This window comes from Neopelma chrysocephalum, unplaced genomic scaffold (assembly GCF_003984885.1).
Source record: "Neopelma chrysocephalum unplaced genomic scaffold, ASM398488v2 Primary Assembly neopelma1_23, whole genome shotgun sequence".
Lineage (NCBI taxonomy): Eukaryota > Metazoa > Chordata > Aves > Passeriformes > Pipridae > Neopelma > Neopelma chrysocephalum.
The window spans coordinates 4,801,858-4,873,946 of record NW_020897691.1 but is presented as its reverse complement, the minus strand read 5'-3'; the positions used below and the strand labels follow the sequence as shown (position 1 = coordinate 4,873,946).

The 72,089-nt window shown below is 45.7% G+C and overlaps 1 long non-coding RNA gene across 1 annotated transcript; it reads right to left on the bottom strand.

Annotated features, from left to right (window-relative positions):
* Positions 1–20,836: 20,836 nt before the first annotated feature.
* Positions 20,837–69,497, bottom strand: LOC113968546. Its single transcript, XR_003534553.1, has 3 exons — positions 69,384–69,497; positions 22,260–22,449; positions 20,837–20,957 (listed from the first exon to the last, which is right to left on the bottom strand). It is a non-coding gene; the product is annotated as an uncharacterized LOC113968546 (long non-coding RNA).
* Positions 69,498–72,089: the final 2,592 nt, after the last annotated feature.

Genomic DNA, 72,089 nt, shown 5'->3' with positions numbered 1-72,089 from the left:
CCTTGGTGATGAAGGGTCTTCAGAGGCTTCTGGAGGTGCTGGAGGATGGCTCTTCCACTGTCTCTGATGTTGCAAGCAGACAAAGTGAGATGCGAGATCCAAGCTACCCCGAGTTAAGGAACTTTCCCTGCAGAAGCATGTCCTTCCCTCCTGGCAGCCCATGATGGTACTGGTTTTCTCCTTTGAGTTGTGTTTTCACCAGTGCCCTGGCATTGCTGGCAGGCACAAGCCTTTGCGTCCTGCATGCAGTACCTGTGCCTCACTGGCCCATGTACAGGGGAAGAGGAAAAAACCTCCCCCCTGTCCTCCCATCTGTTGTACAGCCTGGAGAAGAGAGTTAATGAGAGATGCCTCATGAGGACTGCACGTTCTGCTTCCTGCTAAGAAACTCAACCCCAAAAGGGTCCCCTACCGGAACAACTACCTGTACCAGTGCCCGAGATGCTCCCACAGACACAGACTCAGGATGGTCAGGGGAAGAAACCCTACCCAGCTTCTGTGTTTTGGTTGCCATGGGAATGTGCTCATCCCTGTCAGAGTCCTTTGGGAAGCACAGAGGTTCAGGAAAACAACATGGAGAAATGCAGGGACATGGCACACTGCAACAGTCACAAGGTGGGGAGCCTGACTAAGCAAGGAGGTGAAGTAGATTTCTTTTGGCGCTGTCCCTCTAGGAGCTACAGCCAGCCAGCCACATCACAGCTTTTGGTGGCAGGTTATCATGGGTCCTGAACAGTGGTGGCTGCTGAGCTGGTGTGGGGCATAAACACCATCATGGGGACCTTGCACAGAAGAGTGACTGCACACAACAACCCATTTTTAAATGTTTTTGGGGGGGGGTTCCCAAGCCTTTTATAGATGGAGGAGGAATCAGGAATATAAGTAAGGGAATTTCACAGCACACATGAGATTTCCTCTGACCTGGAAGAATAATGTAAAGAGCTAGCTGAATTTCATAGAATTTTAGAATGGCTTTGATTGGGAGGGACCTTAAAGATTATCTACTTCCATAGGCAGGGACACCTTTAATTAGACCAGGTTGCTCAAAGCCCTGTCTGACCTGGCCTTGAACACTTCCAGGAATGGAGCATCCATGGCTTCTCTAGGTAGCCTGTTTCAGTGCCTCACCACCCTCACAGTAAAGAATTTCTTCCTAATATCCAATCTAAACCTACCCTTTTTCAGTTTAAAATAGTTATAGTTATATAAAATGTCCCATCACTACATGCCCTTGTAAAAAGTCCCTCTCCAGCTCTCTTGTGGCCTCATCTCAGGTACTGGAAGGCTGCTATAAGGTCTCCCCAGGGCTTTCAAGAAGCCTTGACTCTTCCTCCCCCATAATCCCTAGCCCTTTTGTGGAGTTCACACAGAATATCTTTTTTGTTCATATCAATTTGCCAACAACATAAAATTTGAAGATGTACAGTCAAAACTAACATCTCACCTTGCTGACTGAACATCCACCTAAAATGGGATGGAGAGTATGTAAAATATGTCCATGCTGGATCAAACAGAAGGCCTCACCTATTAGTCTCTTTCTAACAGCTTTTGGCCCTTATATGCATTGTATCATGTCTATAGGCTTGTGTTCTGAGGTGCTAAAAATAATAAGTAATAATTTACTAATTCATTATAAATTTCTTTTTATAGGCTATACCTACACAAGATACAGTGTCAGGCTATTAGACATCAAAGGCTCCATGGTGCAGGCAACCTCAAAGGAGAAGTCAACATGATGTTTCCAGGAGCTCATTTCACCGTAACAACAATAATCCTGACTTTACGTAGTGCCTTTGATCCAGACTGCCAAAGCACTTTGTTCTCTGATTGAGAAATGACATACAAGATAGGATTCAATTTGACCATCATTGGCCAGTATTGGGAGGGCCAGCCTCCCATGATATTCAGCAACTCGAACAACTGTGATCCACATAAAATCAAAGGGAAATTTCAAGTTTGGAGAAGGAAATGTATGATCGTCTTGGAAAGGATTTTGCTAAAATAAGTGGAGTTAATGGTTCTAATAATGGGAAGTTCATGGCTTACCTTGGAAATTATATCTCTGGCAATACTGACTGGTGAAGGGTTATGCTGGTTGAGAGTGAAGGGTTATGCCAGTTTCTGACAACCAATCTCAGGACTGTTCTGTAACCTCACTGTTTCATATTTCCCCTACATTATTACTCAGACATTAGTGAAAAATTAGCACAGCCTTGATTCAGGGCAAGGATATTAAGCAGGAAAACTTGAGAGATCAGAACAAGTTGGTTCTCAACAGAAAGCCAACCTCACATCCTCCGTAAATCACAGGACAGAGGCTAACACTCTGGCCTTCCTGATGATCACATTGCAACCAAGACAGTTCCTTTGATGGGTCCTTCTGAATATAATTTACCTCAACCACTCGGTAAACAAGAGACATTAGGGTATTTTCACTGCCACAGTCACACAGGGTAAAATCTCTGTCTGTCTGAGCAAGTAGAGCAGCACAAGAGCAGTGTTTTACCTGTGACTGATCAGCCATGGGTTGGATCACCTCAAGTGGATACCTGCATCTCCTCTCCTGGCACAGTATCACCTGAGAGGAGCCCAGCTTGCATGCTGCAATCCTCCACGATGTTTGTGAATCATCAAACCACAGTTATGTGGTACAATCAGGAGATTTGTTTCTTTCATCCAAACTAAAATGCTAGTGAAAGGCACCTTATGCATCCAGGTCCTGCCTCCCTGGCCCCAGCTTTACTTGTCCCCTTCCTAAGGCCAGGTTCCTACATGGACCACCCCTCTCTGGCTGCAAGGTTGAAGTCTTCACAGGCAACAAGGGAGCATAGTAGTAGTATCTACAATTTGAAGAGGAGAACAGACACACCAAGGCAGACTCATTGTGGCAAAGTGAAACAAGTGAAGCAAAGCTACCTCAACTGTGCACTGCTGTGCACAGGGATGTGGGCCCTGGTTCTGCACCAGTGCAAACTCCTACAGCAGGCACAGCACCAAGAGCTGTGTGTTGTGACAGTGGAGCTTTCCTGAAGCATTTGGCCTTAAGGCTCTGTAAATGCCATATACTTAGAGTTTAAACCAGTCAAGATGCATTGAAAAAAGATTTTTCTTGCAAGATTCGCGAGATTGCCAGTCTGCAGGCTGAATAATAGCTTCTATTTTGCTGCAAACTGATGTTCTTTTCTGTAAGTGGTTAACTTCAAGATGATGCAAATACTATTGTCATCCCCTTTGACTCTTCCTGCTGACAATCTTAGCGTTCAGCTAAAATCCCTCTCCCACAAACCCACACTGCCTCTTAGAGCCAAGAGTGCTTGTTGTCCCCTTCCCAGCTGCCAAAACCCTTCAGCTGCCTTCTAATTACCCCTGTGCTTCTGCATATCCAATACACAGTTCTTCAGCACACTAAAAATTTAAGGACAATGTAAAATAAATAAATACCAAATTAAGTAGCACAAGGGGTGCTGGAGCAACCATGTTGTTAATTTTCCTATTTAATTCACTGATAACAGCCATTTCTGATCCAAAACTGCTGTGCAATAAAGGGCCACACTTGAGCACAGCTGAACGTCAGGGATTCATTGCTTAAGGTCAGAAGAAACTCTTATGATCATCAAGTGTAACCTATTGCATAAGAGATCCGGGGTACCTCCCCCAGTCATTTCTGATGCTTGCCTGCAACTTTATTTTGAGTTGCAAATGCAACTGTTAGAAAGTTACATAGTCTTGGCTTAAAGATCAAAAGGTCCAGGGAGTCTACCAAGATGTTAAAAAAGCCTTTTCTTTGGTTAGTTACTTGCATATAACATGTAGACCTTTTTTTTCCTTCTCTGCATCTGGTTTGCCTCTGCTTCTAGCCACTGCACATTTTTCCTAAATGGAAGCCCCCAGTCAGAAATCTCTTTCCTACTGCAGCACTGTTAACCAAGTTGCCTTATAATTTCTAAATTATGTGAAATAGATCAGCCCCCTCACACTTTCCCGTCACAGGGAGTGCTTTGTGGCCCTTGTACACTCTTGCATATCCCCTTTAAATGCTTTTATTTAGTCAAGCTCATCTTGAAGTGTAAGGGTCTTTGCATGGAGCCTTGTTTTTCCTCAAAAGTCATCAGAGTAGACTGTCAGCGTCCTTGGTACTTGACTGCACTTGGCAATGGTGTGCTCTTGTACCTAATAGGAAAAGAAATGCTCATGCCACTCAAAGGTATGACCATCTTCTAATTATTTTGCCACAGCTCTTGTGGTGGGTTGAGCAGAGTGACTGGGTGAATGGGGACAGCCACCTTGCTGGCAGGACATGCAAGAAAGCAGTTTGCATGAGTGGATCATGCTTGCCTTAGCTTTTAATAATAGGCAGTGTGAGCCTTGTGCTCCTTCCTGGTCTCCTCCATGCCAGCATGCATGGCCACCTGCCTGCCTGAAATGTGCTGGCTTTTCCCAGTTACTCAAAATACTTCCCTTTCCACATGACTGTACAAAAGCAACCTGAATGCATGCAGCTCCCAGTATGTCTAGCAACACCACAGGAGCAGGCTCTCTGCACATATAATTTATTTTTGGCACATCTGATCCTAGTGCCATGCACACGGTGGAGTGGGTGAAGAAATGAGCAAAGATGGTAATTAACTACAGAACAAAAAGCCAAAGCAACAACTGGAGGGATGGCCCTAGGGGCTGGACGTTACATTGGCCAGGCATCTGAGAGACGTTTCCATTTGCTGGACCTGTTCACACATCCCTTCTTGTAATGCCATCTAGTTTCCAGGAATATTTTATCAAACCTGAAAATGCAGAATGAGCCCCATGGATATAGTGGGAAATGAATCTCCATCCTTAGAGTGCCATGGATAAACACCAAGCGGCAGGTACAGTATTGCTGATTCAGCAATTCCTTCTGGGTTGTGCTCATTCTGCTACAGGACATCACTAGAAGAGGCTGAGATATTTTGTTTTCATAGCTTTTTAACCTTTTCCTTCCCAAAACAGTGTTTGTATTTATTTTGGCACCATCAATGTTTTGAGGAGAGGATTGATTTGGATTTGCTTAAGCATTTTTTCCCCTTAATCCCATTAAGTCAGACTCTAATTCTTTCCAGGGCTCCCTTCTGTGGAGCTATTTCCTCTTGGAATCATTTACTTTCTGTGGATTGGGGGAATTAATGAGGCAGATGCTGCTTTCATTCTCATCACTGTAAGCCCAAAACAACTTCAGCAGTTTACTGGCACAGCTCCAGATTTTATGGTGTAAATGAGGTCAGAATTTGGCTCACTGTGCTTATTTTTGCTAAGAGATAAAGAGGTTGCTGAAAACAAGAAGTCTTGTGCAGGCTGGGAAAGTCCAGTTGGAAGAGGGTGAAGTCCACCATTTCATTGAAGGTTTGAGTTTCTGCATTTCTCCACTGAGAGGCTTTGTGGAGCACCACATATATTCACAGACAACCTAGAGTGCTGCTAGGCAAGTACTCAGAGAAACAAGTCCAAGGACAAAGACTTTCAGGAGTGTTGGAATTGTCTACGGGAACAATTGCAACAGCACAGACCAAGTCATGCCAATGACAAAATGAAGGTTAAGAAACATAAGGAAAGATCAGCTGGCTAAGTCAGTCAGTCTTCAGGGGCCTCACAAGGAAGGAGGAAGCAAACAGAAAACTGAGATACATGCAAATGGCTCAGGGTTGACATCAAAGGTTGGTACATACTGTGATGGATAAAATCGAGAAATACATGTAAAGGTAATGTAACTAGCACAGGGTAGGCAGGTGAGCAGGGGAGCATTCTGGCTATAGATTAGTGGTCAAAGGAAGGCTGAGGAAAGCATTGGTCTGATAGTATCACAGCAGTACCCCGTGCAGGGGTCAGCCCAGATTGGGATCCTCCATGAACCCTCAGGACCAGTGTAGGGAAGCAGGGCTCCTTGCAGCGCAGCACCCTGCCTGGCTGCAGAAATGGAAATTAAGAAGAGGAGGCAGCTATGGCCAGTCAGCTCTATTTCAGTTCCTGGAAATGCACTGGAACAAATAATTAAACAAACTAATCATCAGCACCTAGGAAACAACCAGGAGAAGAGGAACAACCAGTGCTGATTTGCCAGGAGCAAATCATGTCAAATCAGCCTAATTTAATCCTGCAACAGGTCTTGTGGATCGAGACAAAGCAGGAGACTTCTGTATCTTGACTTTGGTAAGGCCTTTGATACCATCTCACTTCATGTTACAAGATGTAAACTAAGGAAACATGCCCTAGAGAAATTACCTTAAGGGAGGGGTGCAAAACAGGTTGGAAAACCATACTCAGAAAGAAAGTGTCTTTGTAAAAATACAAGAAAGGGTTAGGTAAGGTTCAGCAGAGGTCCAGCCACTAGATTTTGGGGGAGTGGGCATCCTTATCAGATTTGCAGATGACACCAAGCTGAGACAAGCAGTAAAGACCTGAAAGAGGATTACAATGAAAAATAATCCTGGCATGTTAAAGAAAAGGTCTGAAAAAAAGGATGTAATTCAATAAGGAGAGAAGCAAAGTTGTGCACAGAGGTAGGTATAGTCAGCTGCACAGGGACAAAATGAGAGACAGATGATTAGGTAGATGTGGAGCAGTGCAGCAACGCAGGAACCTGAAATGAATAAAAAGTGCCATTTGTCATACACAAGGCAGTCATTGTATCAGAGCACTCTAAGAGGAGCTCTACCTGTAAAATACATGACTGTGCCCTCTGTTTTACCCAGTACTGCTACAATCTTTGTTCAGCTTAGGAGAATCTGGAAAGGTCTAGAAAAGAGGAATTAGAAAGAAACACTTAATCAATAGGGATTGTTTACTCCAGAAAGAAAGAGACCAGGGGAGACACAATACTATCTCCAGAGAAGGAGGGAATAAACTGTTCTCCAAATGGCTCTCTATATCCATTGTGAATGCGGTAAGAAACAATGCACCTCAATTGCAGCAAGAGGGTTGAAGTTAGATGCTTGGCAAAGAGGAAGGCTGACAAACACTAAACTCACCCGCCTGGCAAGGATGTGAAACCCGTATCCTCACCACTGTTTAAAAGTGAGCTGGAAATTTTGGGATTATTTCTGAAATCAGCCTCTTGAGGTCCTTTCTAGCCATGTTTTTCTCTGATTTTGTGATGAATGGTGTTAAATGAATATAAATTACCTCTTACAGGGACACTGACATTCAGGCTTGGTGATGAATAGTGATCAACGACAAAACTGTCAGCTTGCGGGAAGGCATCCAGTAGGTTTATTACTAGAAATTGGTATTAGCTCCAGTTTTATTTACCATCTTCATTAATGATCTAGAAAAAGCATTAGACAGTGTGTTTATTGAAACTGCAATTGATACTACAACGGGGAGGAGATGCAATCACCAGCCAGGAGTGGAAAATAACACAAAAGGACAAAAAAAGACATGGGACATGGGGAGAAAATGACCTAGCTTAAAGGACACACAGAATAATATGTCTAGGGAAGAAATAGTCCAAAATGAAGACACCGTGTGAGAGAAGACCCAAATGCAATGAAACACTTTGCAGGGTTAGCATACAGGATATTGGACAGAAGTTTACTATGTGTCACATCAACAGAAGAGTCTTAATGTGGCTTTGGGCTGCATGACATATCCCAGGGCAGAGAGATAAGTACTTGTCTGATCGCTCTTGTGAAAGTTTTCTTTCTGGATGCCTCCTGACCAGTGTGGCTGCCAGGCTGGAGGAGGAGCCAGGAGAACCGGCAAAAATAATTGAAAGCTGAGAAGACTGGCTTATGGAGAAAGAATTATATAAGTACTCTGTGGCCAAGTAACTCCAGGTTCACGCTTCTAAGGTGTAGATAAGCATGTCAGAAAAGGTGCCCTTTTTACCAGGCATAATTATGTCAGGAAAATTGGGCATTGCGTAAATGTGAGATATTTTATACTAGCATTGCATGTTTCGATTGGCCACAAAGCACTTCAAACTGATACACAAGCCTGCTGGGCCTCGTCCATCATTGGATGCCAGGGTCTGCACTAGGACTGAGCTGTGTGAGAGCTGAGGCATCACCCCAGCACCTGCCTCAGAAGGCAGGACCTGCAGAGGAGACTCCTGGGAAATGCTGTTGCTGCCACACAATTACAAAGAAATGGATAGCATGTCCACTTTGTGTGATCAGAGCCACACTGACATTCATTGATAACAGAGTTGCATAAGCAAATAGACACAATGAGCTGTGTTGATTGGAGGGGGAGAAATCAGTGCTGCTCAGGGGGACAAATCAATAGAGAAAGATGCTATTTTCAGGTTTCTGAAGAGGTATTACTAACAAAAAGAAAGCACAGATATAAAACTGTACTTGACAGAGTCCTTTAGAGAGAAGATAAAGGTAAAGACTTTTTCTAACTTGTGATTTTGAGCCTTTTCACTCTTTGTCCAGCTGGCTTTTGAGATTGAGGTCTAAGAGTGCAATGGTGTGTTTGTCCCAGCCGATACTGGAGCGCGCAGGCTTTAAACAATAAGGCTTTGTTCTTTTGCCAAATGCAGCAATGCCTGTGCTGTTGCTTGGAGCTAAAAAGGAACAAACACATTAGGAAGTCACTGAAAATGAAATGATGGCTCACTTCAAGGCGTGCAGTAGCACACTGCAGAGATGAATGGGCTCTGCATGGCATGTGAGACCATGAGGAGGAGAGATCTTCAGAAAGACACTCCTTAGTTCCCACCACACTTTCAGTATGGCAGAGGAGATGACCTTCATATATGTCCCCAGGATCAACAGACACCTGAAATGCTTTGCAGGAGATCCCTGTTGCCCACAGCTTTTGCAGGGAGTGTGGACGTTACCGGCAGAGCACTGTGTGAGGCTGCACCTTGCCTTTGAGGAGCAGTCACCACAAAGTGAATTCAGTAGCTCTTTCCAGCAGAGGACTTGAAACAAGACTCAGCAGCACCACTGACAGGCCAACACTGCCAGCTGTGGGACCACATCGAGCTGAGGGACCACCTGAGCCCGTGGCTTGCTAAGGGGAAGGTGGCTCAGCTCCTGTCTTAGTTACAGCCTGGTGCCACCAGCAACAGGGAGGGAGCAGAGGGGGAACGAATTCACGAGGAAACTCAAGGGGAAAACAGGCAGGCAGAAAAAGTACAGTGGTCCAGAAGAATAAATTTACTGAGCCTACCTTCTTAATTTTAATGGGTCCTCTAATAGCAGTGAGCTCACCAGAGTCGGTTATCTCCCAGAAAATGCTCCCAGAAAATGTGGGACTCTGGCAAAGCCATTCCTCCCACTTTCTTGACAATGGGAACCGAGGGACCCCCAGTATAAACACAATCAACATAAAGCCTAGCAGATGTTACCTTAAACTCTTCCTCAGCTCATGAGGGAGGATTAAGTGGTATGAAACCACTGGAGCAGCCCAGGTGGGAAAGATTACTTCACTGGGGTACGAGCTGTTATTGGAGTTAGGGGAAAGAGCTGATTGTTGTGTGTTATATGCTGGGACCAGTTACACTGAAAAATGTAATTACACCGAAAAATACAGCGAGGGGGAGGTTTGAGGGGTGAAAAGAGATTAATACTACATGGCTGTTTTAAAGCCCAGCAAAGAAGACAGAGAGGCAGAAAGACAGGAAGAAAACAGTTGTGCAGTGTGTCGCATACAGGATCTGGATGAGTTTCACATGAGCTCATCCAAACGCATCTTAGGCCAGTAACTGCACAGCAATCACTCTGTGCCTGCGCTTGCAAGTGCTGGGAACAGCAAGAACAAAGGGTGGGCTCTTCAGCTCTCTCATTCTCCTTCTTTATTTTGTAGAATTGCCACATGCTGAAATAGCAAATGATGTATGAAATGAAAAATCACTCCCCGACCAATGCATATAGATGATGCAGAGAGTATTTGGCCATGACTTCCTTGCAGTAATATTTATCTACATTAATACCTCATTCAGATGTAGCTGGAAATACCCAGAATGTGAGCAGCAAGGGGATCAGAAGAGAGATCAGGGAGGGAGACAAAGCAGCAAGGCAGGCACTTAAGGAGGAAGATATGAAGCCTTTCCCCAATAAATCACCAGCTCGGTTCTGACCTAGGTTACTAGCAACCACAAGGCAGTATTCTGGGTCCAGTTGCCTTTAAAGAGCACATTAATTTAGCAGAGACTTCAGAGGAGGCATTGTCATTTGGAGAGGACTTTGAGACCAGGGTGGAACACACTGGTGACCCCAGGCCAGCATCTGGGGAGGTGTTTTCATGGTGAGAGAAGCCCTCCCCAGCTGGCATGCCACAGGGTGGTGGGAGCCATCCCAACCATGAATGGGGACAGAAGCAGGGGAGTGCTTCCCCGTAACAGCCCCAGGCAGAGGTACGTTGCCAGAGCTTGCACTAAGGGGAACCATGGGCAGCCTCGGCCCCAGGCACATCCACTTGGTAGCTCTGTGGTGCCTGTGGAATGACTTTGACCTCTATCCTTGTGGGAAAGCCTTCTGAAGTTCAACAGTGAATGATAACTTCACATACAGGGATGTTACATCATTCCATCCAATTTAATAGCAAATGATTGCTAGCCCAAAAATCCCACCAGAAAAAAATCTCATTTTTATTAAACTTGTAGGATTTCTATTCTAGTTGGAAGATCTTGAACAGAAACAGGGTGGGGGAAGTCTGCTGCTCATTCAGGTGTACTTGGCTATTTCTCCCAGAAAATGCCTGGGAATTCCCTCATCTTTCTGTATGCAACAAGCACAACACTGAAGTAACACTATCACATACCTGATATCACATACCCTAACCTGAAAAACTTCAATGCTTTCTGACAGCCCAGTCCTCTACCTATCCTTGATAGTATGCCTGAAGGCTTGGCATGCACAGGATTGGGTTCCATGAGATCTTGGCCAAGCACAGCATTGGTGTTTACCAGACAACATTTAGTACTGCTGACTCACTGACGTTTCCACATAGGACTACATTTGAATACGTCCTGAAATCAGGAGAGGGGAGGTGGACCCAGCTGAATGCCTCTTCCAAGCACCCCTATCTTTGCACAGAAGTGTCACCTTGCAAGTTGGACCCAACAGAAAAAGTCAGTAGAAGAAGCAAAAAATGTGCACTCAGTTAGACACAGTTGGGCTCAGTGTTAGTAAAAAATACTATGAAAGAGCTCAGCATGACTTATAAGGTAAGAGCAAAATACCTTACACTTAAACAGCTAGAAACCAAGGGATCATAGAATCCTACAATGTGCATTTAGGATGTTCCTTTTGGCTCTTCTTACTCATGTTTTACCTCCGCATCACCAGAAGAAAGCAACTGGAAATTGCTGATAACTGCTTCTGTCCTCCTAAAACGTCTTTGGCACATTTAATGTTTCAGTCTGGGTCCAACTTGACCTTCAGATAACAGGGAGTCAAGAGTAACTGCAAATATTCATCCAAGGACAGGTTTTGGCTCTCTGCCTAGTGTTTGAAGGCACTTGGTGTTGTCTCTGAGTGATAACACACTTACATGACACCAAAATATATTTCCAGATAACATGAAAGATGTGATCCACAGAAATTTAGCTATCAAAAATATTGACGGGAAGGTCTGGAAAATTAATCTATTTGGCAGTATTGGCTAGCTTGATGTGACCCACCAGCATGTAAGTCTGGGATGATGCTACTGAACCTGGAGTTACCCCTCCCATGCTGTTGTTGACCTGAGAGACCACACTCACCTTCTGGCTACCTCATGGTAAATCCCAGAGCCTTTTAGGAATTCCTTGGCTGATGATTTGGTATATGCTATTGGTGGACAGGAAAATCTGCCATTCCATGAAGGACTTTAGCTACAAGGGAACCTCAGGTATGGATTCTGCCTTTGTGCGTGTTTTTCAGGTCACACGCTTGGGCAACACAATTGTGTGGGATGCACATCCAAAACTCACTTGCACACTTACTCTGATAGTTCTGCAGAAGTACTGTGGACCAGCATGACTGTCCATAAGAGTCAACAGAAACCTCTAGGAGCAAATATAAACTTTTCACAAAATCAATGCTGAAAAGAATTCATATCTAATCGGCCAAAAACCGCTAGCAAGAATACTTGACTCTACACAGGGGCCAAAAAATCTATAGACTAGATTAATTAGCATCTGCATGAACAGCATGGTACAGCAAAAATGTGTTTAATTAGCTTGAATCTTAAACTTTAAGTCACTTGTGTAATGTGGAGACTCCTAATCAAGCCTTTTTTGGAAAAAATACCCTTGTAAAACATGTGAATTTTTTTCCACTAAGATGATGAAAACCCTTGAGCCTACTTAGACTGTATCTCCACATCTTTTCCTTACAAAATCCCCAGATGTTGTCTCTGGGAATGTTTTTACACAAACCTAAACAGAAAGTAATTTTCACAGATTCCATAAGTACTAGAAATTATGAGGTCTCTTCCACACCCAAAATATGATTTCAAAATTTCTCTGGCACTCTGTGAATGGACAGCTTGTAAAGGAAAATTTAATATTAAAACATTAACATTTGATTCAGCCCTTGCCCTTCTAAAATATTCTTAGCCCAATATTTTCCTCAAAGGTTAACAGGAAATGATTTGGACATAGTTCATTTGAAACAGACCACCATACACCACCAACCCTTTAACACAGGGGGATCCGAACCCTAGAAGGGGGCTAAGCACTGGGGAAGTCCAGAAGTGGGTGCTCACCCCCCCTGCAAAGCAAAAGAGGGCTCTTGCCTGGCACCCTCCTGGCTGTCCCTGCCCACTGGCAATGGCCAGCTTGGGAGAGACGCTTTTGGGATGCATAGAGCCCACGCAGCAGCCACGCATCGGCGGCGTCTGGAGGCAGTACACACATACCATCTTGCTGGCTGTTTATGTTTGAAATGTCTGAGTTGCTAGTAATATACTTAAATGAGGTGTCCAATGGCTGCTGGGTGACTAAAAAATATCAGTGGGAACTTATTTATTTATTCTGCCTCCTGCAGCTTTTCCTCCTAAAAGATATGAGCACTCCAGCAGTGACAAGAAACCAGGAATTTTGGCAGTGGGGAGGGGCCTCTTTATTTAGGAAAACAGAACAACTTTTAATCGGATGAAAAAGTTTTGATGCACCGAACTGAGGCAGAGTGGGGGTGCTGTGGGTCACTTGCTCCTTGGTGCAGGGCACCCATGGCTGTGCAGAGTTGTGCCTCTCTCATGCTCTACTCCCGAGTTACCCCCGCCTTTCTAGAAACCATGCCAGCTGCTGGGGTGTGGGAGCAGGAAGGCTCCCATAGCCAGCACCATAGCTCAGGACCAACTGGACAGACCTGTCTGCAATGGCACTGCAGTCATTTGTATTGCATCCCTCCAAAATGCCTTTCTCCACAAATACCTAACAAAGAGCATTGGTTGGCTTGGGATGTTTACAGGCTCTTTCTTGTTTTGCAATTTGTTCCTCCAAGGAATGAAGTGTGGTGGGTGAGTCGGGGCCTGGGGCAACTTCACACCCTGTCGTCCACCTCAGCACAGAGCCTGAGAGCTGTGGTGGAGAAACTGGGTTTAGATCATGGAAAGGACTTACAGTGTCTGATTTATGCTGCACAATTGCTTTCATTTTACATTTCAGTCAGCTTGGACTCTGAGGAGAGATGAGTGAACAATTAAGAATCACAGGCTGTCATCACCCTTCCCCTCCCACTGCCATTGTTCCAGTGAAATGCTCCTAAAAAAAAGCATCCAGACTACCTTTGGGAGCAGAAGCCTTTCTGCTGCTGCCATCAGACCTGTTTCTGTGTTGCCTCTTACTACCATGCTTGCATAAAAATCTTCTCTGAACACAGGTGGTGGAAAGGAACATTTGCTCTCAACCAGTGCAGCTGCAGCTGTCAGGGTGTGGACTACATATTGCTTGACTCCCTTCCCTGTGCATTTCTTGTTTGGGTGCTGCACACTTCTCCTTTGCGTCCAAAATGTCCTGCAAGGGGCTCTGAGTGGAAAAGCCCTGCACAAGACAAATTCCCAGGCAGCTGCAGAAAGCTAGAGTCATCATCCTGGGAGACTTTTTAATATGCACAGCAATGTTGGGCAGCACACTGAATACGGAGTGCCAGCCAGCTCTGCCAACCCTTGTAGCAGCACAAGCAAGAGACAGCAAACCGTGGCCCAGGGAGGGTGGGAAGGTAGAGTGGGCTTCAGCCTGGGAGCCCATCTCTTGTGAACCTATGTCTTCTGGCTCCTTGACTCTGAGTGATCACTGAACAACACAGCCCCCTCTTTGTTTTGATGGTCTAAATCCCTATAAACAGAGGGCTTGTTCTTTTTTCTTTAACGTCCTTTGTGGTTTCATGAAAACACCGGATGCTGCAGAAGGCTGAAGCATGAAAGGTTCCTCTCTCTATCCTGTCCTCCCTGTCCAGCAACCACACTAAAAAGAAACCACCAAAGAAAGTGCTTGCAAATACCTGAACCGACAGCCCTGGTGATGGAAAGCTCTCCAGTTATTCATATCCCAAACTGAGCCCGGGCAGCAGCTGTGCAAGTTTCTGAGCTGGCCCTTGCCAGTGCCAATGGAGGCTGACCTGAAGGGCCCCAGCTCACCACACATTTTCTTGCTCATTCCAGCCCTTGGCAGCATGCTAGGGCAGTGAGGAAATGCGGGGGGTCATGGCTGGAGCTACCCCAGTCATGAGACTGGGGGAGGAGGTAAATCATCATCTTCTGAAAAACGTTTCTGCAAGCAGCATTGTGGGTGAGAGTTAAAGCTTTTCATCGCTGAAACCTTAGGTTCCTGTTTACCAAACATTTGTTCAGTCTTTACAGGTTTGAGTGAATGAGGAAATGAACCACAAGGCTGGGTACAAATGCCAAAACCCTGCTTAAGTATATAAATCACCCTCCTGCCACTTTCTGTGCCTACTTCAGTTTTAAAAAACGAAACCTTCTCTTCAGATTTGTTGTTTCTCATGAATTCCTGCCACTTCCTGGTTCACCATCCAGCTACCACGAGCACAGCCTCTGCTTTCCTAGAAGCTCCATCACTGCCTTCACAAAGGCAGAAACATGTTCTCTCCTCCCTGCCCAGTGCTCCCACTGCAAGTCCTACCCTATGCATGGCACACACCCTATGGAGCAGTAAAGGGAGAAAGACCTAAATCCTCTCCAGCCTAAGGGCTAGGCTTGCTGCCATCCTGTCCCAGTCCCGCACCCTCCAAATAAGCTCCCAAACCTCAAATTCTGCATTTACTGAGGAGGTGATCCTTCCACCATCCTAGACCTGTTCGTTACACCCAGTTCAATCTCCTTGCTTGTCAGTTCCTCCAGCACCTCATGCTCTCTTCTTCCTCATCAGGAGCAGCCTTTTCAGCCATCTCTTTCTAGTACCTGTGTGGCCAGAGCTGAGCAAACCCTCTGAAGCCCAGAAAGAGCCCACAGAGACAGATAAACACAGATAGGGAAGGGGGAACCGATTTTGCACGTTGGGTGTAACAGATAGGAGAGGCCACCCCGCTCATGCTGCAGCCACCCCAGGCTCAGCTTCTGGATGACATGTGGTGCTTCAAAGCCACAAGGGCGCTGGCCCCACTGCAGGCAGGGGTAGTTATCTGGGGGCAGTGCCTCCATTTCACCTGATACAGCTTCCCTTGCATGTCCAGACAAGGGACACTCATAAGAGAAACAATCCTGGTATTTTCTCAAGATGATAGCAGAGGAGGAGGGAGAAAGGATACAGCTGTTCAGCTTCCAGTAGCTATCACCCCCTGGAGGTCAGAGCTCCCCTCTCAGAGGGTCAGCATCCTTTCAGCTGTCTCTGACCACTGTTCCTTCTCCCTCAACCCCCGTTGCCTCTTTTTTGTCTCTGCACATCCTCCTCACCTCCTGAGAGCATCACTGATCTATCTCCCAGACAAGCTCAAGCACCGAAGAAACTATATACCCACCAGGTGAGGAGAGAGGGCAGAGGATCATAGCCAAGGCAGTGGCAGGTAGGGGAGAGGGATTTTCCAAAGGCTATGATACCCAGCATCCACTTCACCTTCCCATCTGCCTCCATGGTGTGTGAGGGCATTGAAACTCCCTCTGCCTGCAGCACATCTGAGGTTTACATCCCTCTCTGCTGTGAGCAACTTTGTCTCCTGATGAAATTCAGTCTGGGGAATCTGGCATGCTTTAAAAATTCAGGATGGTTTTTGATGCTCTTTGAATTCATTAGCGGACAATTATGTTTTGGGTAGACAGTTTCATTCTTTATTTTCTGCTTTCTTACCCACAGAGTCCTTTGCATGCCACGCCTTCATCTTGCTTAGGAAATTAAGATGCCTAGGACAGCTCCACACCATGCTGTGTACCTAAAAATATCTGGAGGCTACTTGCCTATCTCTCCTTATCATATTTATGTTGCTGTGCTTGGCCCAGGTAGGACTTCTTATCGGGCTCAGCAGAGTAACACTGTGGTTGCTCATACAGGAGCTCGAGGCCCCTGTCCCTGCAAGCACTTATCCACTCAGGATGAAGTCTTTTTGGCTGGTGGTGTGGCTGTGCCCACCCCAGTCTCCTGTAAGAGTAACTGGATCAGTAAGGGTCACATCTGATCTGTGTGACCTTATGTCCACAACTTCTATCATAGGCTGCACAACAGCAATCCAAAAGCATTTGGTCCAAAACGTTATGTGAGCCTCTTGCCTCACGCAGAAATAAATACAGTAAAGAGGATGAGAGGGTTTGCTGATGAGCAGAGTTTGCAAGGTCTGTCACAGTCTGAATTTAAGGGTAAGGTTAGCACACAAGGGTGGAAAGTGGCAGAACAAAACAACTGAACAGAAACTCACTTCATACCAGGCAATGGTTTCAGCTTGCTGCCTGCCTGTTTATCATACCGGAGGACTCAGTGTCATGTCTCAAAGATATTAATGCAACTTTCTGAGCTTTGGCTTTCTTCTTCGTGTGTGTCCCAGAGACATTCATATCTAGCTCAAGTCCAGAGTAACTGTCTCTTCTGAACAGCTCCCTTGAGACAGTAAAAAGGGCAGAAACAAACACAGAGACAAGTACTTGTAATGCAAACGCTAAGCACCTGTGTGTGACACAAATCAGCTACCCCAGCTATATGCACATCAAACCCTGCCTTGCCTCTGCCCTGCCTCAGAGTAGGATTTTTGCCTTGCAAGTATGTGCCATGTCCTGCTGGTCACCAGAGAACAAGAGTGCTTTGCAGCACTGCAAATAACAATGATACTTTTTAATAGGGAGCATATTTAAATGCAGTAACCACCCAGAGAGAAACGCAGAAAGTGCTACATCCCTTTCCAGCACTGGGAGAGCAAACCAGTTGCAACAATCACTGCACAGAAGTGACAACCCACTCATTACTCAGTAACTCTGGCTTTGTGGGAAGGATCCCCTATGAGACAGCTGACTTGGCTCCACTCTTGATTGCTTGAGCAATCAATGACCAAGGCCCAGCACTAACAGCCCAAACCATCTTTCCTTGGTATTATCACAGGCATACCCTAATATTAAAAATAACCAGGGTTGTCCACATCCACCTCACTGTGAGCCTGCCACTGCCATAGATGCCGTGCCCTCAGCTCTGGATGAGCAGCACTTGGTGGGAGCAAGTGCTACACCAGGGGCTCTGTAGCTGTAATTTCTCCAGCTTTGCCCACAGATATAAATGTAAAAAACAAAAGCTGCATGGCTGACACAGCTAGAATGCATCTCAGTTCACACTGAATATTCATTCCCCAGCTTTTGCTGAAGGCCTTTAAAAACATAAGTGCTTGCCAGAACAGTCTCTGCCTCCTGTTTTATTTTAGAAGAGGCTGCCCTGTAGAAGATTAAGTAACTTTATGAAGTATATGACTAACAGGTCACTTCGCTAAGTAGACCAAATCTGCTGTCCTATAGTCTCCTTCACATTTTCATTAAATCTAAAATCAGTTAATATTATATAATACAAATGCGGTGGCTTCAGAGACTCTAAGCTGAATAAGAATTTTGAATTAAGAGTACAGAATAACCTGAAACTGTCTTCGCAAAAAAAAAAAAAAAAAAAAATTGGAGCACCCAAGGTCTCCATTTGGCCTCACAGAGGCATGACATTTCCATGAAATGGCTGTGAGCTGAATAAGTGCTCTGGGTATTAATATTCAAAGCAGGGCATCACATATGGCTTATGAAACACCTCTTTATGTGGATTAAAGACCTGTTCTCAAGGCAGTGAGCTTCCCACTACAACTGGATCCACTAGGCTCCAAATTCATTACCATAGCACACTTATTGGATTAAAAAAACTGGAAGGCTTCCCTTTCTATTAGCCTCTCTCTCTAACTATTAAGATTCAGCCTCATACCTGACTTGACTGATGATGACTCCCAAGAGAATGAACCCAGACTTCAGAGCAGTACAACGACTCTGAGTAACCTCCGGATCAAGGTTCGAAGCTACATGGGATTAGTCCAAGTTGCAACCAGGTGGAAATAATAATGACCATTGCTAAGGGAGCCACAGAGGGGTTTTCCTTGACCAGTGAGGACAGCAGCTTCTTTCCAAGAATGATGTCAGCTGACCTGGTTTGTACTCTTTGCTCCTGTTTGCCCACACAGGCTACTGCATGGTCCCCAGGATCAGGACAACGTGCTACTGCCCCACCGGCATCATTAGCACTCAAATGGGATTGTAGACATTATGGACCTAATTATGCACTTAGAAAAGAACCTTAATGCAGGATAATTAAACCCTCTGTGGATGCTTTCCACATTGCTACTTGAATGAAAGTCAGGTTTTTGTTTCTGGTCAAACAGATGTCATTATATGTATGTGTGTACAGCACATATAAATACACAAGTTTGATTCAGTAACAGTTCTCTTGCAGCAAAGCATCACCTCATGCTGCAGTGCAAGACCTTCTGCCCATGTTCTGCTACTGAAAAGTGAACATCTCCTGGACAAGGAGGGCATATCTGTCACCGTGCTATTGCTCAATATGCAAGAAGTGATGCAGAGCACCTGTTAGGTTTATTTGCCTAGCATGTGGATCCTCCAGTCGCTAGCTCTGCTCAGTGTTTCAGAAGGAAAGCAGAGGTTTGGGTCTGTTCCAGTGTATGTGTCCCTGTTTTCAGAAAATATTTCCCTAAGTAGGCCAAAAAAGTCTCTTAAAACTTGAACTTTAGAGGATACATTTTTAAGGCAACAAACACACGAATGGGGTGACCAGCTGTTCTACTTTTGGAGGTACTGTCCTAGTTTTCAGAAGCCAATCTGCACTGCACCTCCCATAGAGGAGAGAGGCCAAATGTCCTACTTTCTGTTTTTGGTGGCCTATTTGTCCTACCATGAGAAAGTAAGGAGTATGACTGCACACATGAGAACAGAAGAAATCCTTCCCTCTGTATGCCCACACAGAAAGCCAACAGAGATCCAAAATGTCCAGACCACTTCCAAGTCACACCTCAAAGTCCTACTGTTTCAGCTCAGACTCTCGTCTTGCAGTGATGTCAAGGTGCAGCAATTGCTATTAAAAACTGGTTTCCCTGTCCTCTAATGTCACCTCCACTCTGAAGTCTCACCTTGTTAACACATGCAGTTCACTGCTCTGTCTCAGCTAGTGAGAGCATATTATCACTTATCTCTGATTCAGCAAGACAACTACATTTACACACTGCCTGTGCCTGTTCAGTAGGGCAACAACGGACACTCTTGAAGCTGCTTTTAACTCTATTAGGCATGCATTTACACTTAAGCATGGATGTAAGTGCTTAAATAGACTGATGCCATGATGAAAAAACGTCAGAGGGCTAAGCTTTGAACTGAAAATATTTTTTATTATAAACTCTAGGAAAAAAATCTTAAAATACAAAGAATTTATTCTGGAAATGCTTGACAAGCATAAAAGCAATATACTGAGTAAATATCCTGCTCCTCAGCAGTGCTGGCAGCAGCTGCTGTGAAAATCCAGGCTTCAGCAAGGTAGTGGATGAATACAGCAGTTTTCTGCATAGTCTGTATTGAGCTTTAGCCAAACAATATGCACTGAACCCCTAAATTAGAGAGAAAAGAGGTAAAATTAAAAAGCATGGGTAAAATAAGAGAGCATCCCTAAATTATATCCACCACCCACTTTTTCTGCTGCAGTATTTCCTGTCAGTCTCAATCATCTGGTCCTCAGTAGGGCAACCGGGGTAAGAGGCATGAAGAAGCTTCATGTTTGCTTAAAAAACTTGAATGCCAGATCCACTCTGTCAGTTTAATAGATGGCACAAGGCGAAGAAGGAGTGAGACCATCCATGTGCTTCATCCTTCAAACATCTACAGCCATCAACAAAAGCTGTATTCATAAGTAAGGACAGAGCTTGGACTTCTAAGGCCATATTCAGCTTCCCAGAACTAGTTATCTCTGCTAGCAGGGTTTCATATGCACGTAAATCCCTCTTTCTCTGGGTATCCATCTCATACAGGTCTTCATAAAATCTTCTCAAGTTCAAGCCCTGTATGGCAGAGTTGCCTCATCTTTTGTGGGTTACATCTCAGTAGAGAGAGAAAGCTAACCTGACAGATCAGATCTGCTGTTTCACACCCTCGGTTTCACACCTCTCAATTCACAAGCTGGTTTGCATTTCTCTTTACTCTGCAGTTTCAAACTTTGTAAACTTTGATCAGAAACTTGATCATAGGGTGGCTGGGATTTGGGGGCAGAAACAAGAACCTCCCCCCTCTCTTCAAAACACCTATCCCTCAATATCAATAACTAATTTTTTAAAAAACAATGGGTAACACCCTTTCAGAGAAGATTTAGTGCCTTCTATGTTTTGACATTTTGGTTTTTATAAAAGCATAATTAAGCTTCTCAAAAAAAATGGGTATGAAAACACTATCTTACTGCTTACAATTTGGGGGAAAAAATCCAACAACATTCCTGCATTTTCTTCTGCAAGTAGACATTCCTTGCTCTTCACTTTCTGTACAGACAATAATAGTGGGCTTATCCATCTTGTTATTGTAGCCATGAATAGCTGAGAATGGAAAAACCAACATATGAAACTGGGTGAGCTTCTGACGTTCCCTCCATACAACATCTTTAATAAGACTCCCACCCCTAGTGAGTCACTGACTCTTCCTACAAACCCCCATCCGGAATGGGAAGTGTGAGCATGCATTGTGCACAGAGCTCTCCAGCAGGCAGAAGTTTTCAGCTGGGTTTGTGTGACACTGCCTCTGACTCTGCCACATCCCATCTGTGGTCTGCAGCACATCTGCAGGTTCTTCAAAGTATCTGCTGGGACTCCTCCTAAAACGCCTTTGCATTTCCTGGTAACTTGGGTTTTCCTTGAACACTAAGGACATTTGAAATGGAGCAATCGAGCACCATTTAGCACTATCAGAGGGGCAGGCAGACTGTGACGAGGGTCAGTTAATCCCGTTCTTGGCAGAGTCCCCTGGCTTTGTGGGAATAGTGTGGTTAATGCACTTTTCTGATTACAGCAGCAGTTATTAACTAAAAGACACATTCAGTTGCTAAGGGTGGCAGACTTTCAGCTCTCTGGATCATATAGGAAGAAAAAAGTACCTCCAGAAATTCAGACTTTGTGGCAAAAGGTTGTCATTTATGAAAAAGACACTTGATATCAGGGAAAGAAACACCTCCCACACCTTGTTTGGTTATCAGCTGAAGCAGGAATGCTGTGTGTTTCCAAAGGTGAGGTGCCGCCAAAGTGTGGGTGACAGGTAGGAGGGGAGGGATGTGGTGGAGCCAAGAGCAAGCGGTACGGCCCCTCTGGGCAGCCGGGAGATAAGGGCCCTCACCCAGCGCAGCCTTCACAGGTGTCTGGCACCAAGAATGGTGGAGACTGGCTCTGCCTGCCCTCATGCTGTCAGGATGAGCCCTGCAGAGCCTGACTATTATTTGCTTTAAAGAATGCATTTTTGGCACCCAGTGTACAATAAGTTGCTGTCACCCTCGTGACAACTCCATAATCTCTTCTTTCCCTTCTAGTGTTATTGTCCCAGTTTACAAGGAGCAGATAAGAAGGATTTACTCTTCTGGAGTGGGATAATTCCTCACCAGGAAAGAAATGAGCAGATACAGACTCGGGAAATTCTTCACTTGTCTATTTTTATTTACAGTGGAGTTCCTGTTATTACCTTGAACAAAAATAGCACAACAGCAAGGTTGCAGCCCAATTTCCTTTGCCTTTCTGCAGGAGCTCATCAATGCCAGCCCTCACCCACAGCCCCTGCTGGACTGCCCACAGCCACAGCCCCTTCCCACCACCTCCCTGCATGGTCACCACCACCCCCAAGGAGAGGCACCACACCTCACATGCTTGCCTGGCAGCATATCACTCTGAGCAGGCTGGGCCGAAACAGCACTTACAGTTCCTGGCAAGTCCAATCTGCACCTCAGGGTCCCCAGACATCCTGGTAGCAGCCATCTAGCATTGGCTCTGGCAGCAGTGAGAAGATCCCAACAGTACATGCTGCTCCTGCAGTTCCCCCTCCAGCGTGCTACGAGGTAAACCACCTGGGTTTAATATTCACCAGCAGAAGCAAAGGGGTGGTTATACCCCTGTCAAAAAGTAACACAGACTGTATTGTACTGAAAGATGTCTCCAAGAGAGGCAGAGAAGTAGTACTACCTGCACATGTTGAGAGGCTTTCAGGTTTCCAGCAAGGTTACAAAATGCCTGCAGTGATGCCAAATAGAGAGCAAGTAACAGCACCACAGTTATCATCAGATGAATTACTATCTTATGTATCGGGTAAAATCACAGGTTGTTTTTAAATCCTTCCCCTTTAAAAAGTGGTTGGCGGTTTTCACAGCAAACTTGAGTTTTGGACATAATTTTCAAATCCATCATGTTTTATCTTCAGAAAAAAAAGCAAGATCTGCCTTTTAAAAAGCCAAGGAGCTGCCAGCTGCTTTTCACTTCCTCCCCAGCAAGGATGTACATGTAGGACAAGATTTTCAAAGCACCTCCAGGGATTAAGCACCCATCTTCTGCTGACCATCAATAAGATGAGTGCACCCAACTCCCTTAAGCTCCTCTGGAAATCTCATCCTTTGATGTCATTTCAAAGGCTTCAAAGCTAGGGTTTGCCTCTTTGAGGCAGGAGGAGAGGTGTGGAAGCATTAAAGCAACCCATCTTAAAGCCCTTTGCCTCATCCTGCCAGAGTGCAGAGCATCACCAGGGATATCACATGGGTTAGCTCAAGGTAGAAACCTTCCCTGGCTGGCCCTGCAGCTGGGATGCCTGTGACTACCCTCTCCTAGGTAACAGAGCCAGCGCCTTTGCCCAGGGTTTGAAGGATCTGCAGCAAGGGAGTGACTTCTTACACCCAAGGAGACCAAAGTGTTCAGTAGCCAAAGTGCCCATGTCAATTGTGCTCATCTCTGCCTTATGGCCAGGCATGAGCAGCGTATGTGCCTTGCTTATGGTAGGAGACAGGACCTGCTTCACCTGGCTTTGCTTCAAGCACAAGCCTTTTCTTCTCTGCACATCTCCCCACCTTTCCCACATCTGTTTTCCCTGACATCAACCGGAAAATCCTCTTTGAAATGTTTTGGCCTCTGAGATAGGAAGTTGCTGCTACAAGTTTCATGAAAATATGCAGCTGAACAGGGTCGCTACAAATCCTCCTTCAAAGGGAAAGAATTGTTATACCTTATTGGTCATCAGAGAGTTCAGTCTTTAGCCCATGGCCTGCTCTTTATGTGGAGCTGCTGGGGTTGAATACGCGCAAACTGTAAAGTTTTTTCCTATGATTATGGTATTCATAGCACTGCTACTCTGAGTAGATTCTCCAAGTGCTCATTTTCTTCAGTATTATGAGAAATCAATCATCTCTCAACACTCTGAAAATCATATAAATCCATAGGAAAAAAAAAAAGCAGTCTTAAATAGTTCCACTATTCACTATATGCTTTCTTTCCTGTAGTTTGCCCAGGGAGGGGAGAGGCAGAGAACTGGGGAGTTCCCTTGTCAATCTGCCATAGGCTAGACCACACTCTCTCCTTTTCTCTTATTAGAAGTACTTCCCCGTTGTTATTTGCTTTAATTTGGACAGCAGATTAGTTTCCCCATCATGTCCAATGCTTCATCCATGCTACTGCCAAGCTGGGAGGTTGGCCTCGAAAAGGAGAGCCCTGCTCAGGAGAGGCAGCAGCTGCAGCTTCCTGGAGTTCATCCCCCGACCTCCCGTCCCACTCCTCACAGTGATGTCATTTTCACAAAGTGCAAGGTAGGCGCCTGTTTCTCTTTCCTCTGCAGTATTGCCACCAGCAATGATAAGGATGATTTATTTTGATTACAATACCCAGGCACTCCAGTCAAACAGGCAGGCCCCCCGCGTGCCAGATACAGGGCAAAACAAGAAACACTGAAGGTCACCTCCTCCCCTGTGAACTTGCCGTCTGGGAGAGAGCTTGTGTGAATACCTTAGCAATGTAAATACCACCCTACAGTTCACTAATGACCTCAATGAATCAAGAGGAGGCCCTTGTTTACCTTATGAAAACTTCCCGAAATAGCATAGCAAGCAGAAACATTGCTCATGCCTCCAGAGTCTACAGGCACTTCGCCGTCCCTATGGTCCCATCTCTGGAGAGGGACAACAAGGGGAAACTCCCGGAGGCAGCTTTGCCCTGCTGCCACCCCTGCAAAGGGTGCTGTACAGAGCTCTAACTACTCCATCCTTCCTCCACCCACTCTCTGGGGCCACGTTTCATCTGCAACACATCCCCAGGGTCACGAGAAGGAGGAAAAAAGCCTGTTGAAGGAAACAGGAATTAGCCAGCACCACTGCATGCTCTGCTGTGTTTTACTGGCCTCCACATAGCACATCCACTGGAGGTGTCAGAGCTCCCACTGCCCGTGGCAGAGGTGCTGTGTATCCCCCACGTGCAGGGATGTGTGCTTCCCCTACCTGCTGCAGGCTTGCTGCCCTGCAGCTGTGGCTCACAAAATGTCTTCCTAGCCTAGAAATCGCACTGTAGCCTATGGAAAGGCTCACACCACCTGATAGGATTTGTGCCTTCAGGAGCGAGCAGGACGGTAGGGAAAGGGAGCAAGGGGCTAAAGGAGGTGAATGGATATATTGTTTCTGCCTCTCTGCCTGCAGTTTTATTAAGTGAAACATCTTTCATAAGATACTAGAGCTGGTTGACAGTTCTAAAGCAACACTTCAAAAAAAATTTCAGCCAAAAGTTGTTTTCAGAAAACCTTCTGGTTTGAATAAAAAGGTGCCAACTTTATTCTTTTTTTCTGTTTTCACAAAAAAGTCTTTTTTTTTTTTTTTACTGTTTCCTATTCTTTTTCATTCCTTCAGCTCAAAAAAAAAAAAAGTAAATCTATCATAGGGCAGTAGATTTTGGATTAATGTTGACAATCATTCAGTAATACTTTACTCAGCAGGACTTTTTGTGAAAATCCCAAGCTACTTTCAAACTCTTCAAGCAACACTGAAAAAAACCAGGTATCAATTCTTCGAGAGCTCTACAATCAAACCATGTATCTGGACCCAAACATTGCCAAAGTCTAGGTGGGGTTGATTTGGGTCCTTCTCTAGCACTAGCTGTACCCAACACTGATACGGCTAGAGCTCAGCCAGGCAGGAGGGGAACATGCCTCAAGCCAGAGTCCAATGGGAGAAGAGCAGGGGAGCAGCTCCAGGCTGGGGTGATACAGGGACCTTTGAGAGGAGGTGGTGCAGAGAAAATGTGTTTCTGGTAGCAGAGGCAGTGAGAAGATGGCAAGGAAGGAGCAGGTACCAGTGTGTGGAGAAAGTGTCCACTGCCCTAGGTCTGCAGTCCTGCATGCCAGCACCCTGTGGGTCAGCCCACGGCACTGTGGGACCCTGGTTCCTGGCTAATGGTGAGGACCAGCAGCACCAGCACATGCCAGTGGGACTTGCAGGCAATGCAAAGGCCAGAGAGAGCATGAAACACATGACTGAAGATCTCAGCATGGTAGCACCGAGTCAGGACCACTCTGTCCCCAAAATCCTTGCTTAGGGCTGCAAAAACAAAAGGCGTGTGAAGAGAAGGAGGCCCAGGAAAAAATAAGCTACAGCTATAGAGTGTGACTATCATAAACAGCTAATTTAAGGAGCTTAACACAAGTCTTGTTGTGGGCATCGTAATGGCACATTGGCTGCATCCATTATGTATGGGAACAGAAATATGCTGATTCAGCTGTGAGGGCTTTTGAAGTGATGGCAGCTGAATTTGCACTGAGCCTTCGTCTGTCAATTCATCCTTTTAACTGAACAAGCATGTTTTTAACAAGCTGACGTTTTTCCAGCCTGACAAATGGTTTCTAAGACATTCTTTCTCTTTCAGCTGTTTGTCACTCACTCATGCTCCTTCAGGTACAGACTCTTTTTTTTTCTTTCACAGCAGAGCACTCCTCCTTCCTCTCCACCCCATCTGGCTGTGCAGCATCACACTGCAGAAACTCTTATGCAGCACCAGAAGAAAAGAAAACAGCTGGGGAAAGGTTACTATGTCATATGCCCTCCTCCACAGATGCTATAAACTGATATGCTCAGCTCTCAGTATCCAGGGTAATAAGGGCAGAGAAAGAAAAGCAAAACTAATAATACAAAATACATGTAAATAAGGCCTCAGGAATGTAGTGCTTTAATACTTTTACCTTTGAAAAATCAAGTTTAAGATGCAGCATGAGGTTATAAATAAAAAGAAAAAAACATTGTGCATTATACTTTATAATGGCTCTGAAAGAGTTCTGGGTTTTTTAAACATGGCATATCTAATCTGCAGCTCAGAGAATGCACCCACAGATAATTGAGAGTTGACTGTAAAAAATCTTTTCTTGAATGACAGCTTGAAAAGTTCATGCACATTTTTCATGACAAATCCCCTAATTATAATTTCCATCAATAGACTGTTAACATATATTCCAGGCACTACAGGCAGGAGAAAAAAACTAGGTGGGAAGTACCAGAGACTTATCCTTCAGATGATAAAAAGCCCAAATTTTAAGTAGTATTGCAAAAGGCCAGCAATCAGTTCAGATGAGGATGGAATTTCTACCTACACACCAAGACCGCCTACTGATGTCAATGTTATATGTCATGACAGCAGAGAGTTTGTAAAAGTGGCCCTCAAACTCAAGCTTCAGGGCTTAAGCCAAGCTCTAATTAGCAACAGGCAGGGAAGGGGAGGGACGGTAGGGGAGAGCCTGTCTGGGATGTTCACGCTCCCTCCACAGCTCACCAACTGGCACAGATGACAAAACCTGCCCTAAGTTCTCCCTGTCAATGCTCGTATGCCTTATTAGATGTGTGAACATAGCCCTAAAATAAAACTAAACTTCATTTTTCACCACCACCCCCACAATTAGAAGCCCACCTGATATGCTTGCTCTGTATAGGTAATGCTGTAGGCAACTTCTCTTCAGAGGTGGAGCTTTTCAAGGTAAACAGTTTGGATTTCAGGAGTGCATGGTCCAGCCAGTCATTAAGACAGAACTAGTCACAAAATTCAGATCCAGACCTGACAAAGTCTTCAAGTACATCCATGTTTAAGCATTTGTTGCAATGTGGGGTTTGGCTCTGCCCATCATGAAAATCAGTACCTTCAGCACAGTATTTTCCTCAGGAGTAGATTTCCACTTCTTCCATTAGCAAAGTTCAAGAATTTGGATGTGGATGTGGACTAGTTAGAGTGGCCACTTCGTGAAAGGATGGAGAGACCAGTTCAGACCTCTGACTGAGAAAGAGGAAAACATCACCTGTAGCCCTCACCGCATCTTTTGTGCACTGTTGCTTCTCCCGGCTTGGTTGCAATCAGCACTGGTAAAGCCCACCAGGACTTCCCAAGTCATCTTCCCAGTGGTAGAAAATCACAACCTGAATGCCCATTCCCAGACAAATCAGAGCACATCTCCAAGTACCTGTGAGCGGTCAGAGGGAGAGGCTTAGGAATATCTGCCCAAATGCTGCAGCCTGAGCTCATCAGTAGCCAAACACTGTTGACTCACTGGAGCTGAAGCCCTGAATGCAGGGATCTGCCTCTCACTCTGGCTGGTGTACCCTTTACTGTGCAGGGGATTGCTCACTGAAACAGGTTGACCAGAGATGATGTGGAATCTCCCTCACTGAAGATATTCAAGAACCAGCAGAATGCAATCCTGTGCAACATGCTGTAAGATGACCCTGCTTGAGCAGGGAGGCTGCACCAGACAACCCCACCAGTGGTCCCTTCCAACATTACTCATTCTGTGATTCTGTGATACCCTGGCAGCCAAATGCCACCCAAGGGCATTCAAGAGGAGAGACCTGTGGATTCACGGAGCACAAGCAGTACTACAGGCACTAGCTGACAAACCATAAGGAGGACACAGAGGAGGTGGATTATGGAGATGATGCTAAAAAGTGCTATTTTTGTCCTTCTTTTTCATAACAGGGGCTCAAACCCGAGCACAGTGTTTTCCCTCCACTCAGTTACTGGGACTACTTTCAATGGCCTGTGTGTTACTACTGCACAGGCAGGGTGGTTTCTCAGCTCCTGCTGGCTGAACATTCAGAAAACAGTAACACAGCAAAGGAGGGGATAGGCTCTGAGGGGAGCCCAGAAGTTTCTTCCCCCCGGGATGCATGATAGCTCCCCAGTCCAGTCTAAGAAGTACAGACTTCTGGGTCCATTCTGAGCTTCTCATAAGTCCAGACCTCTCACTGGAGAGCTCGAAAACAAGTGCCCTCACTAGTGCCCATCTTGGAGGAAGGTCTCAGCCCTTCCTCTGAGCTTCAGACCACTACAATCCTACAGACTCCACAGAGGGAATGCAGCACACTCTGGGTGGTAGGAAGGGCAGCACCTGGCATGTCTTCCTCTGTTCCCCAGCACTCCTGCTCCCTGGTCCACTCTGTCAGGTATTCACCCCTGCAACAGGCATGAGCTTACCAGCCTCACAGGTCACATGACCCAGAAAGGCAAATGATGATTTGGAAGCAAAATATTTACCTAGCAGAGCAGGGTAAAGTGCAGCAAACTTTATGAAATCCAATACTATACTCCATATGCAGATCTCATCTATCTGGAAAGCCCTTTGGTGTTCCTGTGACAGAGCAAGTCCTAAAATGGAGGGATCTTCTAACCAAGTACTAGTGAGATTTTGTCACTGGCAGCCATTGAGTCAGAAGGAACAGGCTGGTTCTCGCAGTGACCCGTTTACTTTTCCTATTCGTGGCTTTGCCTTTCTCATTTAGGAGATCAGTTTGCTTTTGCCAGACGGAGTCAAAGTCACCACTGTGAATCCAGTTTTTTTTTCCCTGTTTCTTGGAAAGCACCAGTCAGTACCATGTCAAGAAAAACAAACAGAAAGGTTTGCTTAGGATCTATTTAAAGCAAAGCACCAGTGGTAGCTCCGATACAACCTCAGGACCAGCGCTGACATTTGTGACAAAACTGGGCCTATTGCGCTTGAGGAGGGCAGGATCATCAGAAAGCTCCAGACAACATCCCATCTTTCAACCAAACAGGTCATAGCCATGCACAGTGCAAGCAAGAGAGCTCCTGTCCAGCATACCCACTATGCCACACTGGTGTGTGGGAGAAGTCCTGGAGCTCAGCCACTGTAAGCTGACATAAGGCCCCAAAATGCAGCAGATACACTGAGCAACCTGAGAGGAGGATCTGAGTTTTCTGTCTCTTCTCAGCAGACCTTTAGCAGCGGAAGATTGCTCTGACCCAGGAGAAAGTCTGTGCTTAGCAGGGGGGTGACACAGCATCATGCTTGCCACCACCTCCTCCCACAACCACACTTGGGACCAGGCATCAGAAACCATCTGGAGAGGAAGTGGTGGAGCAGACTCAGGGCTGCAGAAGGTCCTATCCCAGTGAGGTGTTTCCTGCTGGAAAGCACAGGGATGAGTATCCCACACTGCTGGGAATCCTATACCACACATGCACTCAGCCCAGGGGAAGGGCTAATAACACATCTCCACCTCACCAGAGCATCATGAGGCTAATTTCATTTGTGTTTGTAAAACACTCTGATACTCTCCAAGCAGAGCACTAAGTGTTATTAAACAGCCATGCAGAGCAAAGCCAACACTGCTCTGCTTTTGTTTATAAAAGGTATTCTGCTGATACTATACCCTTGAGAAACGGTAATGGCTATGGTTACAGTAGGGGATTTACTACCACCTCAGCTCACTACAGCAATACTGACTGTACCTCTAAAAGCAATCTCAGAAATGTCTGGTCCATGGGGAACCTTGCTCTGTCCCACTTGCAAGCATGCCAGTGCTTGCCTTTTCCTTCTGCAGCTCATTTCTGTAAAAGAGACATTCATAACTCTGAGCTCCTTACCAGTGAACCTAATCCAGCAAGTATCCAAGACATTCAGGAAAAGAGACTTTCATAGCATTGGAATTTTTCCATGCCAGCACTTTTTCATCCTAAGATAAATGGCTTTTACTTACAGGGCTAAATGCTCTATTCTTTTCAAAATATTTCCCAGCTTCAAAGCAGCAATGGAAATTGGCCATGCACCTGGCCAGCTGATCCAGCCTGGAGTCAGCCAAACAGCAAAAGGTGTCTTTCTTTCCCGCAGCACCAAAAAGTGCTGTGTGGTGGACAAGCAGGCTGGAGGGCTGATATAAACAGGCTAACATTTAATTATTCAGAAGGTATTGAAGCAGGGTCCAGTCAGCACGGTGTGCTGAATTTCCAAACTGGGGCCTGTGCCCAGGATACACCTGCCATGTTGGATGCCAGGTCTTGGAAAAGCCTTCTCAGTAAAGATTGCTTTAGACACCCAACTGCTGCACTGGAGCAAAGCCTCCCCGAGCCTTGTCATTTATCCAGGTCACCTGAGCAGGCACTGAAGGACAGACCTCTGCAGCAGCTTGGGAACAGGCCAGAACTGGAAATAGCTACACCAAACCCCCTCCACTCACAGATTCCCTCCGGCACGAGTGAGCGCTCCTGCAGATACTGGATGGAAGTTGATTTTATTTTTATCACAGGGGCGGACTAAGGCTCCAGCTGATGACACATGTGTGTCTTTCTCATGAGACAAGTTTAGCAAACACCTTTCTGAAAGCAGTCTCGACAAAATTGCTTCTGGCCTTGGATGGCAGAGAGAAGCACAAAGCAGAGAAGGAGGAAGAGAGAGGAAGCACACTACTTGGGGGAGCTGGCCACTGTACATGGACACCTGCAAGGGACTTCATGTTTGCATGCAAGGCAATTTGCTTGAACTCCAAGCAAGAGCCAAAAGCAGCTCCTAGCTCTCTGATGGGCTTTAGGTGGGGTGGAGGGAGGGAGGGGGAAGCCAGAGATACCTAGAAAGTCCTAGGAGATCTTGGAGCTATCTGTGCCTTCCTCCATAACCCTTCCCTCTGCAGCTCCCTGATGCCTGGGACCACCCCTTTCTCCCCACCTTTCTTACCATCCTCCATCCCCAGCAAGTCTCTCCTGGCTGGGCTCCTGCCTCAGCCCCCATGGCTCCTGGCTGTTCAGCACTGAGACTGTCTGCAGGAGGTTGCACAATGCTTGGCCACATTCAACTTGACCCAAGCAGGGGTTGTTGCTCTCACTTTCAAGAGCCACAGCTATAAAAAGAGACGGAATTTGCTGGCCAAGGAGAAGCCAGGGCAAGCTGATGCAGTGCAGGCTCCCGAGGTCAGTGGCTGCAGCTCTGTGCTGGGGGAGGACATGCAATGCCTAATGTGGAAATGTTTGTGTTTGGAGCAATATATAGTTACATTTAGCCCCTAGCAGCTGCAGAGGCTGTTTGCTGTAGCACACAGTCCTTGGCCTATTAGCTGAAGGCCTGACAGTGACCAGATGCAGAGAGGAGAGTCTGCAAAGCCTGCAGCCGTATTTCTCTCTTTGCCAAGATCCCAACAATATCTTGCCTAATAAGTCTGGCACAGAAATAATCATTTAAAGAGCTAAAAAACACAACATCCACAGCCCATCTTTACAGCCAGAAGGGGAGTTTTGTGAGGCTTACAGTCTAATCTTTCACCATCCCAAGTGCTTCCCTCCTACTTCACAAGCAGTGGGTGATTTATTTCCCAAATGGCTGGACGCAAGCCTTCTCCATGTAATCACTCGACAGGGAGGCTGCACCTCTGCAGCCAAACTTGGCCACTGGCAGCAGCTGCACAGGGAAGCAGAAAGCAGCAGAAGCCACCACCCTGAATCTGCGGTGCCAGCAGGCTCTTCTGGTGGGGGGTATGCCTAAGTCACCAGGGGCTTACCCCCCTCCCCACAACTCTGATGCCCAGATGAGAGCTGGTCCCTGGGGCAGGCAGCCCTAACCGTGCCGCTGAACCACAGTGTGCGCACACGCGCCGGTCTGCGCACGTCTTGTGCAGTGGGAAGGACAGGCTGTACTGTCACAGTGTGTGTCCCAGCAACACCTCATGCTCCACAGATTAGCCTTAACTTGCTAAATTAAAAAACAAAGCAAAACAAAACAAAGCAACTTATTAGGTGCTTTCTGAAGACCCAGAGAACTCTATCTTTGCTGGCAGAAGAACTGGATGTTGGATCAACATCAACACCAAGAAACATAAGTTGCGTTCCACTGATTCACGCAGTTTATGACCTTGGCTGGCTGATAAGCCCATGTAGTATGATTTTCTGTGTTTTGCAGACTGCAGGTACCAGGTGTTGTTGAAGGTCAGCGTTGAGGAAAGGGCTCTCCCACAGTCAGGAGAAAGTTACACAGAATGATTTTTATGCAACATAAGCTTGTAGATGATTAACAATTTTCTTTCAGTTAACCGCAAAGTTAATAGTTATTCAAAGCACTCCATTGTAATGGGAGTGGAGATGGGGAGACGTACTACATTAACCTTTAATCTTGGACTGTGTAATAAAAATTAAAATGGAATATGGCACATGAGTATGATTAATTTGGCTTGCAAAGGGAGAGGGTGTAAGTGTATGCTTTGCGCAGGAGTGTTTCCTTCTAACAGCAGGGTGTGCTGATACAGGTGAGGATGTGCCACAGGAAGGCTGCATTCAGTGTTCAGTTCTGTGTTTTCAGCTTTTTTTCAAGCTAAAAATCCATCTTATTTCAAAATCCACCATGTTAACTCAGCACCTCCCAAAAATCTCTAAACTTTAAGGAGTAGATGGATTTTTTTTTCAGTTGTGAAGGGGAGAAGGGAGAAAGAAGGGCAGAACTTCGCAATTTGAAAGCGTGAAAGAAGGCTATCATCAGTGAAACATCTGCTAGCCTGCCCCCACACAGTGCACAGCTCCAGGAAGAAGGATGGAGGATTTCCCAAAAAGCTATTCCTTCCTGAAGTACCCCTCACCCTGCCCTGGCTGCCTCTCAAGTGAGCAGCCATGGTTTGAGCTTGGCACTAAAGACAGCCAGTGGGGTTTCCCTGCCCGGGGCTCGCTAGTGCCTCCCAGCCTCAGGTTATGTCACAGCAACATTTCCCGAGCAGTGCAGTCCTGCTGATACTCACGGAACCATCGCCATATGCACAGAGACGTGCTGAAGTCAATGACATTGAGTTTATTTTCTTTTTGCAAGCTCAGTGACAAAACTTTGGAGAGAAAGAAGAGCATGGGAGACAGGCCCAAGAGAAAAACTTTGTGCTCATGGTATTCCCCAGCTCAGCTATGTTTGGCTCTGGGGTTTGGTGAGGCTTTTCAAAAGTGTTGCAAAGTCTGGGTCTGAATTTGTCTTTCCTCTTTTGTCCTTCCCACTCCCCCAAGCCTGCCAAAAGTCCCTCGTCTGATGTCACCAATGGGTTTGACCTGGGCCACTCGCAGGCAGCACAAGGGCTGAGGGATTGGGTTTATCAGGATGAATCAGAAATGTTTTCAAGGCAAATTCCTCCTACAGTTTAGACACACATGAGTGAGCCTGCCCACTTGTTTTCCTGAGGAGCCAGCACTTCCTTGTCCCAGCCAGAAGTGGAAGTGTTAAGCTAGCACAAGTGGCTGGTTGCTTTTATGAGTATTTTCTCAGCTATGGGCGTTTCCATGAATCACTCTAAATCTCCAGCTGTCTATAAGTCAACATGGATTTCTCAATGCTTTCTGCATTCATTTGACAGCCATACCAATATAATGTGTGCATTAAGAGGGAAATCAGCCAGCTAATGGGAAGGCACTGGAAGCAGCTCTGCAGGCTGATGTGCACTGGTTTCCCTGACAGCTAAGCAGAGTGACCCCACACACCAGCACAGCCCTGGCCCCCCTGTGAGGCTGGGGTCTGCCCCTGTTCCTGACAGCCCGCAGCAAGTCAGGCCTCGCAACAGCAGGCATGCTGGCCAGAGAGCAGGGTGAAGAGGTGGCTATTCCCCTTGTCAGTCCAAGATGCAGCTTGCAGACAATGGGGAATCTAAATATCTCCACAGTGTGCCTGCTGATCCCCAAAGTCTGCCTGCCTTTTGTGCAAGGAACCTCTGTGGGGAGGATGCAAGGATCCAGCCTCCATCCTGCTCTCCCTCTGCCCAGGGGTTGTTTACTCCCTTCTTTCTCCACAGTCAGTGCTCAGCAGTTTCAAGATAGTGTTTGCTCTTGTGCCTTCCTTTCTGACACCAAGCTCTGTTTTGGTTTTGACAAGCCCCAGTGGAGCTGAGCCCTGGCAACCACAGATGGGCAGGTAGCTCTCAGCTGGGCTCAGAGGGAGCACGGAAGCGTACGGTGCTTGCAGGCAGCATGAACAAGGCCCTCTACTACTGCAGCCCATGCTCAGCAGCTCTGATGGGCATCTCCTCGAGGTCTCTCAGTCCCAGTCGTCCTGCTGAGACCCAGTGTGGATCAGCAGATAGGCAGCAGGACAGGCAGGGGGGAACGTCCTGTTCAGGATTAAGGCAGGTCACACAAAGTGCGAGTCAGCCCAGGCTGAGAAAACACCACATGTTCAGTGCATTTGCCTTTGAGAAATGAGGTTAAGAAAGAATGAAGTCATAAACTTAAGGATATACATAATCACATATCTATAACAGTGCTGTACTTGCTGGGCTTTTGTGCACAGTTAATCTACAACCTGGCTAACCTGCCTCAAGGTAATGGAGAAGCGGTGACAAATGTATGCCATCATCCCACCTCCATACAAGCCACTGTCTCCAAACATTATAAAGAAAGTTATAATGAAAGAGTTACCTGCAAAGGTCTGCAGGATGAGGCCTTTTATATTTTCCAAGGCCAAGGCACATCCTGATACCCGCAGTTGCACCACTGCTGGGTGATGCTGAACCAGCAATGCCCCACAGAGTCACACAGCACAGGGCACAGCACCCAGGGACAGGGGGGCCTTGTGCCATCACTTAGCCCAACTGTGCGACCAAATTTTGGCAGGACCCTATTAAAAAGTGTCCCTACATGAAACTTGTTTACAGTGAGAACCCAAACGTTTGGAAGAATATGCACTCCAGAGTAGACTAGGAATAGGAGCAGGCCTAGAGTAGCTGACTTTCATCTGACTGATGACAGAACCAAAGGTCCAAGATGTTTTTCTGGGTAAAAACAGGCCTCGCATTTGCTCTGCATATGTGTAGAAAGCATTTGGACGTGGCACTTGATGGGAGGATGTTTCAGAGCATGCCACAACCAGAGGAAAAGACAACAGAGTGTTGCACCTCCAAAAGCTACAGTGTTGTGAATTACTGCAAAGTCATGCTTCAATTCAGGCATTAACCCCAAGTTGGACCAATAACTAGCTAGTAAATGTATCTAATAAAGCACAGTCATGCTGCATCTACATCTCTCCTCAATTTCCCACCCCTTCCACTTCCATTTAGTGGCAAAAGTCTTACAAGAAGCTGTAAAATTTGATGGAAAGGAAGGTACAGCAGTGCATTGTGCACAAAGGGGGTTGTATGTAAAGTCCATTCAGGCTTCCCTTCAGACCATGGCACACTGAGGGACAGAGCTCAGTGCCCACTCAGACATACTCTGGTCACCGTCATGTCCGTCATGTGGGCACCCGGAATTCATTTGCCCATGTCATGGTATGCAGCTGCTTCTGTGCAGGTCTCTCCTCAAAACTCCTCACATCAGCTTTCTCTTCCCTGCTCCCTCTAAAAGCGCAATTTTGCATCAAGAGACACGCAGCCATCCTCTCTGGTCTCCCCCTGTGCCTCTATAGATGGTTGTGCATCCTAAAGCCCTGGGAGCCCCCACAGCAAGCACAACAGCAGGGTTGAAAGTCAAGGGCATCCACACAACTGTATTTCCCTGTGGCAACACTGACACAACCCCCCTGCACACACAGCAAGGCCTCACAGGGTGCTTGCTACACCTGCTCTGTGAACAGACTTATCAGCCTCCAAGGCTGTGAAACTGGTAATCTATAAAAGCCATGAGTCACTCCAAAAAAATCTCATATCCTTCTCTACTTCAAAGCATTTCCTAGAACTGCCCGACTATGAGGCCTTGAAGACACAATTGTTTTCTGAAATGAAGAATTCCCCCTTCTGGTCTTTTGCAGTACCTTCTGAAATGCCAGTATTTTGCTCGGTATCTCATGTCTAAATAAAGTTTCTCAGCAGGAAAGGGATACTAACAACAGAGGAAATGGGAAAAGGGGAGCTATGTCAGCTGAAAAGTTCATCTATTATAACACAGAGTGCACTCTTTGCTCTTGGAAAGACAACTTCTACTCTATGGGGATAAGCAGACAACTGAGAAAAGGGAAGGGGAAGCCTGATGGTTCTCATGCTTTCAGTCCACTGAGGACAAGAGAGCAATGCTGACACCATCTGACCTTGAAACAGGGACTGAAGAGAAATATGACACTTGAAGCTTCTTCAGAAAGAGGCCATTTTTGTCTCCATAGCCCAAGGGGACCTCCATCTTCCTAGCAGAGGAGAGCACGAAGCCAGTTTGTCAGCCCAAGATGCAAGAGTTTCCAGTAACGAGCTCAGGAAATAGGCCCCTGACTATGGGGAACAAAGGGTTGGGCATAACCAACCCCCCCAAGGGGCAGCTGCCTGGAGCTGGATGCTGATAACAGGATCCTGCAAGCCCTGCAGGTACATGGGCTGGTTAGAAGAGAGAGGGCAGAGCTGCGGATAGACTGGGGTGCTCTGCAACCTACCAGAGGCTCCTGCTGCCTGGGAACTGAACACTGCTGGTGGCCTTGGAGGTGTAACATCGGTTCTAGGAGAAATTATTGCCTGGTCAGAGCTTTGCATGGCTGTCACATGTGTAACAAGCAAACTGTATCTCTAGTAACCTGTTTCATTGATTTCTGCTCTACTGGAAAGTCAATAAAATTGACAATACCCCCATGAGATTGTTGTTCCTTGGTCACATATACCAAAAATATTGATTTCTCTGGGAAAAAAAGATATAGGAAGAGACAAAACAAGAACTTTATTCTTTACATGTAAGTGAAAACATTATTAAGAAACGCTTTTGTCAGGCAGGACACCCACTCAACTAGCACTGTGCTTGACGAGATCCTTGGAGACCCTGCTCTGCTGGGTGTACCAAAGGGAGAGGAGGATGCTTAATGCATGCATCTTCATTGTTGCCTCTCTTGGGAGAGGCACAGAATTCTCCTTCTCTTTCTCCCTGGGCTTATCTGTTGACAGATTACACCAAAAAAGCCCTTTCATAAAGCTCCATTAGAATGCCAGTGCATGCAGCAAGGGCCACCGAAGTATTCCCTAAGCCACAGACAAAGCTGACAATTTGCAATATTTTAGCATAAGCTCTGACCCCGTATACAGCAAAACAGACGAATGGCACTTCCCCCAGGGTAGGAATCTCATCCGAAGTTGCTGACAACTCACTGTTTCTCTCATTGCTGTCCCACTCTTAATCACTGTTTGAGATGAAACTTTTTCTAACCCATATTCCAGCCTGAAGATATCCAGAAGAAAGACCCTTGACCTCTCTCCTGGTAGCCTTCTCAGCTCCTGGCAGTGCTGCCTGTCAAGATGCTGCGGTATTGCTTTGTGCTTGCAGGGCAAGAGGAGTGGGTAGTCTGAGCCAGGCTCTGTTCCCCTCTGCCCTGTGAGGAGCCTGCCTTGGAGCAGACAGCAAGGCCTCCAGCTGGGAAAAGAGCTTATGACAGGAGTGGCATGCCCAGATCTCGGCCAGCCAGACTCTCCCAACTTCTTGAAAGTTCATCTCTATTTGCTCCTGTTGTTAGCTCTGAAGCAGGAACAAAGCAGCAGATGCACCACTTAGTTTTGGTATTGCACAACTGAAAGAGAATAGGAAAGCACCCTCAGGAACTGAGCCAAGACCATAATGGAGACAGATTAAGCAATACATGCACCTGGCTGTCAGAAGTGTAAGATACTCTCTCCTTAGTAATTACAAAGCAATTATGAAGTTAACAGCAATTCCAATAAGGACATGTATTTCATAATAAAATTTTGTTCACAATCCATCAGGAACAGTCACACCAAGGAGATACAGCTCTGAAACCAAACTGTCCTTACCCCTGCAGGCGTAGTCCTCTAAATGCCAAACCTTGGTGGGGTGGTATCTTGCACTAAGTTGCAATTAAATTATTAGTTATTAACAGGATGTAATTGAAATTGTACTTCAATGTGACTTTAAAAAAATCTCAATTTTAAGATAGGTAATAGAAACTAAGATGAGCTGAAGAGTTTGTGTATTGGGTTTTTACAAGCTTAGTTAATCTATATTGTAATTCTGTAAAACCATAAACAGATTAAAGCTGGATTTCAATATCTCTGAAGTCATCAAAGTCTGTTCTGCATGGTCTGGATGAAAAGCTTCAGAATTTGTGACTCTTTACAGTAGTAAAATTACAATTATCTCAGTTTCTCTAATCCATCCAAGGAGTAAACAGGGAACAGAAACTGTTCTAAGGTCCAGAGCAGATCCACCCCTGAATTCAAGATTCTAATTCAAACTCAGATCTGTTGAAATTTGCAAAGTCTGACTTGCACTGAAATCCAGCTTTGTGACAAAGTACTGAGATCTGCCATTTTGTGCCTGTTCTAAGAGGAAAAAAACCAGCTTGCCTTGCCCCAAGTACTGCATGGCAGCACAAAGTGGAGGTCACCTGTGGTGGCATTGTACTGCCACTGCTCACAGCCAGGAGGAACACTGCACCATCACCATTTGCTAACAAGGACTAGAAATTATTGAGCAAGTGACCCAGGTTGGCTGCTTCAGCACCTGGCCTGACCTGAGCCTGGAACAGGTTGCCTGAGAGCATGTGGCAGCAGTGCCCACAGGGATGTCCTCTGGTGCCACTGAACTGGATTTCCAAGCACTGCGGATTCACATGCAGGCTAGAAGCCTTCCCACAGCCATACAGCCATCCAGACAGGCAGTGACATTTTAGTATTGTCCATTTCCCCAACCTTGCTCTACCTCTATGTTGCAGATGAGCCCATCCCCACAGACACAAAAGAAAGGGTGACCCAGGCTACAAAACTATGAACACAAAGCATTCAAACCCATGAGAGAGGAAGAGAGCACGCAGAACACGGATGGCATCGGATGAAGAAATGCTGCTAATGTGTGCATAAAACACACTAATTGCATTCTCTGAGGGGCTTTCTGGGCAAGAGCAGCCAGCCAGGAAATCTTCCATCAAGACTAGCATTAATCTCCTCACTGTCTCTTTCTCATATCTTCTTTCAGGCTTTATTTCATTCAAGTAGTGAAACCTGTTGTGGTTTACTTTGATAAAGGTAGAGCCAGTCACTCAGTGTGTTCAGGCAATGGGGATGTTTTACTATCTTGCTGCATCGCCAGTAGGGCTGAAAAGGTGCTATTGTGGTTTGACAGCTAAGGGGATATGTGATTCTATCAAGAGGTATCCAAATATCTAAGTGCTCTATAAAGATTAAATAATTAATTATCAGAACTCCTGGCAGAAACATAGCCAAGCATTATCCCCATTCTCCACACAACAAGGATATTTTTGTAATGAGTCATGGTTATAAGAGCTACCCAAGGTTTTTTGTGAGCTAATGAACTAAAGCACAGACACTGTGAAAGCCAAAGTATGTGAATGCCCTCTAACAAACTGGTAGACAGGGGCTTGAGCTCATGGAAGACATATAATAGTATGTATGAGTTACAATTTTAGTACACAGAGCTCAACAGCATTTGGAGGGTTCAGAGGGGAAACAAGGTGGCCATGGAAAACTCTTACACTTCTATCTTCTTTTTGTCTTCATCCCCTTTGACCAGCAAACATCACTAAGGAGTTTTTTAGTTCAAATTATTTATGGGATGAATTTTTAGCAACTATAGCTAAAGTAATGGTTGTAAATACATGTACACATCTGTGCATATACATGCATAAACACACAGAAAATTGCACCGCTAGTCTTCACAAACTTAGCAAAGACTGCAATACCCCAGATACAACAACTCGGTGCCTTTCCCTCTAGTGTCCTGTTATGTCATCTTTTTCGTTGCTTTATCTATGCTTAGATCATATCTCTGGGGCAACAACTGCATCCTTTATACATTTCTCTGATGTGCTTTTGAGATTAGAGACATCGAGTTGAAATAACTCAAGTCTCTCCACGAAGAGCATGCTACATTTTTGTGTTTTATGGTAGGTCCCTGGCAGTGAGAAGCTTTAACAGCGAAGAACTAGAAGGACAAACCATAGATCACCTTTAAATGACAACATTTCAGTGCATTGCGCTTGCTGTGTTGTTGCCTTAGAAGGAGCCACACAGAAGAGAGACACAAGCAGGGTAAGGTGGTGGAGAGCTCAGCAGTCAGACCACCCCTAAACCACATCTCCAGGACCAAGTGTCCCCTACTGCTGATATGTGTGTGTGTGCACCAAATTACTGCAGGCCAAGTGGCTGGACAGAGAGCACCTGCACAGCCCTTGGGAGGCTCAAAGGCCTCCAGACTGACAGCTCTGCATATCATGCTTTCTTCTCATCCCCTGATACTGCATTTATTTCCCCATTGGCCCTCTTTCTCTCACCAGTTTTGTTTAGAAAACTTAGTCTTTTCCTCTTGCCTCAGTCCAGATCAACGAACATTACTTTTTTCTTAAAAAAAAAATTTAGCTTGCCTTGAGCATTGCCCTTTTTATAGACAACTTAATGAAACAAGGTACAGCTGCCCTGATGCTGTCTCCACACCACCTGGGAGAGCCCTGACAGTGCTATCTGCCCAGGCCAACAGGAATTCATCCAAAAACCCCGATGGTTTGATGAGGACAGTCAAGACAGGGCCCTAGGTGTGACCAATGGACCCTTTGGGTCATGAGAACCATATGCTGTGCCAGGGAGGAGACTCCTCAGCCCTCTCCTGCTCACTGCCATGCTGGCACCCCATCATGCTACCATCAGGTCAGCTCTGTGGGGCCCCAGTGCTGCTCTGTCAAGCGGGTGTCATTCATTTCCTCTCTGTATCACATTTAAAGGCAGTATTCATCTTGTCATATCTTGCAGCAGTTTCCCTGTGGCAAGTTGCTGAGGATGATGCTGGGATGTTTATTTCACCCTTTTGTTAAAAAGGATGACAGGTTTTTGGATGAACCTGACATGGTTTGTAAAAGCAGAAAGGAAAAAACAAGTTGGTCTGAGGTGAAGGAAAAGAGGTATAGGCTGAGAACATTTTTGAGGCACCTGGGCTTGCACTAGGAAGGATTTGTTCCCTTGTGTGAGCACAGCTCCTGTCATCAATAGTTTTGACACCATTGCCTCCCACTTTGATAGAACTGGCATGCTCACCAAATCACTCTGCAATCCCTATGCACCCAACTTTCTGGAAATTTGTCTTCATATCTTGATGCAAACTGCCAGAACTGGTTTTTTTTCTCCCTGGTTTGTTTTCTTTTAATATGATACCATTACTTAATGGAAGTTCTGGGGGGTTGGGTTAACTTTCTGTTGAAAGAGAAAAGAGTCATCCAGTGGCATTGATAAAATCTGCTTTGGAACAAAGAGAGTATTAACAGCGAAAGGCTGATGTCTCCTGGCACTGCATGGATCTGAAAGGATGCAGTAGCTTATTTACAGTGCGGTGGCCCCCGCTGCTCTTAGGAGGGAGTTTATGCTGCCTGAACATCACCTCTGCACTGGCCCCAAAAGTAATGGGATCTCCCTTTATCTTCCTCCTCCTTCTCCTCTCCCCCAAGCATGAAGCTCATATTAGCCTACTACAGCCAGCACTTGTCATTTCAACATTTGCTGAGATGAAGGGTGTGTTGGGACACAGTGTCATGGTCAGCCAACACTGACCTAATACAGCACCCCTGCTGAAAGCTTACTGTCTTATCCTGCCTCTCATAGCTGCTCCTACCTTCCTGCCACCTGCCTGACATCAGACGGAGGGCTCATGAAGCTGTGGAGTGAATTGTTGCTGCTCATCAACCCTCCGGAGACTGAGCACTGCCTCACCAAGTCATTCATTTCCACCTGGACCAATGAACTGCTCCAGCTCATGGTGTGGCTGTAGGAGAGCTCATACAGCACTCTGTGGCACATGAACTAGGGAAAATGCAGAAAGATCCTCTGGTGATGGCAGCATGACTTTAGGTGAGCTTGATGGTAGCCCAACACTCCAGCTTGAGCGGCAAAGGATGCCCTGCCCCTGCTGCAGTGGTGCAGCACCAGATCTGGGTGGTGCTTGGCCTTGCAAAGACTTATGAATTGTGCTTAGTTTCCAGTAAAATCCACTCTGCCACATTTGCAGAAAATGTAAAAATACAATTTTGAACCAGCTTAGCCTTGATCTGCTTTTCAGTCAGATTTCCCAAGGAAACAGGTCATGAGACGTGCAAGAGGATGTTGGGATTGGGATCAAGGAGATGGGAGCATGGAAAAGAGTTGAGGTTACAGCAGTAATAAGGTGGATGACAACTGAAAGTTAGAGGGAGATGGGGGCTTGGGAAGGAGCTGTCAATGCTAAAGGGTGCAGGAAGCTATGGGGGACATGGTGGAGCAAACGTTTCAGTGGGGTTGCAGAACACAAAGGACATAAATTTGTAATAAAAAGGGCTTTTTGAATTCCGTAGCTCATGAACTAAATGACTTTTTAAATCCAGGCATTCTGTACACAAATGGACTGGATGAATCCAGCTACAGCCTAATATTGCAGGAAGCAGATTTATCATGTAAAGTCAGCTCTCCATTTAAAACAACTGGTCACTGCCTCTGAACAAGAGTCTAAACCAAAGCCACAGGTCCAAAATACCCTAAATCTTGGGAAATTGTAGTCTGCAGCTGGGGCCTCCTGTAAACACTGCAAACATCAGCATTTCAGACCAGCCAGCCATCTACAGATGCCAAATGAAGACTATTTCCCAAGACATCAGGCTATTTGTCTGGCAGTGGGCTACATATACAGTCCCACTCTCACACAGCTCATGTCAAACACAGAATGATGTACTGTTCACCCCAGATCAGCCCACCAACACCTCAGCATAAAGAGAAGCAGGAATAAATTATTTGTTCCCACCATCCCTGAAGAAGATGGGAACCAGTCACCAGCTGGCCACCAGCAGCCTCAGCAGGGATATGGACCCGGTGAGCAGTGTTCAGAACCAAGTATTCACTGCTCCCACAGAGGTTAGTTTTGGGATTTCCAAGCCGGACAGTTTACAAGATCAGGACTCCACACACTGTGTAGCAACAGCCTTGGAGAGTCCAGGTAAGCAGCAGGACCCAGGAGGGAGGTAATCCCATATCTTGATGGGGATGCATGTGATTAGAAGTTGCCACTGACCCAGCTCTCCCTGCTGCTGAACTCATTGGCATCTCAGGGTAGGCATTGCTGATGCCCTGTGTATTGGTCTCCTGCTGATTCCAGTGAAGCCAAGAAAAAATTCATCTTCTTTTACCTCCCAGGGAAGCAGTGAAGAGCTGTGTGGTTTTGCAATACTTCATCAATGGGAAGAACACTCCAGCACGCCTGCCAACAGCCACAAAGAGCCAATTTCCTAGTTTCTGCAGTGCAAGGAGGGTGTGAGCAGGTATGAACCACTACACCACTGGTAAACAGCTACCAGCATGCCGAGCCAGTGAAATCTCTGCCTCAACAACTTCAACACAAAGGGCTTCTTTGGCTAGTGCTACCGTGCTCTCCCTGTGCCCCCAGGCAGGCAGGGATGGATTACCCATGGCCAAGGGTGAGGCACCACAGGACAGAGAGGATCTGGAGCCTGGGTCATCCTGAATGTTGTCAACTGGGCACATAGCTTGGATGTTGGTACGCACCACACTCGGGCCTTTCACCCTGGAAAGGCAACCCCAGCACCTGGGTGCCTTTATTGCCACTTCCCAAGGGGTGACCTACCTCTTCCAAATGCAGGGAGACAGGGTGGAGCAGTGGGCTCAAAGCAAATGTGGGGCCAGGACCTTCCATTTTGCATGAGTGAGTTGCATTGTAACATTACAGTCTTGGAGCTCTTTCTAAGAGATCTTCCCAAGGGATCCGAGAGCACAGCGCCTCACTTGCTCTCCCTGTTTCTGAGCAGCCCTTCCCATGCCCTTTTGATCCCATCTGAGAAGTATAGCCCTTTTGAGGTTTGTAGATCCTCTCAACAAGCACACTATGAATTCCTGTCCTGACTGAGAAAAGGGTAGTTTGCTATCATTTTCACAAGGTGCTGACTTAGCTAACAGAGCCTTTGGGCAGATTACAGTAAATTTACGGCACTTCTCAAAGTCTATTTCCTTAAGTGCAGTGAGCTGTCTGCAGAGAGGTACTGACAGTTCCTGTGCCTTTTCTTCTCTCTACCAGCCAATTTGCAGCTTGAGAAAGATGAGATCTTAAAAACGGACAATTAGCGCCCTTACTAATTACTGGTACTAAGCATCTCAATTAGAAGAGTGCTCGAGGAGGCCTTAACCAAAGCTGGAGCTCTGCTGTGCCAAGTTTCATGTGTGCTGTTCCTGCCCTCATGTGCTGCGAGGGGTTACCCGAGACCCGCAGTGCTAACCTGACCTAGGTTGGTTTTCAAAAGGGAAAATTGAAGAACCGTGACCTCCAGCTATCACTTGGCAAGCAGAGCCAGTGTCATTGCAACTCTTCTAGGAATTTACCCTCCACATGCTCATCAGATTCATTTTGGGTTTGCCCTCTGTGGGGCTTTGCTACTAAATGCCTTGGCAAATTACTCTGCATTGTGAAGCACACACCCCCAAGGTTTGGTCCCACTTTGCCCCTCTCTGCCGTGTTTTCCCTTCTCCCTCAATGAGCAAAACTGAGATTCCTGGGTCTGATACGAAGATGAGGAACATGAAAAGGAGATTCTCTGAGTCTGAATACATGAGCAGAGGGAAACTCTGCAAATTGTCCCACTCTTCATGAACAAAAGCTAAGCTGGCATGATGTGATTGCACATATCAGTGGAGGATCTACAGTTAAAGTGAATGGGATTACAGAAAATGTGGACATAGCAGCTGAGAGAAGGGCTAGGAAGCAAGCAAAGGACCAGGCATTGGTGCAAAGAGTAGATTGGAAAGATGCTAAGTGTGTTTGAAATTCAAGAAGGTAAGAAAATATTAATGAATCAGCACCAACCAGCAACAAAGAAATCCATTATTTATAGGGAAGACAAATAATTATACATGCAAGGTCAAAGAAGACATTCTTACTGAAGTTTCTAAAGAGACATGAGAGCAGAAAGTAATTGACTGTCTAGACAAGCCACTGCTCAAACACTGAAATCCTGTGATTTGGATGAATAGGAACAACTGGGTCATGTTGGTCAAACACAGATAGTCCATGGAGGGAACTCCAAAAGCTTATCCACAAAGGAGATGGGTCTTGGTGGCACCAGGGACCATACTGTGGACACCAGGCTGAAAACCCAAGTCCCAAAACTTTTCTGAAGGGACCAGGGAGACTGCCACATTAAAGGCTGGAATTCAGACAACTTAGGGCAAGCTACATTTGCTGTATGGATTCAAGTTGATTCTTCAATAAGAAAAAGCTTTGCTTTATTAGATAAATTCTTGTGTTTGCCACAGGATATTATGGTCCAACCAGCAGAGAGGCAGGCAGCCTCGAGCATCCCAGGAGGCCAGTGGGAGCCAGCCCTAGTCAGGCCATCTGGGCACAGGTTCTTTCCTCATCAGCCCCAGGACCCCAGGAAGAACAAGATGCTATGGATTTGGGTATCGGGGGAGCTGGGGAAATGCCACAGCCTGAGGGTGAACCTACAGCTTGCAGGAGGCAGACAGCAGCAGGTTCACCTGACAGAGCCTGACAGAAAATGAAGCTGCCTTCTGAATTGGGAATATTTAGATGCCACAGTGCAAATAATAAGCACTCAGAAGCACAACAAAGAAGCATAACGGTGGACCACAGACCTTACCTAGCAAGAGATGCCTTTCCTCTGACAGACTTATTTGCTTAGCTCATTTAAAGCCAGCTTGATTACCGCTGCTGCCACTGGCAATATCGATGTGGCCATCCTGCTCTTCTCCCACCACAAGCACACCATCCACCTCCAACAGCACAGGTCGAGTTCATGCTCCTGGTGGCTCTTCCTTCCTCTTCCCACTGCCTCCCAGGGGCACACTGAGCAAACAGCAAAAATCCCTTGCACTGGCCATTTCCCTCTTTACTAAACCTCATCAGTCTTTACAAAGAAAGACACACGTACACAAATGAGAACCCAAATTCCCAGATTTCTGCAGGAAGATCTGATGAGTGTTTGTTTTGCTTTTCAATGTGGTATGCATGCTCTTTGTGGAAGCAGAAGGCATTTTCCCACTAGGAAAAGCATTTACTTTAAAGCCAGAAGGCCCCACAGTTACAACCATTCTCATAGTTATGAAATACTACCACTTTGCAGGGGAGAGAGAAAAAATTACAACCAAGAATGAAAATCAAGCACACATTAGCAGTTTAGGTAAAAAGTCTGTTATTAGTGATGCTGTGCCAGTATATTAGCCTCATAAGGGCCACCTGGATTTCCTTCAATTACACTGGCCTGAAGTACTGGAGGTGATTTGCTTGACATCTAGACGTGGGTCAAATACTTATCTCTAACCTATATTAGATGCACGAGGACAGGCTTTGCAGTGTTCCCTTCCTGGGAACTGGATGCTCGTGGACAACCACACGATGTTTCCTAAAACTCCAGCCCCTTGGGCAGAGCAGAATGAAGTGCTGCATGCATAGAAGGCTCATGATGGCACATGCACCTCTATGTGAAATGCAGGGGGGGGAAGGAAACCAGATGGGATAAACTACACATTGAAAGAAAATGAGTCTGAGTATACCATGTGGACTTGGATATCACATAAAGCGATTTGTAGCTGCAAGTTGGCGTAGTTAAAGGATTGAGCAGAGTGGATGCTATGCTGGAAATGCATGGAGAAATCAGGACTAGTGAGCTCTTGCTGTGACTCCCGCTGTGAAACAGCATATGAGATGCTGTTATGACATGTGCAGTCTATTGGCCATCACTACCAACCTTTCACACAGCTCATTAGGGAAAGGTCACGGGTTATTTTTACTTTAATTCCCAAGGACATACTTGGTTTGCTTCACACACTTCTACGCAGGATTTCAATCTGCACACCCAGATCTCTCCACCCTTATAAACACAGCCATACATAGCATGTATTCCTTTCTGCTCTTTACTTATAAAACAAAGCACAAAGCCATAAAAAGCCTTCTCAAACTCCAGCTATGCCATTTTATGGAAGCATTTGAAAACTATTACTTTTAGTGAATTCACTAAAAGTCTCTGGCATATTATCCAAGTTTTGCAGATTGATTTAGGAGGAGACTCTCACGACCCATCACATCTGGAGTGGTGCTTTGCTCCAGGAGCAGTAGCAGTGTCCATGGAACTACTTGTGGAGTAGCACCAGGAGACTCAAACTGTGATTAGGAAGCCCACCAGGATGCTGAACCAGTGGACTTTATCCTCAAACCAGCCCCATCGACAGCTGTCCATGCAAATTCACTGACAGTGTCCTTGGTAAGGCTTTGGTCTCCCTCTTTTTATTATTTCACCTCCTTTTTATTACACAGACCATCATTGTAATGCTTCTATCCTTGAGGAGGTCACCTCTTGTAATAACATGGTACTTTCCTTTCTGTATCCAATCGTAGATCCTGCTTTTAACATGGTGTCAAACATCTGCTTCAGAATAGTTTATCCCTTCTGTAGAGGAGATAAAAGGACAGTGTTGGTAGGTGACTTGTCCAAGGTCATTCAGTAAAGCAGTGGCAGACCTGTGGTGAGGCACCGGGACATTCTGGATTCTGCTACATGGCTTGTCAGGACCTTGCACAGGAAGAAAGTTTCCATGTTTGTCTTTTCTGAGTTACTCTCACATGAGAAGAAAGGACTTTCTTAATTTAAAAAATGTGTATGTCTCATTGCGTACCCCTCCCATAATGTAAGAATTTGTCCTTTTATGACTAAACAAGCCTGTAGCTTGCCAAAGCAGGGTTCCCAACAATTGTCCTAGCGTTACAGTAAGTGGCAGCCACTCTGGACTGTTGCTGGAGATAAATGCATATTGTTCAGAAAGATAATGGTACTTTACATCTGGTTACAGTTAATTTCAGCACTGGTTTCCTCCCAGGCAACTTTCTTTCCTATTTAATGTTTGTTTAAACCTTCTTTCTGTGGTTGAAGTGGCTTTTTATTAATATGATACTAATTTATTGATTTCATCACTTTTGTCATGTCTATATTTTTCCTTCTTCAAAACACTTCACTTATATTGTTATAAGGAAGCAAACACATTGGCCAGGAAGTTTGTCTGTACATTTTCTTAATGTGCTCTGAGATGGGACCTTGGAAGGTCACAGCCAGACTTGCTTTCACTTCAAATAATATCCATCTCACTCTTCCCAACCTCCACAGATAACTCGGACAATGCTAAATACCATTTGATACCACTAAACCCAGAAGTTGCCATAAACAGAAATACTTGCCAATGGAAAAAAGCACTGTTCCTCCAAGTATCTCAGCGCCTTCTCCAAAGGCAAAGAGATGTCTCATTTCGCAAATGGGAAGATGAGGAGCAGAGAGATTAAGTGTAGAGGGCCACAAATCATATGGGCAGGAATTGCACGCTGCTGCTGCTCAACACACTGATGGGGTCTCACACTCATCCTTCTCTATACCCAAGAAGGTCCCAGTGATATCAGGGTGTATCAAGGCCTTTAAGCCGGCACAGGATGGGTGAAAGGGATCCATGTATATTTTGTTCCCTCCTCAACTGCCTAAAGAAGTTTCCAAGCATGTGTTCTGCCACTCCTACATCTAAGATGAAATAGGACGGAATGATTTTTTTGCATTAAAATGTATGAAATAGTGGAGACCGCTCCAATATTTCAAGGAGCAAAGAAAAATGGACTGTAAGTGTTCCTCTGAAGTGCAATCAGCTGCAGCACATAGACACTTCCTGTGCATAAGTGTCCAAAATCCCTAGGATAATATTGATCTGGAGACCAGCTAGCAAGGCAGCGAGAACAGGCCACATCCTCGGAGAGTGTGAATCAGCACAGCCACGTGGACTTTTACAAGATGCACAGCTTTGCCTCAGCTGATGTTGTGGCTACTTCCAAAGAGCAAGGGGAGGAGGTGAAGGATGGTGCCCTGGGTGGGCACTGCATGTGAGTCCCTTGTGCACGGTGCTCCATGGCAGCACCATGGTGTAAGACCCCAGTGGTGCTGGCTGCCTCTTAGGTGCAAGGGCCTTAAGAGTGACTTTCAAACCCAAAGTGCTGCTTTTGTCTTTGCTATTTGTTTGGATGGGCACATTGCAATAACATTTATGGTAGGAAACCTGTTGTGAAGAGTGCCTTGGATGAAAGGAAGCCCGAGCTTATGCCTTGCTGACTTTGATGTGCACGATTCGCACAGCCTCTGGCTTCCTTTTCTGTGCATCTTAACTGATTTCCCCAGTCAGCTGGTTACACCTTCCCCTCGCCTCCAGCCTGCCTCGCTGTAAGAAGCCAGAGAGAGATTTTCCCTCCATGGTGAGCCTGGATGTTTCAGATCCCAGAGCAAAGACCTCAGCCAGTGCCTGCTCAACCTCTGTTTCCAGGGGAAAGAAGTTGCATTTTCCACCCCAACAGCTTGCATTAGGGATCCTGTAAGATGAGCAAAGCAATATTGAACAGCCAGTTGGTTGCCCTAAGCTTTAGCCATTGCTGCAGAATCATGACACCTTACACAGCTTGGGAAGGAATGGGGCCATAAGAGGGACCAAGGCCATAAATTTATATAGTGCCTGTTCCTTTAATTTGTGGCAGAGGTATGTAAGTAGGCAAGTAAGGCATGATGGCTGACAGCTTTCACCAACTGTTCAGACACTTTAGGCTTTTTTAAATCTATCATCTACATCCCTTGAAGAGAGATACAAAGCCTCTCTTTTCCTACTGCTTTCTATTCCACTCCTTCCCCAGGCACTCCCTTGAGGCCCTATGTCTCAGATTTACTTCATCTATTTTTCAAGAAGAACAAGGGGCAGGTGGTGCCTGCAGAAGCTGAAAGAGAAAAGATGGACATATCTAGCACATGCCAAGAAAACAAACATGAAATCTCTGGAGCCACCCAATCCTCTGGAACACTGAGCAACTTGCCACTTTCTTCTTCTTCATGCACTTATTTTTATGAGCTCAAAGAATATTGGATGTTACACAGCAGCTGCCCCAGGAAATAATTCACTCATTCCATTGCTGCAGACTTCAAGGAAAAAAAAAAGCAGTGAAGGGGGAAAAAAAGCCAGTTCCTTTGCAAAATATCTAGTTTCCCAGCAGCTCTAACAGCGTAAATGAGAAGAATGTTTGGGTTTGGTGTCCCTCCAATTCTCGTGGTTTTGTTGAGGATTTTGGAGAATGCATTTACTCCTTTGCTAACTGCAAGAACAGATTTATCCTGCAGCCATGTGCTGAATGAGTATACAGGCCTAAAGGGAGTCTGAAAGCATAAACATTTACTTCATAAAAGAGATTCTGCAGACAGGAAGCCAGAGACAGTTGACTCTGGGTAAGCATTTGTGCTCCATTGTGAAAAAAAGTGCCCTTGTTTGCCAGTAGCCAGAAGGAGACACGCATACACTTCATGCACCGGCCTTTGCTATGGTGGACAGTGATCTAAAGGGGCCTAGGAAGAGGCTGGCTGTTGACTGAGCTGTAAGTGAGGCAGTTCCAGCACTGCCATCTTTACTGCAGATGAGAAACTGGCCCCAGCTCTGCCTCTTGCTATGCAGTGCTTTGCCTTGACTTGGGATAGGGAAATGAAAAAATAGCTCCATAACCAGGGAAACTCCTGGAGCTTTGTGTCTCCCATCCAGATGCTATAATGAGATACAAGCTCGTAATTTAGCCTTTCCCACAGTAGGAATATCAATGAGGACTTCTTTCCTCTTTACCTGGCTGTTTATTTTCACAAAACTTGTTAAGAACGTAAAGTTGCTGAGATCTCCATCCTACTGACAGATTTGATTGAAATCTGCCGAATGCTGAAAGGTGTTTGTCAGGGACTTTCTTTCACAGATACGTGAACAAAGACCCCATGGGCCTTGCTCTGTTGAGAAGCCAGGCTGCAAATGCGGGAGAAGGGAAGCACTATTCCAAGGGGAATGATGGCAGCCTGAAAGAGGCTCACCAGCCTCCCTGCATCCTGTAGGCATGTGTGGAATTTTAGGAGTGGCCTATACCCCATTAACTGTGGGTCACCTGTATCATTTTCCAAAAATGTGGCAGCATCTCCTAATTTTTCATTACAACTTCAAATCCCAACATGGAGAAAAGAACCAAAGCAAGAGTTGCACACAAAATGAAACATCTTCTGGCAGTATCTTGCCATCGCAGGCTACTTATATTTTTCCTGAAAAATGAATAGTTAGGAGGTTCAGCCCTATCTGCCAGGAAAACTAAGCACGGATGAAGCTGAAAGAGGATGTAGCAAACACTTCTGCAACATCCTCCCAGCCAGGAGCTTGCCCAGGATAGAGGGGCCTGAATCTGTGCTGGGCACACTGGGATCACTGCACCACATGGCTCTTCAGCTGATGACAATCCCCAAGCAGAACATTGTGCATGCATATGAAAGCAAAATGCTGAGGAAGCCCCTGGTATTTTTTTTTTTCCCATGGCGTGGTGTAGAAGTGATGGAGCTGTACAATTGCTAATGTTTTCATTTTTCCCTTTCTAATGTCATTGCTGCTTGACTGTTTAGACTACAGCTCCTGGCACTGAGGAAGAAGTTTTAGGAGCCTACCCACCGAGAACACTTTTCCTATGCTACCCACCAAGGTCTGACTATGTGGGAATTGGAGACACAGTGTAGCAAGTCTTTTAACTGATCACCAGTCTGCTTTTCCTTGGATATGTGTGAATGTATTTGATGGGCTGCTTTGAGATCTTAACTATCAATTTGTATTTGTAGAGGAAAACCACTAGATTTAGAGGCAGTAGATTTCATTTGGGATTTTGACCACAAGATCCCTTATAAGACCAAGACTTTCCAGCTCTCGGGTGATGAAAAACCATGGTTGATTGCAAATACTGCTCTATCTCAATAAATGCCAAAGTCTGTTGAAGGACAGTCACAACCTATGCACAGGATAAGGAGCTGAAGGGCTGGTGAATCATCAGCATTATCATTACTGCGTACAAATCCAAGCAGTTGAATAACTGCATTTCAGATGCACGTTTCTCCCCATCGTCTTTCCAGACCTCTTTAGTTTTCTGTCCAGATGAAGAAAAGACTGTGCAAATTTCAGGCTTGATGGTAGAAAGGCTCATGCACGGAGGATGCATACAGGAAGCAAAGGGGTAACTAATCTTCCTACGTGCCTGCCGTTATCAGTGAAGATAGACTACCATTTCTTGAGGGCATTTCAAAAGAGAAGCTTCACAGAGGTGCTCTGAACTATTCCCTGCAGGAGCCTCTTTCTCTCTGCCAGGTAGCCTAAGGCTTGCCTTTGTGGAAACCTCTTTAGATCGAGTTTCTTGGGGCTGATACTGAGGTTTGCTGTCAAGCCAAGAAAATCCTCCTTCATCTGCTTCTACTCAAGCAGCCCAAACCGGCCCCAAAGGCAATGAATAGCAGCATCCTCTGTTGTAAAGGCCTAAAACTTGGATGAGCACCAATCACTTAAAGTTATAAAGAGGGATCATCCTACTTGATGAAGCAGGCCTACAGCCCAGGGAAGTTGTGAAATCTCCATCCTTGGAGATATGTAGAATGTGCCTGAGCAAGGCCTTGAAAAACCTGATCTCCCTGGGAAGTTCTGAGCAGGAGTTTGGACAGAGACCTTCACAGCTTCTGTGTGTTCCACAGCGTAGACTTAAGCAAGAAACTCTACTGAAACACAGCACTATACGGTACACATTCCTCCCCATGTGGAGAGGAATAGAACAAAACAGCCCAGGACAGATAGTGGTGGTATGTAACACATCTAAGGAAGGCATCAATCAGGTACTGCAGAGATGAATGCAACGTAAAACCTGCCCATAACAGATCCTTTACCAAACATCCTGTTGCCACCAGCACTTTCTGCAGCCTCCATAGCTGCTTTGAAACAAAGGCTGCTATCTTGGCTAACTACTGGTTCATAAGTTGTTATGTGGCCAGCAGCAAGTCTCAGGACTTAAAATAGGCAAGGGTATGCAAGACCTGAAAGGCAAATGGTCCTCATGGGGCTGTCACTCTCCAACAGTTAACTCTCAAAATTATTAATTTCAGGATTCCCAGGTTTACAAGCTCCAGGCTTCATGGTTATTTTCAGTCACTGCCAAAATAAAACTCAGTTTCCACATGCATACACTTTCCTCAGACTCTCCCCCCTACTGGCCTCATCAACATTTTCTATCAGGAAACCCATTATTTATACTCTTCTGGCAAAGACATTATATTTCATCAGTGTTGCCAGCAATGCCAATTTCCCTTCCTTACAGTTCTATCCTAAACTGTTTTCATTTCTCTCATCTTGTATTTCTCAGTAAACCAATAAAGCACAAATTCTAAGCCTTCCAGTTTCCCTCTTTTCCCTCCCACAATAGTCACTGATGTCTAAGTACAGACGTCTGTGCTTCTTTTCAATAACTGTACATGCAGTTGCCTATAAAGTATGCACATGATAGTGCAGGGAAATTCCACACACGTTTTCCCCATCTGAAGATATACCGGTTAATACATTACATTTATATTGGGTCTGGATCATGTCCTGCCATCATTCTGCGAGGAGAAATCCCAAGGCAGTCAACAGAGGCTTTTCAAGTAGATAAATGACAGAACTTGGCCCTACAGGCAGAATATTGTATGATATATTTCCTTTTCTGTTTGCCAAATTGATGTTAAGAAGAGGTTATGCACTTAGACAGTCATCATAAGTTTCAGAAATAATCAGCAGACATTTTTACTGAAACCCCAGAAAACAGAGCAATTAATCAGAATATCACTGCTTTTTCTGTGAAGTTACAGTTGCTTCTATTTTACTGGCATTGCATCACATAGCAGTTTTTCCACCATGGGAGCTTTGAGGTCACTATTAATTTATGGGGAAAAGCCTTTTTTACTCTGGGTTTTCTGAAAATACACAAACAAGCACCACTCAGACATGACATAACTGAACCACAGATCCAAGCCCCTCTCAGGTTCCAGTGTCCCCTGTGGTGGCCACCAGATGTGCTGCACCCATGGAGAATGACCGGGGAGGACGCAAGTACATTGAACAAGCTGTTCCAGGGGGGCAGGTGGGCTGAAACAAAAGGCAGATAAGATTGACACTTTGATGTATTTGTGCTCTGTGAAGGAGCAAAGTCAAATTAACAGTCTGAGCTCCCCAATAGCAATGGCATTGAAGGAGAATATTAATGTAGTTACCACATCTGCATCTCATTTTCCTTCAGTGTTTCCTGGTCATACTGAGTTCACCCACTGAAGAGTGACATAACAGCATGAGCTGATGGGAAAGTGCCTTGAGATGGAGTATGAGGAAAAAATATGCAGAATACACAAATACAGTTAGGACAGAGGGAGGTGAGTTGACCAAACCCTGCATTTTCCATTTATGAAAAATGATAGGAGGCATTTTTAGGACACCTCCTGTCTCCCACGCACCTGAAACAGCAGCGTTGCCAGGCTCAGTACTTAGCCACGGTCCTCTGTCACAGTCTGGCATTGCCTCTGAAGGCTTGCTATGACACAGAGGCACACATACACCTCCTGCGATGGTGTTAAAGTGCTGAAGCACACCATTTGCCCCTGTGGAGGGTCCCAAAGTAGGCACTGCACACATATCTGCACAGGATCCCACTGAGTGTCCCTGCATGGTACCACACCAGCTGGTGTGGGCATCTTCTGCAAGATGCCCACGTAGACAAGTTCTGTGCCTTCAGGTAGGATTAAAATGGAGGAGGCTGAAGCCACCTTATTCTAAATGACTGGAGTTCGGTGCTTGTTAGATTCACGGTGATAGGTGAATTGCCTTTGCTTGCTTGAGGGCATCCGTGCTATCAGGCCATAAGTTTGTGTGTGCCAAAAGTTCACAAGCGGTGACCTAATTACCTGTCTGTAGCAGCGAGGCTGTGGTATCTGGCAGGCAGATCATGCAATACCTTAGCACTTAGGTCAAGGCACTAAGCCTTCTTGAATTGCATGTTTTAGTTGTATCTGGTTTCATAGACAAGTCATGGACAAAAAATTAACTGCAGCAATGGAGGTAATCTGGGGAGTTTTAAAGATTTCTATTGGATTTTATCACACTCAACAACGTGTCTGCTTGAGTTACAATTAACGGCAAAGTTCCCACTGAGTTTGACAGGGCACGTCCATGGAAATATGAAAAAAGCATCAAGTCTTTTTTCCTAGCCTACCTCCCCCCCCTACTTAGGGGCACATTAAAAGAAACACTGCTGCCTTTGAGAAAATGACAAGCTCATGGTCCCAGTGTGAGAGGGGTATTGGGCCTTCCGCCCCCAAGGGAGCATCATAACAGCCCAAAAGAGGTACCTGTCTGTGTTGGCCATGAGCCCCAACAGGAACCCCAAATCCTACTCCACAGCAGCATTTCCCCTGAGCTGTGGGAAATCTCACAGTCAGATATAATCGGTACTTGAGCATGCTGGCATGGGTCCACCCACATTGGGAAGCAATGTCTTTGGGAAACTGTCTTCCACCTTCAGAAAGAGCCACGTCACACCATCCTCCACTACCAGCATCCTTCATCTGGCAGCTCTGGCTCCCTCAAAAAGGTAGACCATCAAGGACTTCTCCACGAGCAGACACACCCAGTGCTGATTTGCAGCCTGCCTGTGTCACCAGTGGAAGACACCACTGATGAAATGGGATGTCCCAAGGAAACATGGGATGAAGTATTTCTTTGCTTCTCGGCCTGCAAGTGCCACTGGTACATTTGGTCAAATTGTGGCTGCAGACCTGTCTCCCCCCAGCACTTTGCCCTCCAGAAAAAGAGTGCAGCTTGTTAGCTGCTGCCTGGGCCAGGATGCAGCTCTCACAGGTGTGTGGGGACCACACTCAGAAGTGGTCCTGGTGCTGCAGCTGAATGTGAGGTGAGATATAGTCTCCACTCCAGCAGGAGTCAATAGTGATGCCATTGTAGGAGCAAAAACATTCGGGTAAAGAGCTCAGTCTAAAGCTTCTTTGGTTCTATTAGATTTGTCAGTGAAATAAAATAGGAAGCTATGCAGCATGCTTTTTGTTCTCTTCATACTTTTCTAGCTCGGTGTAGGGAGCGAAGAGGTGCAACACAAAGATTATGAGTGACAGGTTGATACAATGATTAAGCATCTTGGCTTATTTTCATTGTTAGACCAACTAAGCATAGCTAGCAGGTAATAAATCTGAGCTGCAATTAAAGGTCTGCGGCACTTTTACTAGATGAAGTTCAAATTCACAGACCTAATTCCTGTTCCTAGACCTTGGTATCATGTTAGAGGTGTGAGATTTTATTCTTACCTTTTTCATCAAACATGACAGAAACTGCACTGGAGGCAGTGATCAGATGGCTCTCCTGCCACACGGCAACATGAACCTCAACAGCAGCAGCAGCAGCAGCAGCAGTTATGCCATTTAAGGGGTCTGTACGTTTTGATCCTGGTGGCTCCAAACACAGACTTTATCCTAAGTCAGAAGGCTGATCTAAGCTCCGTCTGAAGCTTAGAAACTTCGTCTGTCAAACGACAAAGTACCCCTTAGCTCTGTTTCTGGTCGTTTATTCAAAGGTGCTAGAGTAGCCTTTTGTAAGTTTTAAATCCTGATGTAAGGGAAACTAGCCATTGTTCTCCTTCAGGATCCCAGATTCACTACTATTAGCATTCAAAAGTAAAATGAAGTTATGGCCAGCTGTGAAAACACTAGCTAAAGAAGTTGCAGATGTTCCTAGGGGAGCTACTGAAATATTTTGGCACTTTTGCTCTGTCATTAAAAACAAAACATGATAGTCAGTTAGGGCTGCAGTGTGAGTTCAAGGGGACAGAGAAAAACAGGAAAGCATTGAACAGTGCTAATAGCGAATGTGGGTTCAGCCCTACAAAAAGTTTGCAAAAGTACCAGCATGACTCCAGCTCCCAAGCCTCATGCTCTGCCCTGACTGTGGCATTTAGGTCCTGGAGCCTCAGTGAGTGGCTGCAGAGAAGTCAGGATTGCAGCAAAAGCATTTGCCACACAGTCACCAGTGTGAGCTAGAGACAGCTTTGAACAGGGCTTGGCACAGGATAAAGGATGGCAGCAGGCAGGTATAATGGTCTGGCAAATACACTGCTATGGGTAAACTACTTCTAGGAGCCAAACTTGTTCAACCTAGCTCAGTATCTCCACAAGACACTACTCCACTTCAAGCTAGCTCCAGCATTGGCAATGGGGATATAGCCTGAGACTCAAAGGAGACTAAGAAGCTTATAAAAATATAAAAAGGGGGCCCCTAAGGTACCCTTGAAATGTTTACTTCTAAGAGCAGGACCTAAGCCATTGTGCATGTTACAGAAAAGAGTAAATTGCTCTGCCTTAAGCCAGCCAGGAGGAAGCTTCATTCCAAGAGCAAATAGTTCCCATCTCCAAATTCTTTCATCTTCCTCTGCCTGCTTCTTTCTGGCTCATCTCTAGTTTTACTCTTCTGTCCAGATGCTGTGGGGAAACTCTAAGGATTGAAAGATTCTGCCTCAATTCTCCCTGAGGAAAAGAAATGAGATACATAGCCAAGCTGGTGAGGAAGATGCAATCAAAGCAAGCGTATGGCCCAGAGATAGGAAGGTGAGTGTGACAAGGTAGTGCTGGGAAAAAAATGGGGCTTATCCATTCATAAAGCCTGCCTTGGAAAAGGAGGCAGAGCCAAGAAGCAGCGACTGGTCCAGTGTACATTAATGACTTACCTGGGAAGGGGGAACTTGTGTAATGCACTATGCAGAAGGCTCCAGGTCCAGGTAGCAATGTACACATGAACTGTAGTCACAGAACTATCTGTGAGAGCCATCTTGTGCTACCACTCACTGATATTCTGCAAGTTAACAGCTGGGCTGACGTTAATTAGAAACACTTTTGCCTTTTCTAATCCCTAATAGGTCATGTAATCCATGCCAAATGAATTGCAGGGTTTTTCAGAAAAACAGATTGTAAAAAGCTCTTTCATCTACTGGAGAGGTTTGAATAATTGGACATTTCTACTGGAAAAATTAATCTCTGATCTAATAGACATCACATAGTTGAAATTTTCCTCAGTGTTCACTTCTGCCTAGACAACTGAGCACCATGCTGTATCCTCCACAAACAAAATGTCCATCCAAGAAAAAGAGGTTACTGCACTCAGTACAGTACTCAGAATCTTGATATGCCACCAACTATGCATGACAAATGTTGGAGAGGAGCAAAGCCTACAAGAAGAAAAGAGTGTGCATGCTCTGGAGAGGCAGAAGGGTCCCAGTCCACAGTGTTTAAGCCCAGCTCCAAATTTTCTCAGCGTTCCTGCTTTTTTGGATGGGAGTTTGGGTCTGTGTGCATTTCTGTGAAGGAGGCAAAGAGGAAGGGAGGGAGCCTTTTCTTGGTTCCCAAACAACATCTCAGCCCATCTCAGGCTCACCCGCCAACATCTAACAAGCAAAGACAAATAACATCACAGCTCCACAATGCTTAAGCTTGATTGAATGACGACAATTCCATGATAAATAAAAAAGAACATCAGAGCCTTCCACAGCTGCATCAACATTATCTATTAAAAAAAGCATGACACTACATGAAGCTTTGGTTGTGCAAGCCAAGAACCTAAATCAGCCACAGTTTGGAACGAGGCCATTGCTGAATTCTCGTGTAAAGCAATGCTGCCATATTGCTTACTTTCCACTGAGGTTTTCCACAAATTAACAGCTGTAGCAGACTCCCAGAAAACAGCAACCCTTTCCAAGTCTTTCTTCTCTGAAAATGTTGTTTCTTCACTTTATTCTTCCACATATGGAAGGGGAGAGGAGGGTAAAAAAAACTCCACAGCCCTATGAAACAAACCCCCAAAAAACCCAGACAGACTGTGAGAAAAATTAATCACAAAGATTGCCTGGAAAGAGAGCGGTTATCTGTAAAATTAAATCAGTGGTGGGCCCAATTTTTCTTTTCATTATACCAGCATGGTGGGATGGAGAATCAAACCCAGGGAAAATATTTCTGGAGCAGCCCTTCTGATTTATGACCATCTCAGCCACTCTGACAAGATCAGAAAACTGCTGGAATCTTTCCAGCTGAGCACCACCAAAGGCCAAATCATTCCTATTTAGGGAAAAACAAAACTTCCCTCTGCTTCAGTGAGAATAGTGTTTGGCACCAAGCACAGAGAAAACTGCCTCATTTCAGCTGGATTGCTGAAGTGCAGCTGAGACAGAAAGGTAATATCATGCTGGTGTGGGTAGCTTCAGATCATACTCTTTCCTCCTGATTGCATCTTGGACATCACTAGGTACCACATAGGGTGATGCAGAGGGATTCATTATAAGTGACAAAAAAAAACTTAAAGAAAAAATTATTTGATTTTTAGCATGCACAGATGGCTGTTGACTCACTTGAGAGAGGAGTGATGGAACTAGCAGACTGGCAGAGGCAATGGGACTCTCAGCATTAGAAAACACGGATTCATGGAGTGGGTTGACTTCTGAAGATCTGTGAGCTGTGGTGTAGTAATAAGCAATGCTTGTGCACAGAGATGGGGCTTTCCAGCTGGTGAAGTCCTGGGTATTGCCTCCTTGTGACTACAAGCATGATGCAAAGATGTGGGTTGCTACGGGTATTTGGGTGTGACCGCTGGCAGTAACACAGGGTGCTAAAGAGAACAGCAATATAAGGTCATAGAAGGTACCCAGTGCTGTGCCCTTCAGCGGCTGCTGACCCCAGGGTCACATCCAAGCAGCTACAAACAGACACAAGGCCTCTGCCAAATGCAAGTCTGCTTTGGGGAGGGCTGGAAGGCTGATAGCAGTATGAACTATCATTAAGAGAAGCCTTGCACCTTGGGAAGTCAACTGAGATGAGCCTGCACCACTTTGGTTGATGCTGTTACAAACTCCTAGCTGACTTACCCGGGGTGTCAGAGGCAGGAGCAGCCCCAAGCCCAAGGGCCATCACAGGGCTGTCCTGGATCCTCTTCCCCATCTGCTGCTGGCATGCTCTGCTGTCGCAGGAGCCACACATTGCAGTCAGAAAACAGGTACCACAAAGCCAAACTTCCTAATTCCAGGCAGTGTAGGATGTGACAACATCCTGTTTGGATCAAACAGCAAACTGCACCACATGGTGACTCACCCAAATGCACTGCTACCTGAGGAGGGAACTTATCTTACTGCAAGTCCCCTTCTCCAAGAAGTCCTTCTCTGTCCGTTTTGTTCAAGTTGGCATCTGGAGGCTTGCACGTTGTACTTCTGATTTAAGCCACGTACAACCTATCAACAGCCAATTCTCTGTTCAGGGAAGTTTGTCTACAGATAATTTTTTTCCAAAAGTATCAGCCTGCTGGCAGGTCACTGGAGCACAAGACTGCTGCTTCAGCTTCAAGTACAGAAGCCTCTGCAGTCCATGTTGCTACTGACCAGAGTCCCTTCACACAACAAGCTGGAAAAATAAACATTGCTATCTCATCTTTCAAGTATAGCCACTTCCTATGAGTTACAAAAAAACCCCAAAACACCAAACATACAAGTAATGCTGGAAAACAAAGGTCCTGACCATTTCTTCTGACCCAAATTTTAAAAAAAGGTTGAAATATCAGTTTACTACTGAGGGGCTCTGTCCTCAGTACACTCCCCAGCCTCAGAGATGTTCTGTCATACTGTTCGCTAATTGTTTTCAGTGTTTGATGTGAATATTTTTGGCAGTCGGTTTGTCATGAGTTGACACATATTTTGTCAACCTATCTTCAGCAAAACTGCACAACCTCCCTTCTCGTAGACCTGTCAGAAACATAAAGATTACTCATTGCATGTTTCTAAGAAGCTCCTGAAGCCAGCACTCAGAGTTTGCATAACAACCATTGTCGACAATCCACCTACAGAAGCATAAAAATATAGATTTGAATGGGTGAAGAGAGGCCGGGAGTTCTCAGAAGGACGAGTCAGATTCAGGATTTTATTAATAGAACCGGAGGTGTGCTCATGAAGGCAGAAAAAAACCCAAAAACCCACTCTCTTGTTATCTTAGTTGTCATCAGCAGTCACCTTTTCAAAAACAGGCAGGCGAGATGCAGAGTATTCCTGTAGATGAGCAAACAGAAAGCTGCTGCAGAAAAACATGAGAGCAAGATGGAGAGCAGCAAGCACCATGGATCATCGCTCAGGTCCTCCTTGGGAAGTGCTGGGCGTGCAGCTGCCTTGCTGAAGGGACTTCATTTAATTTTTTTCTAACCTAGTGCCACACACGTCACCCCTGGAGAGTTAATTGCCAAACAAAGGGAACCCACCAGAAAAACACAAAGCTGTTTGTGGCATGGGCTCCAGCGCTCTCTCCAGCAAAATAAAGCAATTATACTAATAAGAGTGCACAATAGGCACTCCCCAAAATAGCAGATTAATAGATGCAGATCAACAATGGCTGTTGGTGAGGGCAGGGAGTACCAAGGCACACGATAGAGAGAGCAATGGGTGGCTGGTGTATATTCCTGCCATGCTGCCGCTGCAGCACCTTGTCCATCCCTGCCTCCACAGGTAGGGAAGGGGTAGTGCGGCATGGCCACCTCCTAAACCCAGGCTTGCACCTCAGAGGATGGCAAGCTGCGCACAGCGGAGAAGGTGCTGCCCTGCCTGAAGGGTTTACCATGCGCTTGTGCCACCTTCTCCCAGGTCTTTGGAGGAAGGAGGGACATTGGGGGTAGTCACAAGAGCGAGGGGTGTAGGCAGGAGAGCTCAGAGAACAACAGGGACATCAGAGGCGTCATCCAGCCGTGCAAAAAACCTCCGCTCTGAATAAACATCAACACCGACAGTCTTTTCCAAGCCAAATCCCCAGCCTGTTAGGTTCACCATTAACAACAATCCCTGCAACTTTCTCAGCCTTGCTGTTTACACAAGCTAGAGCTTTCATACATAAAACTCTTAAATGAAAACATTAAAGAGCAGCTGGCGCCTCTTGGAAAACTCATAAAAAGTCTGTTTCCAAACAGCGCCGCTTCTATACCATAAATTTCTGTATTTCTCACTCCCCTCATTCCTTATTTCTAAAGACATTTGCATGAAAACAGGAACTTTGTTTATTAAAGAGTTCATCTGCTCCTGCTGTTAATTTCCCACCTGAAGCCAGAATCCCCCGGGTATGACATCAGTAGTACAGGCTCTGGAAATGATCATGAAGTCACAAACAGCGGGTTAGGGCTCCACTCAGAGAATAAACAGCAAGAAGACAGAACCTTTCTTACTGCCAAACCCCAGATCCTTATCCAGTTTTTCCTGGAGCAACATCCCATTGACTTCAGTGGGACATTGACCAAAATAAGGCTGTCAGCAATTTCTATTTCAGCCATACCTCCATCCTGTTCCTGCCTCCAGGGCATCGGGGACTTGCCCCATGCATCAGTTCTGGGACATGAGAAGCCCTGCCCTGGCATGATGCCAGTCCTCCCAGTGCCACATCCTCACACTGATCTCTGAAGCAGGGGCAATCTGAAGAAGATACCACTTCACCCCTGTATCAGTTCCAGTGAGTGTCCCCCTTTCCCACTAAGCACCATGATATGACTTGCTTGCATGAAGGCCATCACATGGGGATCTCACACAGTCCAGGAGCGAAGCTGCTCGGATACATGAGACCAGAAGGGAGCCCTGCTGCAGTTGATCCACACTGCACATGGGGCCGGCTGTGGGGGAGTGGGGCTGCCCCATGCACAGCCATAGACAGGAACAGCAGCAATGGAGACTGGGCATGACTGAGGGCAACTGAAGATCAAGGATAAATACCTTTACAGTGAGACCTATAGGAAGGAAAGATCTGTTTCATGTGCAGAGGTAGAAAAAAAGAAACACAGGAACTAAAATGTCTCCTTGTGTGCAGATGGGAAGACACAGTAAAGATGTCTTCTGTCAGAACAGATCCAGCAACACTAATCAAATCTACATTTTTCACCTCATGCTCCATGAAAAACACAAGAAAATGACTGTGAGTTTAGAGGGCTTCATTAAATCACTTCTCACATATAAAATCTCTGACACAGTTGAAACCTCCCCTCCCATCACCAGGCATGCACAGCTAGTATATAATTACACAGGCCAAATACTACTCTTTTTTAAACTGATACCCATGCATGCAAGTGGTGTATTTTTCATGTGATGGCTCTCTGCATGAAGCATGACATGCTTGTGACGGATCTCTGCATGAGTGCCATGATGCTGTGTTGCTGCAGCAGCAAGTATCATCTGGCCCTACACTACCAGCATTCTTCATCCAGCAGCCTGTGGTAAGCAGGCTGCTTGCCTCACTGCCTTCCCACCCATGGCCACATTGGCATCTAGTCTGGGCTGCTCAATACTACTGTTGAGCAGACACCTGAGGATAGATGTTTGAAGATCTACATACCTGGGAGGGTGAGATGTGGCCAAGTGGGACAGAGACAGTCTGGTTTGAAGCAAGGTTATTAACACTGCATGGGAAAGGTGGAGGCAGAATATGGCATTGATCGGACACAGTCCTTAAAGGATTTCTTCAGTTCATCCTTGTACGCCAAGCTTTAAAATCTTTACATACATAGTGCTACTTTCCTTATTCAGTGCTGGTGCTGCAATCCCAAACAGTGTTTCAGAAAGACTGCTTATTTGTCAAATACAAGCAGGTAATATTTGATATAGCAGAGGGGAAAGAAAAAAAGAAAAACATATGTATTTACTCTTGCAAATGAAACCTAAATTCTTCTCTCAGTGAAATCACTGTGATTTGATTGATCACCACAAACCTGCTGCATGGTGACAGTGCTCTTCTTTCATGACCTGATTTGGGCTTGGCTGCTGGGAGACACTGTCTGGGGGAGAGCGAGCCAAGTAGCTCTCTGGATGCATGGCATGGCACGGCACAACCACCACGTGGCTGTCCTCCCTCGGGTCCACCATCAGGTCCCGCTCCCCCCCAGCTCTCACCAGAACAGCCTGTAGGCACCACAGCCTTCCGTTTCCTTCAGTTTGGTCCATTGTTATAGCAAGTCCAAGTGTTTTCCTTGGCATACGCTAGTAGTCCCATAGTACTGTACTTCCTCCACACAGAATAAGTGTTATTTAATAGCTCTGATTATTTTGGAGAGATGTTCAGGGGTTTTTTTGAGAAGAGAATATACTGAAACTGATTGTATTGGCTGCTTGCGCCTATTTTTTCTGGATGGCCCTGGCTCTCTTTGTACAAAATATGAGATACAGGCCTGGGCAACTTTTCAAGAGGGGCACAGTGCCACTGTCACATGCGCCTTGTTTAAAGGAGTCGTCACCTCTGTCAAGATAAGCGTGCGAAAAAAAGAAATGCAGGCACACTGGGAAGAGGTGTTCAGGCTCTGCGCTCAGTCACCCCAAGCATGCACCCAACTGAGTCAATAAGAATTTGGTCCAAAGCAAGTAACAACAGGAAGAGCTGATAAAGGTCCTCTGAATGCTGTTATTTATCCTCTTAGCACACCTCCTGATAGCATAACTCTAACCTGTCAAAGAAGGGTTGCCCTCGTTTCTTGATGTGGATACAGGCAGACAAAGAGTAAATATTTCAGTGCAACCAAAAGTGCCTCTGACTCATCACATCATCATCATTTTTCTGGAAGCCCCTGGCTTCATCCTCTTTCCTCAGCCCTTCCCTTAGGACAGTTCATTCCAGGAGCTCTGCATTTTCTCAGAAAATCCCTAATGTTCTCTTCAGGAGTCAGTATTGTTAATTTTAAAGAGCAAGCAGGAGATGAGCCCTCCCTTGCTCTGCCTTCCAACCCTTGTTTTTCCATTTCCTTACTTTCAAATCAAAGTGTAACAAATGTTCAAGGTCTTCCTCCCACCTGTTTCTCCAAGGCAGTTTTAAATTAGCCATGATTTCCTTGTCTTCTTGGCTTCTCATTTTTTCCAAATGTACTATCAAATTCTAACGCCCTTCTTCCCTCTTTGTTATTCGAGGCAGCCCCACTTCGCTCGCTCCGTGCTGCTCATTCATGAGGACACTTCCGCCCACTCTGCTGAGCCAATATTCCCCACCTCTGTTCTGCATAAATGCTTTCATCCCCACATCAGTCTAGCTCTAACTTCCAGCAGCTGCTTTTTATTTTGGGGTGGGGTTTTTTTTTTGGGGGTTTTTTTGGTTGGTTGGTTGGTTTGTGTGTGTGTGTGTGTTTTGTGATCAGCCCTTCATACTCTGCAGGGCTACAGAGTCTTTCTGAAATGAGTTCTTTCCTGGGAGTAGGGCAGATCATGGCAACAGAAATGAAGGTTGCTTGCTGGAAAGATCATTTGTTCTCTTCAGTATGAAAAAGAAAAATAAATTGCTGCTAATTCCAAGGGGGCCCACCCTCTGCTCCAGGCATCTTTATAGCCATTAAAATTATAATGTCACTGGTATTAACGGCAAGAAACAGCAACGGCTCATCCCACTGATCCTACAGTGCTCCCAACAACAGCTGAAACTTCAAATTAAATTAAGAAGCTGCCTCCCTAACCAATGCCTTCCAGCAACCTTTCACAGAGAGAAGTGGGCTCATAGGGCATGACTGGAGAGGTAGTGAACATCCAGATTGCTGGAGGTCATGGAAGAGTGAGTCCCAGACCGGCATTTTTTTTTACAATGAGGGTGGTGAAACACTGGAATGGGTTGTCCAGGGGTGCCCTATCCTAGGAAACATTCAAGGTCAGGTTGGACAGGGCTCTGGGCAACCTGATCTAGTTGAAGATAGCCTTGCTCATTGCAGGGAGGTTGAACTAGATGACCTTTAGAAGTTCCTTCCAACCCAAACTATTCCATGATTCTATGAAATCTGGCAAGCATTCTCACAAGCAGAGCATGCCCCAGCATACAAGGATAGTGACCCATGGAGAGCTGACATAGGCCAAACAAATTCCCATAAGGTGGAAGTGGGGGGCCTGGTCATCCAAGCTGTCCCATCTTTAAAAAGCCAGAAACACACTGCAATCAGTGAGAGCTAGCCAGTTCAGCCACAACAGTGACCATTCAGACCTGAGGTATAAGGGTTAAACTTGCCTGGCTTTTGAAATCCCATAATACTTGTGTGCATGGAGCTGTTACACTGCAATTTACTACAAATTGATGCTCCATTTATCTATCCATAGCCTTGGCATCTTGCTGCCCCTACACTCCTAAATCACCCTTCTTAGACTCTCCTTATTTAATTTTCCAGCTCTTCAAGCAAACTCTTCCACTAACAGTCTCTGCATATCTCTAAGCCCTCATCTTTGAAAATGCTGGCCCTTGTTTCACTTTCCATGCAAACATGTAAAGGCATGAAGCTGAAATGCCACGCCAGAAAAAGCAACCCGGGTTGTTTTGGTACATGCAGTGGTCAGCATGCCCTGATGGAGAGCCTACCAATGCAGGCTGACACATAACTAATATCCCGAGTTTCTGAGCCAGATGAGTCCTATTCCTTCTCTTGTCCAAACCACAGAGACAAGAACATCCAGCCTCTCTGACATCTCACAAATCCTGGGATCAATGTGGAGATACGGAGAGGGAAAAGACGAAAAGCCACTAAGCTGCCCAGCAATGCTGGCATTAGGATCTGGGACATTCTCATGCTTGTGGAAGCAGTGATGCTCCTTACTGGAGTGGGCAGGCTATGACATTTGACCAAGGGCATCTTATCTAGAGTTGAGACCTCCCTCTTGAACATACTGATGAGCCTCACCTACCTTGGCTGAGATGAAATCAGAGGAAAGCCTGGGGAAAATGGAATCTAAACACAGTAAAAAGAGATATTTACATACAAGGAATAGCTGTAACACCAAAAACCCATTCCTTTTTTTCTGCTAGCCTGCCACACCGCTTTGAAAAATCCTTCTCATTCTGCTGGCCTTAGTCCTCTAGGTGAGGGAAGCAAAGTCATACAGCACTGTATGTTAATTCTCCTCCAATGCTCCAGTGGTGACAGTACATTTCAAACCTACGGTGTGAAAGCCCCTCTCAGACACCAAGGCAACCCTTGCTCTGCTGTGCTTCTGCACGGGCACCAGAATAAGCACCAGAATCAGCACTGAAACACATCTGTCTAGGGCTGGCATCTTTGATTTATTGATTTGTTTTGAATACCTCCTCTTGCACATCCAACTCTTCCCTCCAAGGACACAAGACCTTTGCACTTTCCTGATGACTTCATCCTTCATACTCCACTACCACAAGGTATAGGTCAGAGATCGGATGACAGACTTGACCCAAACTGGCTGACAAAGGCTTCTCATCTGTTTGGCATGGCATTCAGAGAAATCGATTCACTGCAGTGTCAATGCTGCATTGCATTCAGTAGTGGTTTCCAGGCATGCCATGAAAGGCACCATCACATCAGTGGGCTTATTGACCCACTCAGTAGAAATTTGGGTACTGAGCATCCTTCTCAGTTCCCCAATCTGAGGGTGAACTTTCATCCAATCTTTATATCAAGTATAAAGAACAAAGGTTTCAATTTTGCAGAGTTGCCTTCCCAACACTTTTCATAGGCACCCCTAAGGTCCCTTCTGAATGAAAGCAATGCCACCTCTTTCCAACATCAATGGATATTTCATCCTTTTTGCTCTAAAAATTAGCTATTCAAGGGGGTACTGGTAAGCATTGAAACAGGAGCAGGTACAGATAGAAATATGCCACTGCTGTTCATAAAAGACAAAGCACAAGAAATGACCCTCAGATGAAGTCACCTGTCCCTCCAGGTCCTGTCATCTTCAGGCACACAGATCAGCCCTCGACTTTCTTTCTAATCTGCTCCATCTTACCATTGAACCAGACTTCAACTCTCACAAAGTCCATCCACCTTGTCTCCTCTCATTATCAATACTTTCCCGAGTATCTATGTTCTCCATTTTCCTTCTCAAGTCCTTGTGAACTCATTTAGCACTTTTGCTGGTCTGCCTTGTTAATAATTATCTAATCCTCTCCTCTTTCTCACTTTTCTCCGGGGAGGAGGGAACATGCCTTCCCAGCATAAGCAGCCCTGTCCGGGAGTGTATCCCAACAGCAGACAAGTGTTAATGTCCTGCTGGTGTCCTGACCCCTCTGCCCTCAAATACCAGCCACTTGGCAATAGGGCACTTAATAAGACCACCTCACAGTGGAACCCAGGTCCCATAGCAATAACATACATTTTCTCAATTCCTAAAATCTGCAAAAGACTATGCTCCAGGGTTTTTTTCACCACCTGCCTAGTGTGGTAAAAATGAAGACCCATTTAGGACAGATGACAGCAGATTAACAGTGTTAAAATGGAAGTCTACAGATGTTTTTGCCACTAGTGTCTGAATAAACAGGGACTTCAACAAGGCTAGATATAGTTTGGCGAAGGATCAGACCAAAGATATCAGAACTTTTCAAGCGTTTTGAATGTTTCAAGGTATATCCATCAGTAACTGAAGGCAGAGTTAGGTAATTTCTTGAGATATATTTGAAGAAATTTAAAAAAGTGAGCATGAAAACTGAAAGCACTATGGAAATGTTCTCTGAATGGCTGCACTATGCTGACATAAATTCCTAAAGAGGGAATTTAGCACAGAGGAGGGAACACACACACACACACATATATATATATACACACACATATACATACATACATACATACATATATATGTAAAATTCTGTTCAGAGCTGGCTGGCTGGTTCCAGCTCAGCTGTGGTGCCCCAAAATGCCCCATTCTGCAGCCTTCTGAAATGACAGGCTGTCTGATATGAAAATCACTTTGAACTTTCATATTTCTGGTCCACAGAGTCTCTTTCTATAAGATTTCTCCTATGCATTAACTGCTTTTGCATATGATGACTGTTTTCAAAGCCAAGTCACATATTCAGCATATCTTCACATCGTGGTTTCACTATGCAAATTGCCTGTGCTCCTCTCTTCTAGGTACTGTATTTGAAACATCCCCCTGCCTTTTTACCTCATCGGGGGTCCCGTCAGGGCTTGCTTCCCAACTCTAAGAGCACAACCGAACATCAGCACATCCACTGAACATGCTGCTTATATGGAGAAATGCCTCACAGTTTGAGACAGAGCCTTGTCAAGTTGCTGTATAAAAAAAGCCCTACATTCATTTCTCTCGCTTGCAGGCTTGCTGCTTAGTCAGCTGTTACACTGCCGCGTAAAACCTTTGCTAAAAGAGCTGTGGTAGAAAATAGCTGATCAGTAAGTCTGAAGTGTCAGAGCTGTCTGGGTAGGTGGAGGCACTAACAGGAAGGCAGGAAACCCAGTCTGTAAGCTTAGGGCTGGGAGAGAGGAAACCATTTCCATTCAGCACAGAGATTGCTGGGCAACACTGATGGAAGGGCTCAGGCACAGCCAAAAGCCTTTTTTTTCTCCTCTGGTTTAATGATTGCTGGTTGCTGGAACTTGGAACCCCAGGGAGGAAGAGTGGGCCAGCCTACGCTGAATGCTGCTCCTTGCTCCTACCCTTGCAGCCACGGGGAATGGAGAGAGAGGATCTATAAACATTATTTCACAGAAGTGTGTGTGAAATAACCCACATAAAACACCCTGCAAGACTTTTTTTAACTGCATGCTACCTGTAACACCAGCCACAATTAGCACACTAACTTATTTACATGTCATAAAACCACAGCTCACAAAGACCTGTTGTACTGACTTTTTGCCACACACCTGAGAGCTTTGGTAAATTCGTTAAATCAGACTCTACCCTTTCTTACAAAAGGTTTCAGCAGTTCTCAGCAGCATGAAGGTAAATCACACAAGGGCTGCCTTGTCCTCCCAGACTCACAGCTCTAGCATTCACCTCTTTGCAAGTCCAAATCCTGATTAGATCTGGGAATAGATCCTGCGCATGGATCTAGGCATGGGGAAAACAACGTACCAAAGACCTGGAGTTCACTAACCCCCTTGGAGCCCCCACCAACATCCCCCAGCCTGGCAGCTGCTTCAAGGCAGCTTTCAGTTTTAATCACAAATTATTCTCCTGACAGCCCACAGTAAAATTAAAACAAGTATCACAGACAGAGAGGCTTGACTTTGCTTTAGAAATTTAATGCAATATCCTTCAGAGGTTCTAGTTTGATTCCAAGAAGAGCAAACCAGCCACACAGATCCAGCAGCTGTGCCCAGAAGCATCTGAGGCAGCAGTGCCACTGGCTTCTCACACCCTGCGGTATCTGACAGCGGTTACTGCACGTTGGCACCTCTGGCACATACTGCCAGTGGGCTATGCTCTGCTCTGCCCATGTACACACTGCTATAGATGTCACTGCAGTGTCCAAACAGCTTGACCAAGCCATAAAAATGCAGCTGTATCAGTACAGAGACACCCAGAAGTGTGCATTTGCTCCTAAGTACGCAGGCATGTGCTTGCAGCGTGGTCCTAGCACTGCCTGGCACACCGAAGCCTTACTGCAAATTAGGGATGAGGGATTATTTTTCAGTTTCCCAATTGGCAAACTTTACCCATCCCTCCATCCCTCCCACAGAGGTCTTCTGAGGATAAACCGTTATTTGAACATTTTGAAGGCTGGAAGTGCTAAAAGCCAGACAGGAGGGAGTGGTCCAGAGGCACAAGGAAGCCGAGCATACATTCAGCAGAGGAGTTGTTCCAGCTCATGCACAGTGAGCTCCCTCGCTCCCTGAAAAGCCACTCCAGACAATGCCTAACAAAGTGCACATATTGCAGAGACTCATGTATTCCATTTTTCCCAGAAAAGAAGAGAGCAGTGGTGGTTTCGGCAGTGAGGGTACACCATGTATTGTGCATGGGGCTCTGCTTGGGCTCTGGCTGCTCAGAGCATCACATCACCTCCAACGCCTGTCCATTAACAGAATTTAGGGCCCACTTTTCTCATTCTTTTTCCTACTCCATTCCTGGTGACTACCAAAGGCAGATGTTTCCACATCCCTCTTCCCTAAAATAAGGCAGCATCATTCCTTGTCCTTCATGGGACTCACTGTACATCATGATTTAGCATCTTTAGTCAATGAGGCTGTGACCAGTCAACCTAAAATCACATCAGCAGGCAAAATCCCTAAGAAGCACAGAAATTTATTTATCTCACCAGCACCATACTACCAAAGGGGATAGTAGGAAGAAAATGACCAGTGGTCACCTACAGCACTCACCAGACCTAACAGCATGTGTAGATCCAAATACAGAGCACCCTTGAGCTCAGCATGGCAGGGCGGGGGAAGGTCAGCATCAGGGAGCAGTGAAAGGGATGGCTATGCACACCCCCACTCCACTGCCAGCTGAATCAGTGAATGATCCCCCTGTCACACACGGCCACAACCTCCACACAACTGAGAAAAGGGAAAAATCTATGAACTGCAGCCTGAAGAAAATACCCTGCAGTAGAAATCATGCTACCTTTTAGCCAAGAAATGTGTTAATAACAAGAAGGATTGAGCAGAAGAAGGGAAGATGGCTGTCCTGGACACTCCAGCAAGTTCTCCATCTCTTCCCTGGGTAAAGAAGGGCAGCAAGGCTACAGAGTTGACCACCTATATTGGCATTTTTCCCACTAATTGAAGTTTCCACTCACATAAAACTATCCCATGTTAATACATTGCACTTTCATTAAAATCACATCATTTCAATTCTTTATATTTTTATTATGGCATATAAATTAGACTGTCCAAACAAAACAAAACA